Below are 72,089 nucleotides of genomic sequence, written 5' to 3' on the forward strand. Positions count from 1 at the left end.
AGTTTTCCCGCCTGTTGTGCACGTCGTACTTTTTGGAGTCAGCCGAACATTATTATTAAGTAGACGTGCACTATTTCGTAATGAACAACGAAACCTAATCAATAGTTGTAAATGGACATCGGTGACTTTCATACAAATGTGCATCTCTGATTGGTTAATTGTTGGTTACTTGTAATCGAACATGAAAGTAGACCTTTGTCTAAATTATGTACCAAATCTCTGTCTGGCCACAAGCTGGCGTACTATTGCGCTTGCTATAGCTAAGTCAATAAACCAGCTGATTTTAATCTTCGAAATACATTGTCTGGTTAGTTGAAAGGTAGAAAGTTTCTATGTAACAAGTTAAAGAGCTGAACATCGCCAGCAGATTAGTGACAGGTATACCATTTGCTCTCGTGGGTTGGGACATAACTTCAGTTCGGTGAGTATTTTCTTTTGATGATACTGCCAAAAGGGTACGGTGAAAACCGGCAGCTCGTTTAAACATTATAAGCTGAGCACACTGTAAATCAGATGAGTGGAGTGCCTGAGGAGCCTCGAGGTCAGTTGTAAAACATCTGCGAGGGCACAGGATGGTCCACAAGACAAATGGCCATGGCAAAGACAACATTTCGGAAGATGAGAAGGTGAAAGCTGCGGAGGAGTAAGTGTAGAAAGTGACATCATCTCAAGGGGAGCCCGGCTGGTTTCCCGCATCAGGCCAGCAAACTAAACTTCAAGAACTGCATAATGGCTACCCACTACTTGTCGGGAGCTTTGAAAACGCGTCAGGCTTGACATGGTCGGTACTTGCGAGGGCACAGGGTGGTCCACAAGACAAAGGGCCATGGCAAAGGCAACATTCCGTAAGACGAGAAGCTGAAAGCTGAGGAGGAGAAAGGCGGAACTCGTGGATTCGGATGGAGATGCAATAGACCCTCAAGCTCATCCAGAAACATCGTATTTTAATTGGAAAGAGGCCAAATAGCGGTTATCTCCAACAGACAGCCCGCTGCGCGGTGACAATGCTGGAAGCCTTGTAAATAAATCTGAAATAGCTGATCTCAAGCTTCTACTTAGCTCCTTTTCAAATCTATGGGATTTCGAGCTCCCCTCGCTGCAGTGCCAGTCACCATAGTTGACCTCGGAACAATTAAAACTTTGGAGATATACCTTTGATTATTCCATCGGTTAAAGTTAAAACGGAGCAAATGAGCATTTAGCTAAAATAAATTCGCATTGTTTTGAAATTCAAAGATTAAGTTGTAGGCTTGAAATATAGGTAGCGAAGATTTAAGGGCGAATAAATCTTGCAGTTCAGCAGCGATCCAATCTGAATTGTCCAGTTTATAATTGCAGATATGGGAATCATTTAAATGTGGATGTTGTAATCGTAGGCTGGTGGAATTTGGAGTAAATGTGAGAATTTTAGGATGATGATGTTAAATCAAGCCTTGAAAATTGGCTGATGAAATATTTTTGAAACGTGAAATTAATAATAAAGAAAAAGAGAGGAGCCTGTGCCTTATTTCGTCGTGCACTGTCGCTTTAAGAAGTTGAAAATAGAAAGGAATTTGTTTCAATTTCACGAGCTATGAGAACCAATGTGTTCTGCTTGATTTATTTGGACGGGTTACAAATTTGCGTTGTCATTGCTTAGGCCGACATGTGTAAACAGTTTAACTTTTCGGGGAAAATAAGCTTATCTTGAGTTCGAGTTATAGGAGCTTGGAAGGTTATCAACAGAACCACGAGAAGAATTACAGAATTAACTTTGGTTATTGTTGCTTTACACCACGTGTGAAACATCTCTGCTCTAGCATGCAGAATAGCTATGGGTTTTTAGTTTCAAGTTGCATTGCTATCTGTCTGAAATTGTGATTTTAAATTCATCAGTGTGGTTAATAGTGAAGGAAAAAGTTGCAGTTTAGAGGACGTTAAAGATGGGTTGATCAGATGTGCAGAACAGTGGCAAATGTGACTTAATCCCCATAAGTGTGGGCTGGTGCACTTTGGAAGATATAATTCGACAAGGGAGTATTTAAATGGAACGATACGAGAAAGCTCATGGGAACAGATGGATCTTGAGGTCGTTTTTCACAGATCCTTGAAGGCGGCAGAGCAGTTGAATGACATAGTTAAGAAGGCATACGGCGCAATTTCTTTTATCCGTCCTGGGATAGTGTATAACAGCAAGGACGTAATGCTGAAGCTGTAGAGTATGTAGGTCTCATAAACTTCTCGGGGGCATTCATAGCGAACCTGGCGAAACTACTGTCCCCCCTCCAAGTACGGTTAAAAAGAAAATCAGGAATGTTCGGGACAAATGTTAAAAGAGAACACCTTTACAAACGCCAATCGCTGTCAACCAATATATTACACCATGAGGACCTCCTGCGACCACTCACTGTAACCTGCGACCCACCCCCGATGGGATAAGAGAGACAATATCGCACCGTTTGGACAATGGGTTCCGAAAGTCCAATCATGTGCGAATCTCAAACCTGATGCATGCAGTGTGCCCAGATCGAAAAAGATGCTATGGCCATAGTGGCTGCGTTGACAAAGTTACACCAGTATGTCCACAGTCGGCTTCTCACTTTAATAACCGACCAGAAACAAAAGTCTGTATGGTCTCTTCAAGGAAGACAATGTGATTTCACCCATCTCATCAGCCCGGTTCCAATGCAGGGCACTGATATTAGGTGCTTGCGAATATAACATGGAGCATCATCCAGAGAGGCATATATCCAAAATGGATGCCTTGAGATGTCTGCCCCTACACATCAGCCTACCTTCTCCTCCGCATATAGATCAAGTCGTCATCCTTCTAACTTCATGGGCACATCACAAGCATCCACTAAGCAATAAAAAATACATGGACATAGAAGGATAATACATTGGCGAAATTGTGCTACATCGACACAAAGGTGTCGGACAGATTATTTTACAACTTATCTCTCTCAACATATCTGGAGTCGAGTGTAGAAAGTGACATCATCTCAACGGGAGCCCGGCTGGTTTCCCGCGTTCAGGCCAGCGAAATAAACTTCAAGAACTGCATAATGGCTCCCCAATACTTGTCGGGAGATTTGGTTAATCACTGCAAACCTCTCAAGACAACTCGAAGATCCCACTAGAGGCCTCCCTGCAACTTTTGGAATGACATGGAGGCCTGGGTGCGAGTACATTCAGAATTTCCAGGGCCATTTATGGGCTTCACGTTTCTAATGTTCATTCGACGTCCATTCAAAAAGGACCAAAATGCACCGGGTGGCCACTACTACCTCTTACAATGACATAGATAAAATCTCCAACAATCTTTTAGTACGCATGGCACACCGAAGGTTCCCTTGACAGACAACGGGACCCCCTTTACCAGAGAAGTGGTACCAAGACCTTCATGAGAACAAATGGAGTAAGGGACATCCACATGACACGCTGCCTCCATCCTCTAACGGCCGGGCTGAGTGGATGGTCCAGACATTCCAAAATTGCATCATGAAACAAACCACAGATTCTCTGGAAACAGAGGTCCCATGTTTTCTAATTTTCAATACGACTGTGCCACACATAACGATGGGGATAGTCCCGGCATAGCTATTCGTTGGCTGGCGCCTTCAGACAAGGATTAGCCTGACGCCCCAAATTTTGCAGGCAACAAGAAACCCAGATAGTGGGCCATGGTGGTCAGAGACGGGATGGAGACTTCAAGCCAGGAGATACGGTCCACATGAGCAACTCGGTGACAGCTGTCCATGGATGCCGCCTGCTCTTCGCGCGGAAACAGGGCTGCAGCCTTATCATGCAAAAGAAAAACAGAGAGAAGGACGTCAATAAGCACGTGTCATCTCCGTCACAGGGAACCCCCCCGCCCCCCACAAACATTTCTGCAGACGCACCACCATTGGCGACAATTGGACTGGCCTGTGAATGGGAAACTCTACCTTCAAGAAACTCAAAAGCAAATCATATAGTTGTTGAAGATTCAGGCTCGGACATGGGAAGTGCTGGCAGAGTTGGCCGCAAAAGATGAGTGCCCTGTCGCGGTTCTTCGTGGAAGAGGCGTTCACCAGCCTGTTACATTCGCCCCCCTCCCTTCCCCCCACCACACCCTAAATGCAATGGGGATGAAACGACAGGCAAAGAGATGGAGAAGGTCCAATCGCTATGGGAGCGAGGGGTAACGCTCGGACATGCGGAAGGTTGAGATGTGTGACACCGCCCATGAGGTCGACGGGGAATCATGGATTGACCTCCCTGTGTGGCTCGAAGATTATGAGTTCCCTGAATAACAGATTGTGTCCACCCCAGCTGGACTTCGTTCCCTGAGCCTTTAAAAAGCAGGTCCAGGACTGGACCTACTGAACTGCAGTTTGAGACAGCGAATTGCGTGTGTCCAGCAAGGTAGTGGTTTTAATTTGCATTCCTTTCCAAAGAACAAAGAACAATACAGCACAGGAACAGGCCCTTCGGCCCTCCAAGCCTGCACCGATCATGTGTTCCTAACTCGAGCGTCTGTTTGTATCCCTCTATTCACAGTCTGCTCATGTGGCTATCTTGATAAATCTTAAATGATCCGAGCGTTTCTGCCTCAACCACCTTGCTTGCTAGTGCGTTCCAGGCTCCCACCACCCTCTGTGTAAAATACGTCCCCCACATATCTGTATTGAACCTTGCCCCCCTTACCTTGAACTTGTGACCCCTTGTGTTTGTCATTTCTGACCTGGGCAAAAGCTTCGAACTGTTCACCTTATCGATGCCCTTCATAATTTTATAAACTTCTATTAGGTCGCCCCTCAACCTCCGTCTTTCCATGGAGAACAACGCTAATTTACTCAATCTCTCCTCATAGCTAATACCCTCCATACCAGGCAACATCCTGGTAAACCTTTTCTGCACTCTCTCCAAAGTCTCCACGTCCTTCTGGCAGTGTGGCGACCAGAATTGGACGCAGTATTCCAAATGTGGCCGAACCAACGTTCTATATAACTACAACATCATATGCCAACTTTTATACTCTGTGCCCCGTCCAATAAGGATAGGCATGCCATATGCCTTCTTCACCACCCTTTGCACCTGTGCTGCCACCTTTAAGGATCTGTGGACTTGCACACTCAGATCCTTCTGCGTGTCTATACTCCTGATGGTTCTGCCATTTATTGTATCGCTCCCCCCTGCATTAGATCTACCAAAATGCATCACTTCACACTTATCTGGATTAAATTCCATTTGCCATTTCTCCGCCCAATCTTCCAGCCGATCTCTATCCTGCTATATTCTGTGACAATGTTCATCACTGACTGCAACTCCAGCAATCTTGGTGTCGTCCGCAAAATTAATAATCAGACCAGCTACATCTTCTTCCAAATCATTTATATCTATATCACAAACAGCAGAGGTCCCTGTACGGGGCCCTGCGGAACATAATGAATGAAATCGAACCAAATACTTAAGATCATTTATGGCAGACACAAATCTGCGGATATAAATCAGAACAAGAGAACATCAGACCAGTTAACACAATATTGGCTATTGGGAAAAAGACATAAACTTTATTGAAATCCATCTGAGAACTCAAAACAAAACATAGAGTAGTTACCACATATTCCCCAATGAATAGTATTTACTAAATTGGCTCAACATATTCAATTCGTTGAATCCCTATCAGAAATTTAAGGCTAAATTAGTATGATAGATTAAAGTGCTCTGATTTCCTATAGGCCTCTGGTAGTTGCATCATTGCACTCTCATGTCTAAAGTCAGAGCAAGTGAACATTGGCGACAAGCAGCAGACTGGATAGAAAATTGGCCACGCCAAAAGAGATTTAAATTAATTTACTGAGATTGGGTAAGATGGGTGACGCGGTCATCAAGGATCAAGGTTTGGAGTCACTGTTCTTCAACATTTCCATCAAGAACATGAAGTCGGGAAGCAGGAAGATAATTTCAAAATTTACAGATCAATGTGACTTTCAATAGCGAGTTCAAAGAAGAAGAATGCAGCAACGTACCAAATTGTTAATTGATAATAACGAATGCATTGGCACAGTGGAAATTGTAATGGTAAATTAAATTCACTGCAGCTGAATATAAGCCGTTAGTTTGTTTTCGAACGATGATTAACCAAACTTCAGAAGTAATTTTTAAAAAGGGCCCGAGCGTTGATAATTTCATGATAAGATATTGGAAAAGCACTTCGACCAAAAAGGCAAATTAACAAGAGCCATAACATCCCCAGACATTATCTGAGTTCATTTCTAAAGTACGGGAAGTGAACAAAAAAAAAACAGTGACAGTTGGAAAGTTACCATAATGCTGCTTAAGCGTCAGGAAGAAAATTATGTCCGTTTCTGCTTTGTAAATTCAATAACAAAAAAATAAAAATGTTTAACCTTTTCATTTTAAACACCGATTGTCAAACATCTTCAAACAACAAATCTTTCTGTTTCCACTCTCTTTCATTGCTAAAACAGAGGTAGCTCCATGGAACGGGAAGTTCACTCGAGAAAACTGCACGATTTCAAAACCGAACTGAACTATTCGGCTCTGGTTAATTACAGGCAGTGCAATTCGGCAATGACATACACGCCTAGAAATACGTCATCGCTCGCGTCAGGAATTCCATCTGGTTAGCGATAGACACTGCATACAATTATACACTGGTACTTACCACGAGTAATGCAGAACAACCCTGGTTAAACATTCCACTGTGTGCTTTAACTGAGGTCTGACTTGACATTGCACGTCATCACACTCAAACAAATCACCGAATAGTTCATACAGCCCGTGAGTTACCAAACAAAAGTTTTATTTTTGAATCGCGAAAATAGAACCTTACTAAAATTCAAGACTTCGAAGACTTGAGCAAATAATCTCACACATTGGGATTCTTTATGACAGAGACAACTAATATGACATCGTGTTCAATGAAATAACGTGTTTACATCAGAGATTGAGTTACACTTTCCAAACAGTGGATAATGCTGCACAGATGATTTAACGAATAAATGTGGAGAGTGTAGTTTCAGAATTGGTGCTGTCCAATCATACAAACGTTTCATTTCTATTCGCCACATGTTTTCGAGATATTGTTCACTACACTGTGAGTTTTGAGCAGTTAAATACTAAATGTTATAGCGTGTGTATGCCGACTGATCTGCTGCACTTCCCAACGAAACTGCCTCTTCAGATGTGGGCAGTAAGTCGATGGATTAAAGGGGATTGATTGCAACTGTTCATTGCAAAATTCAAAAGATACAGCACCTCTAATAAACATCTACGAGAGGATATCAAACTACGGACACACGTTTACCCATGAAAACCTCAGACCAACAGGCCCACCAACAGATTACAGGACACTTTAAACAACACTGATGAAAGAATTGATGAAACCACAAATACTTTTGCAGAACCAACACACCACACAAATTCAATAGAAACATTTCAAGCAATGAATGCACTTTATTAGATATAGGCCCTTTACGATACAATTGATACAGACATTGAACACGGAATGATCCTCCAGCGGATAAAAATGCGCTAATAGTTACTGACACTCCACTTAATTCAGAAACTCGACCCGATAAATTCACCCATACAATAAAAACATCTCTATTCAATGTAGACCCTTCAACAAATAAAGATCTTTGAACAGATAGAGACCTTCCAAGGAAGAAAAACGTTCCATTGAACATATATCAAGTAGAATCAGACGATTGAAAATATAAATACTCCATTGGATACAGATCCACCCGTTAATACATAAAGTGCATTCGATGCAGAAACTCCAACACATAAATGCTCCACAGCTAATACCAAGCCTTTTCCTCTTATAGATACTTAAAATAATGCAGGCTCTGGATTTGATACAGTTGCTCCAACGGATGCGTATTCTCAAATATGTACAGGTGTTCAAACAGATAGAATTCGCCCAATCGTAACAGTTCAAAAAGATGTCGATATACCCATCAACACAGAATTTCCTTTCCGAAATCGACCCCCACCCCGCCCCCAACCCAATACAAAGTCACTGTTACAGACACTTCAACTCACAACCAAAAAAGAGTCCAGCCAAAATCCCCAAACCCCCACACCGATCCTGCTTTTGAGAACCCCTTATTTCAGTCTACTGATGGCGAGGTACATGGGCGGATTGGCTTTGTTCTATTTAAGTATGTGGAGAGTTTCTTTGCAACAATCAAAATCACAATTCGATTCTTTTTTGGGGATTTTTATCGCCAAGATGCGTTTCAAACTTATTTTTCAATGACTGGTCTAGCAAGGATACCACTTGTCCACCGTCTCCACAAAGTTCTGTTTTTCTCCATGCATTTGCTCATGATCCTTCTCTGTCTTCACTAAAATGATTTGACGGCACATCGTGAGTTTATTTAATTTAGTCGCAGACTGGCAGTGAGCTATTGTTTCATATACAATGACAGCCATTCCCTTGGACTTGTGAAATGTCAGACAGAATGCTGAGCAGTGACAAGAAAGGTTCGTCTTTGAGGCGGATGTTTCACAAATCCACAGCGTCTTAATATTGGAATTGTTTACGCAGCTAAGTTGATGGTTCGGGCAGGGAGGGGCAAAGAGCAAGATAATATGAGATGAAGATGATAAAGTAGGGAGAGCGAATAGCCGATAGATATAATGAGGACGAGAGCGAGAGACAGCAAGAAAAATATTCACGAAACCTATGGGGAGACAGGAGGGAGATAGAGTGAGGGTCGGAGTTTTGAGAGAGAGGAAACGATGTTGGGGGAGAGAGAGGATACACAGAGAGAGAAATAGAGATAGAAAGAGGTAGACAGAATTGGAATAGGAAATAGGGATTGAAAGAGAGACCGAGAGACAAAGACGGGAAGCAAGAGTGATGAAGGAAGGAGAAAAGGAAATGGAGTAAAAGATGTTCTTACATTTAGTGAATGACGGGCTTAGTTTCCTGTGATGCCTTAGAAAACCATAATATTTAGGCACTCTCTCTCTTCCCCGCAGCACCCCAGCCCCGCTGAGAACAGGCACTGAAATCTTGTTGAATTGCAGCTATTGTTAGAAACTGCAAATAGAGCTATTGCTGTGAACTTGATGGCCAATATCAGAGTGGCAGGCGAATCTCATTTTGTGATTTACGTTGATGGATGAATATTCATCCATGGAAGGAGGGAGAATGTTCCATTTCTTTTTTCAGACATTGTTTGGAAAGTTTCAACGTGGGATAAAGAACAAAGAACAAAGAAAATTACAGCACAGGAACAGGCCCTTCGGCCCTCCAAGCCTGCGCCGACCATGCTGTCTGAATGAACAGAAACGCCCTACCAATCCGGGGACCATTTCCCTCTCTTCCCATCCTCTTCATGTATTTGTCCACATGCCCCTTGAAACTCACTATCGTGTCTGCTTTCACGACCTCCTCCAGCAGCGAGTTCCAGGCACCCACCACCCTATGTGTAAAAAACTCTCCGCGGACATCTCCGTTAAACCTTGCATCTCGCAACTTAAACAAATGCCCTCTGTTAATTGACTATTCCAACCTGGGAAAAAGCTACTGACTATCCAAACTGTCCATGCCCCTCATAAAATTGTAGAATTCTATCAAGTCGCCACTCAACCTTCGTCCTTCCAGTGAGAACAAATCAAGTTTCTCCAAGCTCTCCTCATAGCTAATGCCCTCCATACCAGGCAGCGTCCTGGTAAATATGTTCTGTACCCTCTCCAAAGCCTCCACATCTTTTTGGTAGTGTTGGAACCAGAATTGAACACGATATTCCAAGTGCAGCTGAACTAAGGTTCTATAAAGATGCAACATAGCTTCCAATTTTTTACCTCACTGCCCCGGCCGATGAAGGCAAACATGCTGTATGCCTTCTTAATTACCTTCTCCAGCTGCGTTGCTGCTTACAGTGATCTGTGTACCTGTACACCCAGACATCTCTGCCTATCAATACTCTTAAGGGTTCTGCCATTTACAGTATATTTCCCATCTGCTTTAGACTCCCAAAATGCATTACCTCACATTTGTCCGGATGAAACTTCATCTGCGAACTCTCCACCCAAGCCTCCAACCGATCTACATCCTGTTTTATCCTCTGATGTTCCTCATCACTACCTGCAAATCCACCAACGTTGTGTCATCCGCAAACTTAATAATCAATGCAGATACATTTTCCTCCAAATAAATATGTATATTACATACAGCAAAGGTCCCAGCACTGATCCCTTGTCACAGCCCTCCCTCTGTCTTCTATGACTGAGCCATTTCTGTATCCACGTTATCAACTCACCTCTGATGCCATGCAACTTCACCTTCCGCACCAGTCTGCCGTGAGGGACCTCGTCAAAGGCCTTACTGAAGTCCATGTAAAAAACATCCTCTGCCCTATCCTCACCAATCATCTTCGTCACATCCTCGAAAACCTCGATGATGTTAGTGAGACACGACCTTCCCTTTACAAAACCATGTTGCCTCTCGCTAATACATCTGCATTTTTCCAAGTGGGAGTAAATGTTGTCTCGAAAAATCCTCCCCAATAATTTCCCTACCACTGACGTAAGGCTCACCGGCCTGGACCTGGGTTATTCTTCCTACCCTTCTTAAACAAAGCAACAACATTGGCTGTTCCCCAATCCTCTGGGACCTACCCTGTAGCCATTGAGAATACAAAGATTTTTCTCAAGGCCCCAGTAATTTCCTCCCTTGCCTTTCTCAATATTTTGAGGTATATCCCATCAGACCCTGGGCACTTGTCAACTTTAATGTTTCTCAAGAACGCCAGTACCTCCTCCTTTTTGATCACAATATGATTCAAACTATCTACACACCCTTTCCCAGATTCATCATCCACCAAGTCCTTCTGTTTAGTGAATACTGACACAAAATACTAATTTAATACCTCACCCATTTCCTCTGGCTCCATGCATAGATTCCCTCGCCTGTCCTTGAGTGGGCCAACCATCTCCCTGGCTAATCTCTTGCTCTATATATATGGATACAAAGCGTTGGGAGTGTCCTAATCCTGCTGGCTAATAAGTTTTTGTGATCCCTTTTAGCCCTCCTTACTCCTTGCTTAAGTTTATTTCTACTTTCCTTGCATTCCACAGTTGCTTCGTGTGTTCCTAGCCTCCAAGCCTTGACAAATGCTTCCTTTTTCTCTTGAACTGGGCTCATAATATCTCGTCATCCAAGATTCCCAAAACTTATCCTTCATCCCTACAAGAATGTGCCCGTCCTGAATCCCTATGAACTTAGACTTGAAAGCATCCCACATACCAGATGTTAATTTGCTCTCAAACATCTGCTGCCAATCTACATTCTTCAGTTCCTGCCTAATATTGTTGTAATTAGCCTTCCCCCAATTTAGAACCTTAACTTGAGGATTACACATTTCTTTATCCATCAGTATCTTAAAACTTACTGAATTGTGGTCACTGTTCCCGAACTGCTCCCTTACTGAAAGGTCGACTACCTGACCCGGCTCATTCCAAAATACGAGGTCCAGTATGGCCCCTTCCCTCGTTGAACTATCTACATACTGTTTTAAGAAGCCCTCTGTATGCTCCACTCACACTCTGTCCCATTCACGCCCCTAGCACTAAGTGAGCCCCTGTCAAAGTAGGGGAAGTGAAAATCTCCCATCACAAAATCCCTGTTACTTTTAAACCTTGCCAAAATCTGCCTAAGTATCTGTTTCTCTCCCGCGGCTGTTGGGCGGACTATAATATTGTGATTGCCCCTTTCCTATTCCTGAGCTCTACCCATTTTGCCTCGCTGTGTGAGCCCTCCGAGGTGTCCTCCTACAGGACAGCTGTGATATTGTCCTTCATCAGTAGTGCAACTCCCCCACCGCTTTTACATCCCCCTCTATCCCGCCTGAAACATCTGTATCCTGGAATGTTAAGCTGCCAATCATGTCCTTCCCTGAGGCAAGTTTCCGTAATAGCAACAATACCATAGCTCTCCAAATACCAATCCAAGCTCTACGTTCATTTACCTTATATGTTACACTTCTTGCGTTGAAACAAATGCACTTCAGTCCACCAGACCCTCTTTGATTAGCAACCACACCCTGCCTGCTCTTTTTCTGAGTCTTACTGGCCCTTCTATGTTGTTCCCCTTCAGTTAATTCACCTTTGCTTTGGTTCCCACCTCTGCCAAAGTAGTTTTAATCCTTCCGTATGACACTAGCAAACCTTCCGGCAGAATATTTATGCCTTTCCAGTTTAGATACAACCCGTCCTTCTTGTACAGGTCCTACATGCCCCAGAAAAGACCCCAATGGTCCAGATATCTGAAACCCTCCTCCTACACCATCTGTTTAGCCACGTGTTCAGCTGTACTATCTTCCTGTTCCTCGCCTCACGGGCACGTGGCGCAGGGCGTAATCCTGAAATTACATCACTCGAGGTCCTGCTTTTTAACTTTCTCCCTAACTTCCTAAACTGCTGCTGCAGGACCTCATCAATCTTCCTACCTATGTCATTGATATTAATATGTACCACGACCTCTGGCTGTTCACCCTCTCCCTTCACAATGCTTTGAGCCTGTTCAGAGACATCCTGGACGTTGGCACCAGGCAGGCAACATACTATTCTAGAGCTTCTTTCACGTCCACAGAAGTGCCTATCTGCATCCCTAACTATAGAGTCCCCTCTAACTATTAATCTAGTGCTCTTTGTCCCTCCCTGCTTAACAACAGATCCAGCCGTGGTGCCACTGCTTTCGCTCTGCTGCTGTTATCCCCTAATAGGCCATCCCCCCCAACAGTGTCAAAAACATATATTTGTCAGAGAGGGGGACGACCACAGGGGCTTCCTGCACTGTCTGCACTAATTCCTGCATTCCTGCACTAAAGTCGGTAACAATTCTGCTCACCAGGGACAAGGTGATGTTTTGGGAATATCAGTGTATCAGCATTTCAGAGATCTTGTTGGAATTTAAAGGCAATAGATACAACCCTAAATATTATATATTCTCGATAATATAATCCATTGGTGCACTGAAAAAAAAGCTGCCGAGTTTACTAAAGCCCTTAATTGATCGAATTATTTCCAGTTTGCTCAGCAGGCCTACACAAGAGTCCGGACACACGTCAACCTTGTTGCCTCTCAAACTCCCTCTGAAATGTTCAAGCCTGTCGCTCAGATCAGGGCCATTTTTGGGCGACAAATGCAGGCTCCTTTCACCACGCCCACATCCCATGAAATAACGAAAATGATGTCGAATCACGCTGAAAGTAACTCACTGGTATACTGGGTGAAGGGAGTTACCATTAACACAACGGGTTATTGCGATCTGGAATTGCTGCCGGCAAGGATGAAGGAAGAGATTCAATAATAACTTTCACAATGCAAATTCCGCCAATAAATCAAAGGGAACGTAATGAATGAGTTTTCGAATATGGAACAAAAACATAAGCAGTCAGAGTAAACAATGAGCCAGTAAATACACGATGAGCCGATCGTGCCTCTTGTCCATAAAATAATCTTACTTTGAATGTGGAACAATTCCTCTGAACTATCACTGGTTAAAACATTGCACAGATCATCCTATTGCGCATTGCGATGAAAAGCAGGCGCGGGAGACACGTTTACCTTTTGTTTCCTCTTTCATTGTCTCAGTTAATAAACAGAATATTTACCATGTCTAAATAATGTGTCAATGTTTGAGCCAATCCTCAGTCTGCATATGTGATTATTCACAACAATACTCTGCGCGATGATATTAAGAGCATCCGTGTTCCAGTCATCTCATTGTGACTCTGAAGAGGTCAGTGGAGAACATGGAAAACATTGATTTGCTGCTTGTCTTCGTGGTCCTGGTGCAGCCCATCACTGCCGAGGAAGATGTGAATGCCAGGATGTGGTGTGGAACTTTCTCTGTACATCATATCGAGAAACGTTGATTGAAACAAGGAAAGGCCTTTCGTCCCCTGAAATCTGTGCTGCCATTCGATTCTTGTTTTTTTTCTGACCAAATACTCCCAGCCGCCGTAATGTATTGTGCCAATACACCTCATGTTTGCTGATCTCTCTCTGACCTTCCTTAATTCGTTGATCATATTCAGCCCGAATATAAGCGGGATATTTACGCTCCTGCAAACCTGGATTCATGTGCAATCTAGAAGTTTAACGGATCTGTAAATTCCAATTGTGTGAAACCCTCCACAAAGTTTTAAACTTTCTCTTGTGTCTCCTTTAAGGCGACTTTAGATCGCAAACGATTTCAGTCAGTTTTGCTCACCTGTCGTGAAGATCAGTTTAAGTAGTTCAGTGTATGTTTTCTATCTAATCATGATTTCCCCTTCAAAGCATAGAATCAGTCTCACCAATTTCGCTGTAAATAGTTATTCTGCTCATAACGTGGATCACAATTGGAATGTGTGAAAATGTACATTTCTTCATAACGTGTTAAGGATTATCTCAGCAGACGTTAGATATTTCAGCGCATTATGTTCCAAGTTAGACCGCATTGGACTGTTGTTTACTGCCTACTTAGCTGGCTCAGAAAAGATTGTAAGATTTCTCAACAGTTGAGTTCTCTGTACTCCCTTGTTAGGACACATTGAGAATATTTGGAAAAAGCATAATTCTTTATATTTTCATTCGAAACAGACCTGGTCTCTTGAGGTTACCGACTGCTGTCATCCATGAACTTTCTCTGGTTTTATTTCCTTCCAGGATGTGACAAAAAAGGTGGGATCTACAGAGTAGGCCGATGTGAGGATGATGAGGCTGAGGTACTTGGTAAATATGTATCTTCTATGCAGTGTTGCAATGCTAATTGAGATATGCAAATGAAATATTACCCTGCAGAAACCTTCTGAGAACCGGACTGAAGGTATCTGTCATTTCAGTAATTCAACTTCTGCAACATTGTGTGATTCGAATTTCACCTGCCGCACTGCTTTCTGAAGCATTCCAATAAAATACAATTCACTGCATTGAACACAGCATTTTGCCTGTGCTGCATTTCTATGCCGAATCCTTGTGTCATCAGTTTGTCATGGATGGAAGAGTGGTCAGAAATTGTCAGAGCCACATATACATGTTGCAGCACCAGCATGTCCCCCAAAATATATCTAACTGCCAATTTTCCAGTTTCATGGAATACTGTTCCTGGGATTCTCCTGTGAAACTGTCAGAGCAGATCCACCACCAGGTGAGCGAATAATGACATTTAACAGTGCGGGGCTGGCCCTGGGTCTCTTCAACTTTGACTGCAGAGTCTACAATCCTTCAAGGGATCAGGACAAACAAAAGAAATCAAAGGCTTATTTGGCTATCACCACTCTAGTTGATTCAGATGTGCTACTTCCAAATTCTGTTAACATTACTTGGCACAGGAGATGAAAGTAGCAATGCACAAAGTAGGAAACAATTTCTACAGTTATGTGCTGATCAGCATGTCTGCACCGCTCGCACCGACATGGACAAACCCAATCAGACCATAATAGGTGGGGGCAGAAGCTCGTCATTCGGCCCATCGAGTGTTCCCCACCAATCAATGACTTACCTGAGATGATAATCATTAACTCCACGTTCCTGCCTTTTCGCCAGTAAATTTGATTCCCTTCCGAGTTAAAACCGATCCTTCTCCGGCTTGAACATACTTAGGAACATTACGAGCAGTGCATGCACAATCAGTTTAGTGACTGCCTTTAGTATCCGAGGATGCAGCACATCGTGTCCAGGGAACTTCTCAGCCTATTTGTCCATTAGCTTGCTGAGTATTGTTAATCCAGTATTGATGATTATTGTATAAATTTCCTCACCATAGTTTTCTCTTTGATTATGTAGCATTTTTGTAATACTCGTAGTGTGTTCTACGGTGAGCACTGAAGCAAAGTATTTACTTAGTTGTTCTGCCATTTCATAGTTCCCCATTATGAATTCCCCAGTTCCATTCTCTGAGGGCCGGAATTTCACTTTGGTCTCCCTCGACATCTTTATATATTGAGTGAAATTCTTACTCTTCGTTTCCTATTATTTGCAAGTTTATCAATTCCGTCTTTGTTTCTGTTTCTTCATTATTCTTGGTTTCCAAATTCTTCACAGCCATCTTGATTACCATTAATATTTGTCATGTTTTTTTTTCACTACAATATCGTTTACTTCCTTTCTTGAGTCACTCATCTCCGAAAATCTATCTTCCTAATAAGGTCGTGAATCCTGAAGCATTTTAATAAACGTCTGCCAGTGTCGATAAACCACTGAACATGATTTGTAGCCCACTGCAGCCAGCTTGTCACCATTCCGAGGTAATCACCTTATTTAAGTTCAGCAGACTTGTTACTGATCCATATTTTCTACTCACAAACTGAAAACTAAACTCTGCCATGTTTTGGAAACTAATTCCCAGCGGTCCCAAGGCCTGGTATTTTTATTCATCCAGTATCAGAACAAATTAAATTTGATTTGATTTCATTTCATTTATTGTTGTCACATGTATTAGCATACTGCAAAAAATATTGTTTCTTGCACGCTATATAACAAAGCATAACGTTCAGAGAGAAGGAAACGAGGGATTGCAGAATGTAACGTTCCAGTCTTAGCTGGGGTGCAGAGAAAGGTTAACTAAATGCGAGGTAGGTCCATTTAAAATCGTGATGGCAGCAGGGAAGAAGCTGTCTTGAGTCGTGACCTCAGAATTTTGTATCACTTTCTCGACGGAAGAATGTGGAAGAGCATATGTCTTGGATGTGTGGGATCCTTAACTACGCTGGCTGCTTTTCCCCGAGGCAGTGAGAAGTGTAGACAGAGTCAATGGATGGGAGGATGAATTGCGTGATGGATTGGACGACATTAACGAACTTTTGTAGTTGCTTGCTGTCTTGGGCAGAGCAGGAGCCATACAAAGCTGTGGTACAACCAGAAGGAGTGTTTTCAATGGTGCATCTCTAAAAGTTGCTGAGAATCAAGAACAAAGAACAAAGAACAATACAGCACAGGAACAGGCCCTTCGGCCCTCCAAGCCCGCGCCGCTCCCCGGTCCAGGATTGAATCCTGAATCCAGGATCCCCGCCCAATTTTCCAGCCTATCTACATCCTAATATCCTATCCACCGAGCTGTGCCTCACAGCTACGATGCTTTGTTCATCACAACCTATTAACTCACCCCCACCCCCCCCATTCCAGACCATGTGATCTCCAGGGAGAGGCGAAAACCCAGAGTGAAAACCCCAGGGCTAATATGGGGGAAAAAAAATCTGGGAAATTCCTCTCCGACCCCCTGAGGCGATCGAAACGAGTCCAGGAGATCACACTGGCCCTGATCAGAAAATGGTTCCCAACCCTATTCATTTCCACTTCTGTTTTACGAACACCATCTGAATTCCCTGCCCCCGAAGGGAATAGGTTCCCAACTATCCGCAGTCTCGCTCTGTACTGGCACCAGCAAGATGATCATAGAATGAAGCCTTGAAACCAGAAACAAAGAACAATTGGCCCGCGCCACTCCCTAGTCCAAACTAGACCACTCTTTTGTATCCCTCCATTCCCACTCCGTTCATATAGCTGTCTAGATAAGTCTTAAACGTTCCCAGTGTGTCCGCCTCCACCACCTTGCCCGGCAACACATTCCAGGCCCCCACGATCCTCTGTGTAAAATATGTCTTTCTGATATCTGTGTTAAACCTCCGCCCCTTCACCTTGAACCTATGACCCCTCGTGAACGTCACCACCGACCCGGGGAAAAGCTTCCCACCGTTCACCCTATCTATGCCTTTCATAATTTTATAAACCTCTATTAAGTCTCCCCTCATCCTCCGTCTTTCCAAGGAGAACAACCCCAGTTTCCCCAATCTCTCCTCATAACCAAGCCCCTCCATACCAGGCAACATCCTGGTAAACCTCCTCTGTACTCTCTCCAAAGCCTCCACGTCCTTCTGGTAGTGTGGCGACCAGAACTGGACGCAGTATTCCAAATGCGGCCGAACCAACGTTCTATACATCTGCAACATCAGACCCCAACTTTTATACTCTATGCCCCGTCCTATAAAGGCAAGCATGCCATATGCCTTCTTCACCACCTTCTCCACCTGTGACGTCACCTTCAAAGATCTGTGGACTTGCACACCCAGGTCCCTCTGCGTCTCTACACCCTTTATGGTTCTTCCATTTATCGTGTGGCTCCTCCCTACATTATTCCCACCAAAATGCATCACTTCGCATCACATGCAATCGTAGCTGGCATTCCTAATTTCCTTCCTCTTCTGAGAAAGTAGAGGCGTTGGTGGGCTTCCATAACTATAGTGTCAGCAAAGGAGGACCAGGAGAGGTTGTTGGTGATCTAGAGACTTAAAAATTTGAAGCTTTAGACCAATTCTATTCGTCCCCGTTGATGTAGACAAGGAAGTGTTCTCCAGTACGCTTCATGAAGTCAATGACAATCGCCTTCGTTTTATTGAGATTATCATTGCACCAGTTCAGAAGAGTTTCTATCTCATTCCTCTACTCTGTCTCGTGAATGTTTGAGATCCGACCCACTACGGTGGTGTCATCAGCAAACTTGGAAATCAAGTAAGAGGGGAATTTGACCACAAAGCCATAGGTGAATAAGAAGTACATTAAGGGTCTGAGCGCACAGCCTTGTGGGGCACCAGCGTTGAGGATGATCGTGGATGAGGTGTTTTTGCTTATTCTTATTTATTGTGGTCTGCCAAATGAGTAGAGACTAATTCGGTTAGGATTATATTAAATGGAGGTTAAGTTTTAAGTATCGTTATTCATGCAACGTGTAGGCTTATTGCCTACATTGCGAAGAGTTTACCTTGAAAATTACATTGTCGCCACGCTCCAAGGCCTATTTGGATAAACTGAAGGAGAATTTATCATGGCCAATCCACCTAACCAGCATGTCTTTCGAGCGATATGAGGAAATCCGTGCACCTAAAAAAAATTCACGCAGGCACAAGGAGAACGTGCGGACTCCGAATCGAAAGTGACCCAAGCCAAAACTAAGTCCCTGGCGCTGTTAGACAGCAGTGTTCACCACTGTGCCAACGTGCCCCCATACTATTGTTCATCTGGTCTCATTCTGCTATCAGTTTTTTCAGTCATTTACGAGTTATGAATCTCGAATTAACAGTTAATCTGAAGATGATTTTGAGTACAGTTTATCTGATGACGATTTTGCGCATGAACGTCCAGGACACTGTCTGAGAGCTTATTTAGCCTTGCCTGGGTCAGACAGCAATCAGAAATTCCATTGCTGTGTACCAGCTTGCCAACAGCTCGCATTCAAAGGAAATGGGTGTGAGCAGTCTACACATACTGCCACTCGAAAATTGTGTTGAAACAGAAATGGAGTGTTGAATGCACAACTGTTTCTATGTTCACCCCTTTAACCGTAAGACACTCGCATAAACTTGAAAGGATATGAAACTCTGATCAATCAAAGTTTACTGTTCCAATAACTTAACAAATATATCGCCCGAGGTAATGGTACTTTTAACGTGCCAAATACTCCCTGAGGCATGATCACATACGGACTATGAACACGTGTCCAAAAAGTCGATTAAAACATGATCAAAGACGACTCTCCTTGGAACATGCTAGCAATGTAGTGAGGTGGAGAGATTTAAGCAAGGAATTGCCGAGATTGGGAATCAGGCAGCTGAAGGCATTGTCAGCTAATCGGGGCTTAGAGAGGAATTTGGAATTAGAGGATCTGGGAACAGTGTAGGTAAGGGCTTGGTGAGGTTACAGAAATAGGTTGTGTTGCCTTATCTGCAGGTGGTCACTATGTAATGAATTACTGTAGAGCTGGAATAGGCTAAATATATAGGGAGTGGTGTATATGCTGGAGAGGAATATATCAATATGGAGAATCGTGAGGGCGAGAGCAGATAACAGAGAAATGAAGATTTGAAGACTGCATGTGTTTCCCATAGGGGCTGGGAACGCCCTGGGCATTGGGGAGGGTGGGGTGTGGTTCTGGGAACTTGAAGCAACAACACAGACAGATGAAGGTTTATGTTATTTTACGGGATCAGTGAAAATCTCATTCCACACCAACACTCTCAGGATAGGTAAAGCACGGGGATAAATCCCAGGACAGGTAAAGCATGGAGACAGATAGAGAGTAAAGCTCCCTGTACACTGTCCACATCAAACATTTCCAGGATAGTTACATCACGGGGTGAGATAGAGAATAAATCTCCCTCTACACTTTCCCAATAAAACAATTCAAGGATAGTTACAGCCGGGAGTTAGATACAGTGTAAATTTCCCTCTACACTGTCCTATCAAACCATCCCAGGAGAGGTACAGCACGGGGTTAGACACAGAGAAAAGCTCCTTTTGCCCTGTCCCATCAAACATTCCCAATGCAGGTACAGCACGGGGCTAGATACAGCAACAGACTCCCTATGTGCTGTTCCCATGGTACACTCACAGGGCAAGTACAGCAAGGGGTTAGATACAGAGTAAAGCTCCCTCTACACAGCTCCCATCAAACGCTCCCAGGAAAAGTACAGCACGGGATTCTAAACAGGATAAATGCCACCCTACCATGCCCCCATCAAACATTTCCAGGACACGTACAGCACGGGGTTAAAGATAGAGTATACTGCCTCCACACTGTCCCCATCGAACAATCCTAGGGCAGGTACAGCACCGTGTTAGACACAGAGTAAAACTACCTCTATACCATCCCCATCCAACACTCACAGGTGAGTGACAGCATGGGTTTAGATACAGAGTAAAGCTCCCTCCACACCTTCCCCATCCAACACACCCAGGACAGAAACAGCACGGGGTTAGATACAGAGTAAAGCTCCCACTACACTGTCCCCCATCAAACACTCCCAGGACAGGTAAAGCACGGGGTTAGATTCAGAGTAAAGCTCCCTCTACACTGTCCCCATCAAACACTCCCAGGACAGGTACAGCACGGGGTTAGATACAGAGTAAAGCTCCCTCTACACTGTCCCCATCCAACACACCCAGGACAGAAACAGCACGGGGTTAGGTACAGAGTAAAGCTCCCTCTACACTCTCCCCATCAAACACTCCCAGGACAGGTACAGCACCGGGATAGACACAGAGTTGGGTCTCATGATCACACTCAAAATCTCCACGTTCAAACAGTTAATGGATCAATCATTCCAAAAGTTCTCACATCTTCACTTGAACATTTGGAATTTGGGGGCTGGGTTTATGGCTGTAAAGCCCAGGTTTTGGTTTTGCTCCATTGGAGTTGATGGCGGAATGATATCCTGCTCTTTGGGAACGAGTTCCTTTCTCAGCGTTATTCTAAATTGTTCCTTCAGGACCTCCGGGATTCTCTCCTCCTCTACCTCTATGGTGACACTATTTTCCCTGTCGCCCGACAGTGTAAACTGGGTTGTGGTCAGCCTTCTGCCCGTGAGGGTGATCAGGATGCCGGGGAGATGCAAGCAACAACGGGACTATTAGAAGGAGCGAGACTGCGGAGATATCTACTGCTATAGGCACATGACCTCCAGCCTCTTACTGTCCAGGGTGAACTTGCTCTTGGTGGCACACGTCTACACTTAGTCTCCATCAATGATGCTTCTCTGGCCTTACCAGTTGCCCTGGTCCTCTCACAGGGTCTAAGTTCCGGTTTCCTGCCGCGGCTCCCTTTCCGCCTCCAGAATCAGCGGGCTGCGAAAACACTTCCTGAAGGCCACTTCGCACAACCACCTCCTGCCCTCCAGCTCCACCAGCAATGCCAGGTGCTCCCGGGGAGGCCCATAGCGCTGCGTTTCCAGCGAATTGAACTGTGCAGCGGGCAGGCTGACCCCGGTGCAACCCAGCTCTCCCAACCGCCAGGAGAACAATCCATTCAGCTTGTAGCAGAAACCCGCATGGCGCTGATCCACCACCTTCCGGTACAGAAAGGGCAGCTCCAGGAAGATGTCCTCGCCACAGTGGTTGGCCAGGCTGCCAAAGGGCACCGAGAGGACATGGCAGCGGTGGATCTGCATCATGTTCACCAGTGACGGCCGTCTGGAGCCCTGGAAGCCAATCCTCGCCAGGTATCTGTCGGCATCCATCCCTGGCTTTTGCTGCTTGGATTGGAATCAAGAAGAGTATCGAGTATTGAGAGCACAGTAACAGACCATTCTATCCCTCTTCTCTATGCTGCTGCTTGTCCCACACCAGCTCTGCTTCCCCTCTCCATTGAACATCAATAACATCGCCAATTTCTTTCTCCCCGAAATACAGCTCTAAATACCTCTAAATACAGCTCTTTCACCTCAACTCGCTTGAGATTAGTCATCCCTCCCGCTGCCTGTGCGAGTGAGTTCCACATTTTCCCAACACTCTGGTTAAAGAAGATTCTGCTAAATTTGCCAATGGGCTTCACGAATGACTGTCTCATATTCACACAGATTTACGGTACACTCATAGACTTGTCACACTTTCTGTTCTTTCTCACCCACTATCCTTTTCTCCCTTTGTCGCTCCCTTTCATTTTCCTTCTCACTGTTCCTCTCCTCCCTTTGTTACAGCCTCTAATTTTCCTTCTTAGTGTCCTTCTTTCTCTGTCTCTCTGTCACACCCTCTCTTTTTTCCTTCTCACTGCTCCTCTCTCTCATTGTCACCTTATCCAATTTTCCTTCTCACTATCCCTGTCTCATTCTTACACTCTTCCATTTTCCACCTCACTGACTTTCTCTCTTATTCTCCTCTCACTAAACCTTTCTATTTCTGTCCTTCACTCTGTACCTCTCACTGTAGCTTACATTATAACTATTTTGTCCTCTCTGCCATTCAATCTCTCTCTCATTCTATTGCTCGCTGTCTGCGTCTCACGGCCTCCCTCTCCGTCTCTCTCCCACGTTGGTTCGATCTCTCGCTCGCTATATTGCTCTCGCTGTCACTCTCTGTCAGTCCTCTCTCTCTCTCTCTCTCTCCTTGCTTGTCCTCTCTCACTCACTCTCACGTTATCTCTCGGCCCCTCTATCGTATATTTCATTTTCTATTCCTGTCTATCCCCATCGCTCTCCCTCCCTGTCCATCTCCCGCCCTGAAAATCTCCCTCCTTCCAACGCTCTCTGTTTCGCTCTCTCACCTTCTCTCACTCTCTCACCACTCTCTCAGTTCCCTCTCTGACACTGTCCAGCTGTCCCTCTCTCTGACATGTCCTATCTCTCGCTCGTCCTCTACCCCACTATTTCCGCTCACCTCTCTTACCCTGCCTCTCATTTATTTCTCCATTCTCTTTCCTTGTGAACGAGTGAAAGAATATTTTGTCAAAGTGGATACTGTTGTAATTGCTTCTGACACCAGGGTCCAGAATCTCGATAAAGGTAACGATGAAGTTTTGAGACATAAATTGTGTATGAAAGACTGGTAAATTCTATTGAAAGGAAGGGCAATGGAGATGCCATGGCAGGTATTCCAGCAATGAATAGGTGAACTCCAGAAGTTGGTCATTCCTGTTGGTTGCCAGAGTTGTAAGGCAACATCAGCCCACGGAAAATTAGGGATAGTATTAGATTAAAAAACACACACAGACTGGCAAGAAAATAATGAAGACCAGAGGATTTGGAACAATTGAAAATTCAGCAAATCAGGACCAAGTGAATCGTTATGAAGGGGAAATTACAGTATGAAATTATGTTGTAAGGGAACATAAAAAGAACTGACCATAAACTTTTCTGTAGGTTCTATCTCTCTCTCTCTCTCACACACACACACATACAAACTCTCACACACACACACACTGAAAGGCACACACACACACATTCACGCACACACACACAGACAGACACTGCCCGAGAGATTCAAACAGCGAATGACATAGAGAGACAGAAATAATCCTTTCTGTTAAAAGTTGATCGTGATCCAAAACCACTCATTGTGGCACATTTTCCAGCAGTTTGAGCTGAATCTGACAATATCCAACAAAGTGTGGATTGCTGAATCTCTATCTTGCTGCGTTGTGTATGTGTGTGTGTGCGTTGGTGTGTGTGGGTGTGTGTGGGCGTGTGTGTGTGTGTGTGTGTGTGTGTGTTTGGCTGTGTGTGTGTGTGCGTGTGTGAGAGAGAGAGAGAGCGTGTGTGAGAGAGAAAGTGTGTGTGAGAGAGAGAGAGTGTGCGAGAGAGAGAGAGTGTGCGTGAGAGAGAGCGTGTGTGAGAGAGAAAGTGTGTGTGTGTGAGAGTGAGAGTGTGTGTGCGTGTGTGTGAGAGAGAGAGATAGAGTGTGTGTGTGTGAGTGTGTGCGCGCGCGCATGCATGTGACGGTGTGTGTGTGTGTGTGTTTTCCGTGCGTGTGTCAGACTCTATCTCTTTATGTGTGGGTGTGGGTTTTTGGGTGTGTGCGTGAGTGTTTGTGTGTTTTGTTAGAGTTCTGTCTTTTTCTCAGTGTGAATTATTGAATTAAGGTTTGTATGAAAGAGAGATTGTATGTGTGTCTCCATGTGTATGTGTTTTAAGGAAGAGAGAATGAACGAGACAGACACAGATCGTGTGTTTTGTGTCTGTGATTAAGAAATAGAGCGAGATATAACGTGTACGTGTGTCTCTGTGTTAGTCTCTGTTTGAATCTCTGGACCAGTGTGTGTGTGAGAGAGAGAATCTCTCTCTCTCTCTCTCTTTGTGAGTTCCTGTGTGCGTCTGTGTGTGTGTGCGTGTGTATGTGTGTGTGTGTGTCTGTGCGAGTGAGTGTGTGCTGCGGGTGTGTGGGTGTGAATTTTGTCAGAGTTCTGTCTCTGTCTCTCTTTGAATGAATGGATTAAAACACTGAAAGCACTTTCTCCTCAAAGCTGTTACAATAGCTTCTGATTTAAATTCTGATCTGTTGACAGCTACGAGCTACATGAGCTGTCATTGTGTGGTGATGAAGCAATGTTGCAAAGAGATTGTAGTTTGCAGAAGTGACTCGTGTTGTACAGTTAGTTCTTGTATCACCAGACACTGCAGGTGAACTTTGTTCCTCATTCAACATTGCAGGTCGCGTCTGCAGATCGGGATCATTCCAGTCTGCAATGTGCACATTTGGTGCTGTTATCAGCCACTTGTGAAATGCAATGAGTGAACTTTGCTATACTCTCCAATAGCTTTGCTAGATATTGCAAAGGATGAATGTTACATTATCGACCATGCTGAGGGTTTATCTTATCAGGGCGGCCTGATGTAGGTGTACAAGATTATGAAGGGCATGGAGAGAGTGGATGAGGAAGAATTAGTCCTCTCAGTTGAAGGGTCACACCCGAAGGGACATCGGTTCCAGGTGATTGACAGGAGGTTTAGGGGGGATGTAAGGAAAAACAATACCCACGGGTGGTGACGGTCTGGAATGCGCTACCTAGGGGGTGGTAGAGGAGGGTTGCCTCATTTCCTTCAAAAGGTGTCTGGATGATCCCTTGCCACATCATCGCATACAGGGATATGGGCCAAGAACTGGCAAATGGGGTTAGTTGGGCGACCAGGTGTCTTTATTGTGTTGGTGCGGATGCGATGGGCCGAAGGACCTCTTCTGAGCTGTATGATTCTATGATTCTATAATTCTAATGCTAACAGAACAATTTTCGCAGTTGCACACAATGATTCTCCTTCTGCCTGCGTGGGGTTTTACTGGGTACTAGAGTTTGCTTCTTCAATCCAAAGGCCATAGAATCATTGCATCATAGAGCCCCTCCTGTGCAGAAGCAGAGCATTTATTCCATCGAATCTGCACCGACAACAGTCGCACACAGGCCCTATCCCCGGTACCCTATGTATTTACCCTGCTCATTCCCCTAACCTGCACGTTTTGGGAGAATTTGGCATGGCCAATCAACATGACCCTCACATCTTTGGAGAGTGGGAGGAAGCCGGAGCACCCGGAGAAAACCCACCCAGGAATGGGGAGAATGTGAAAACAGAACACAGAGAGTCACCCGAGGCGGGAATTGAACTCAGGTTCCTGGCTTTGTGAGGCAGCAGTGCTAACCACTGTGCCACAAAATAATGTAAGAAGTTTAACAACACCAGGTTAAAGTGGACTTTAACCTGGTGTTGTTAAACTTCTTACTGTGTTTACCCCAGTCCAACGCCGGCATCTCCACATCATGACCACAAAATAATAACATGGCAACGTAGAAGATAGAAGGGAACAGGAGGAGGCCACTTAGCCCTTCAAGCCTGCTCCGCCATTCATTACGATCAGGGTTGATCATCCAACTCAATTGCCTAATCCTGCATTCGCCTCAAGTGCTATATCTAACTGCCTCTTAAATACATTCCATGCGCAGTTTAGGTGGATTAGACATGCTAAATTGCCCCTTATTTCCCCAAGGTTTACATGTTAGGTGGATTAGCGGGGTATATGCATGGAGTTATCAGGATTGGTTGGGGTTAAGTCTTGGTAAGATACTCTGTTGGAGAGTCAGTGCTGACTCGATGGGCCGAAGGGCCCCTTTTTGCATTGCGTGGTTTCTGTGAATACTATGATACTAATAATTCTCTGGGTTCAAAATCCATCAGGTTTTTGGTGAAATTTGAATTGAATACCAAATTTCGAACTGAATGTCTAAAGATTAAATCGAAATTTTGCAAACACCCACCGGGTTATCTAATGCCCTTCAGGGAAGGAAATGTGCCACCCTTACTTGGTCCATCTGTGACTCTCATTACACTGCACATAGTTAAATGTTAAATACGCTCTGAATTACCTGGTGAGTTTCACAATTCAGTGGCAGTTTGGCATGGGAATGAATTGCTGGGTCATCCGTATATGGCAAGATCTGTGCTGTGTATCCTGGCCTCCATGGTCATTATAGTGACAGTCGTGCCACACAAATGCCAGGCAATGACCATCACCAATAAGAAACACTCTAAACATTGCCCCTTGACAGTCAATGGTGTAACCATCACTGAATATCCCACTGTTAACATCTTGGGGTTACCACTGACGAGAAGCTGAACTGGACTCACCACAAAAACACAGTGGTTACAAGAGCAGGTCAAAAGTTCAGAATTCTGCGGAGAGAAACACATCTCCTAATTCCCCAAATCCGGCCATAAGTCAGGGGTGTAATGGAATACTCCCTACCTGCTTGGATGGGTGCAGCTCCAACAACACTCAAGAAGCTTGACAACATCCAGAGCAAAGCAGCCCACTTGATTGGCACCCCAGATACAGAAATCCACTCCCTCCACCACCGACGCTCAATAGCAGCAGTGTGTACCATCCACAAGATGGACTGCAGCAGCTCACCAAAGATCATGAGACAGCTCCTTTCAAACGCAGGACCACCTCCACCTAGAAGGACAATGGCAGCAGATACATGGGAACACCACCAGCTGCAAGTAACCCTCCAAGCCACTCACATCCTGACTTGGAAACGTACCGCCGTTCCTGGGTCAAAATCCTGGAAATCCCTCCCTAACGGCATTGTGCGTCAACCCAAGCACATGGACTGCAGCGCTTCAAGAAGACAGCTCACAACCGCCTTTGTCAAGGGCAAATAGGGATGGGCAATAAATGCTGGCCAGCCAGCGGCTCTTATGTCCCACGAACGAATTAAAATAAATACCCCTCGGTGAGATGATGTGCCAACATGTAAACACAATGCTCCGAATGCACTTCACTCCAGGTTGAATCCTAAAGAGCTCAGTTCGGCTGCAGCAAAGCCTCCCCAGCTGTTTATTACAAACCCATTAATCTAAAACGGGGTGGGACTCTCTTTGTTGATGTTGGCAGCGTTTCGCTTGATAAGCTCCGAACTTTGATCAGTTAGTGTTTTCAGTTCTTGGTGAATCGATGTTTACGACATTACTGTGCAGAATTTTGGGTTCATCAGCAGCAAGCAGCGAATCAATGTAAGTTACACACATTTTACTGGTGAGATTAACGTGTCAAATATTCCAAATAGTGTGTGATTGATGTTTAGTTGGCATCGGTGCCGACTGTTTTCAAAATGAATCATTCTGGGGGTGTGAATATCAGTGGAAAGGCCGTTGGTTAAAGCACATCACTGTTTACACTCCTTGAAGTATTGATGTGCCTAGTTATTGAACTGGTGCTGCTCACTTGCTGGAGGTGTTGTTTGATCGTGTTTGCATCATTCTGCACCAAAGCAATACAGAGACGCTAACATTCGTCCACATCAGATTTGTCCACTTTGATTTCGAAAGGAAATTGAAGGTAGTGTTTTATTCCAAACTTCTCCTCCAATTTTCCATTCAATTCAAGATGTTCCAGTGCATGGAAATAAAGAGACAAGGTATCTTTTATTTTCTCCGTCGAATACATAGAGTCGTGCAATATTTCCTCAGTACTGACCTTCCGAAAGTGCAGCACTCCCTCAGTACTGACCCTCCAACAGTGCAGCACTCCCTCAGTACTGACCTTCTGACTGTGCAGCACTCCCTCAGTACTGATCCTCCGACAGTGCCGCGCTCCCTCAGTATTGACCCTCCGACAGTGCGGCACTCCCTCAATACTGACCCTCCGACAGTGCTGCACTCCCTCAGTACTGACCTTCTGACAATGCAGCACTCCCTCAGTACTGACCTTCCGAAAGTGCAGCACTCCCTCAGAACTGACCCTCCAACAGTGCAGCACTCCCTCAGTACGGACCCTCCAACAGTGTAGCACTCCCTTAGTCCTGATCGTCTGACTGTGCAGCAGTCCCTCAGTACTGATCCTCTGACAATGCAGCACTCCCTCAGCACTGACCATCCAACAGTGCAGCACTCCCTCAGTACTGACCTTCTGACTGTGCAGCACTCCCTCAGTACTGATTCTCCGACAGTGCAACACTCCCTCAGTATTGACCCTCCGACAGTGCAGCACTCCCTCAGTACTGACCTTCCGACAGTGCAGCACTCCCTCAGTACTGACCTTTTGACAATGCAGCACTCCCTCAGTACTGACCCTCCGACAGTGCAGCACTACCTCAGTACTGACCTTCTAACAGTGCAGCACTCTCTCAGTACTGACCCTCTGACAGTGCAGCACTGCCTCAGTACTGACTCCCTGACAATGCAGTACTCCCTCAGTACTGACACACTGACAGTGCAGCACTACCTCAGTACTGACCCTCTGACAGTGCAGCACTGCCTCAGTACTGACTCTCTGACAATGCAGTACTCCCTCAGTACTGACACACTGACAGTGCAGCACTACCTCAGTACTGACCTCTGACAGTGCAGCATTCCCTCAGTACTGACCTCTGACAGTGTAGCCCACCCTCAGTACTAATCACCTGGCCGTGCGATGCTGCCTCCCTCCTGACTCTCTGAAAATGTGGAACTTACTTCGGACTGACCTTCCAACAGTGTTGCTTTCCCTCATCGCTGACCCTCTGATAGTGCAGAGCTGCCTCACCACTGGCCCTTAGATATTGTGGCGCTCCTCTGTCCTGGCCCTCCGACAGTGCAACACGCCCTCAGTACTGACACTCTGACAATGCGGCACTCCCTCGGTACTGAACCTCTGTCAGTACAGCATTACCTCAGAACTGATCCTTCAATACTGCGAACCCGTCTCCACCCCCCACCCTCCATGATACTGAATACTCTCAGTACTTACACTTTAGTTCTCTCCGCAGTGACCTTCTCAGAGATCAGTTCCTTCAGTATGTAAAGTCGAATGTCCCCAGCGCTGACCTGCTACAATTCAGTGTTCTGTCAGTACTGGCCACTCTCTCCCTTAGCACTGACCCTTTGACACATCGGCACTCCCTCAGGACTGATACTCCAGCTCTATCAGCACACTCCCTCTGACACATCAGCACTGCCCCAGGACTGGTCACTCTCTCCCTGAGCACTGACCCTGACACTTCAGCGCTCCCTCAGGACTTGCCACTCTCTTCCTCAGCACTGACCCTCTGGCACATCAGTGCTACCTCAGGACTGACTCTCCAGCTCTCTCAGCACTGACCCTTTGACACATCAGTGCTGCTTCAGGACTGGTCACTCTCTCCCTCAGCACTGACCCTCTGACAATTCAGTTCCATCTCAGGTCTGACACTCCAGCTCCCTTAGCATGGACCTCCCGTCACATCAGCGCTCCCTCAGGCCTGGTCACGCTCTCCCTCAGCACTGCTCACTCTCTCCCTCAGTGCTGGTCATTCTATCTCTCTGTACTGCTCACTCTCTCCCTCAGCACTGGTCACACTCTTCCTCATTAATAGTCACTCTCTCCCTCAGTAGTAGTCACACTCTCCTTCAGTACTCGTCACTCTCTCCCTCAGCACTGACCCTCTGAAACATCAGCCCTCCCTCAGTACTGCTCAGCAATTCCGCGAGCATTGACCTTCTGACAGACAAGCGCTCACTTAGCTCTGCTTCACAAACTCGCTCCGAACTGACCCTCTGATAGATCAGTTTCTCTGATTACTGAAGACCAAGAAGGTTATTGATTTAACCTCTGACATTTTACCTGCGAGGTTGGAATGCTGCTGACACTTCATTTACATTGTTACACAATAATGAGCAAGTGTATTAATCATTTACAGAGTATACAAAGTAACATATAAATATCGCCTTATCTTTCCCCTTATTATCATAAAACATTCACACACTGGACTTTGTATTCATGAATAAACATTGACTTTATGAGATACATCAGCATCCAATCAGGGAACCGGGACAGATCTTATTGACATTCAAATATCCACTCCTGCATTCATTCTATTGATCCCGCTGAGGGACTCATGTGAGCCACCCTGCGCGACGACAACCCCACATACACACCGTCCATGTTTCCATACCCTATCTCGCACCCTCTAACCCACTTCCTCACGTGTTCATTGTTAGCAATGAATAAGTCAAGGCATAAAAACATTAGGCCAAGTGCCGGTAGTTTTCTCCCTCAGTCCTGGGCCAATAGTGCTCCAAATATGTGGAGGGTAGGTGGATTTCCCATTGCTTCATTGTCCCTTAGTGTCCGAAGATGTGCAGGGTAGGTGGATTGGTTATCGTTAGTTGCCTCTTAGTGTCCAAAGATGTGCATGTTAGGTGGACTGGCGATGGTAAATTGTCCCTTAGTGTCGAAAGATGTGCAGGTTAGGTGGACTGATTATGGTAAATGTTCCCGTAGTGTCAAAAGATGTGCAGGTTAGATCGGTTTGCCATGTTATCTTGCCCCTTTGTGTCCAAAGATATGCAAGATAGGTAGAATGGCCATGATAAATTGGCCTTTGGTGTCCAAGGTTGTACAGGATAGGCGGATTGGCCATGCTAAATTATCCCTCAGTATCAAAATGTGTGTAGGTTAGGCACATTGACCATGAGAAATTAACCCATAGTATTGAAAGCTGTGTAATTTAGATGGTTTGAGCATGGCAAGTGGCCCTTTAGTATCCAAAGTTGTGAAGGTTTGATGGATTGGTCATGCTAAGTTGCCCCCTAGTGTACAACGATATGCAGGTTAGATGGATTGGCCAAGGTAAATTGTCCCTTTCTGTCCAAAGAATTGCAGGTTAGATGGCTTCGCCATTTTAAATTGCCATTGAGTTTCCAAATGTGTGTAGGTTAGGTGAATTAATTACGGCAATGGAGCGTGGTTACAGGCATAGAACGGAGGGGAAGGCCTGGGGGGGTGCACTTTCAGAGATTCGATGCAGAGGAGATGAGCCGAATGGCCCCCTCCTGCGCTGTACGGATTCTATCGTTCCCCAAGTCAGCAACAGTTTGAAAATGAAAACATTTTGTCTGCCTCTACTTTTCAAAGGTGAATAGCTATTTTCTAAGGTCCCTTTAACTGCCTGCGAAAGCTTTGAGTGAGAGCTGAGGTCCAGAAAGAAGCTAAAAGAAAGCACATATGGGATGGGCTTAATGGCCTCGTTTTGCCTCGTAACAATTCGATGATTTGTTTATAAACGTCCTGTTGAAGGGAAAGTGGGCCAGGATAAAGTGTCAGTATTCTGACAGATAGAGAACATTCTGGCTCTGGTTAGTTCCTTTACTTGGCACTTACTGTTTAGATGACCTTTGATCTTTGGGTTGGCCAATCAGGGAGGCAAATCCCTCAATTTATATACTTTTTTTCCCGCAGCAATGGAGCCGCAGAGTGAGGAAAATACTCGAGGGAAGATTCACGATATTTTGGGCACATTTGACCGTCCACATCTTCTGCTTGTCCTGAGACACATGCTAATCTTCAAAGAGTTGGTTCTCTGTATGTCTGACTCTGGCTGTAAGCTCAGAGCTCTGTTGAATTGAGTCGTTGCTTGGCTATGGAATGCGTATAGTGCAGAAGAGCTATTTGGCCCATCGAGTCAGCACCGACTCTCTGACAGGGTCTCCTACCGAAGCCCTATCACCCGCCCTAACCCAGAAAACCCACACATCGTTAATCCCCCTCACCTACACAGCTTGGGACATCAAGAGGCAATTCACCATGGCTAACCCACCTCATGTTCACATTTACAGACTATGGGAGGAAACCTGAGCATCGGAGGAAACCCACGCACACATGGGGAGAAAGTGCAAACTTCTCATAGCCAGGCACTCAAAGCTGCAATCATACACCGGCCGCTGGTGTGGTGAGGGAGCAGTACTTACCACTGTGCTGACCATAGACCGTTTCTCAATAAGGAATGAAGATTGTTTTCGTTTTAGATCGATTGTCCTACTTTGGAGTATTTTAATGTTTGCTTGCTGTTTCCCCTCACCCCTCACTCTGTCTTTTTTTCCTGATTTCTTCTCTTCCTAGCTTTTCTCGTAACTTCCTATCTTACAAAATTGTGACCGGCATGGTGGCATAGTGGTCAGCAGAGTTGCGACACAGCGCCAAGGACCTGGGTTTGATTCCGGCCTTGGTTAAATGTTTTTGCACATTCCCTCCATACCTTTATGGGTTGATTTGTTCCAACAGTTCCAAGATGTGTAGGCCAGGTGGATTGGCCATGCCAAATTATTCTTTAGTGTCCCAAGATGTCTCGGCTGATTAGCAGTGCAAATATTTGGGGTTAATGGGATCGGCAAGGGGATGGGCCTGGGTATGACCTTCTGACGGAGCGTTGGTGCAGACTCTACGGGCAGAATGGCCTTCTTGTATACTGTGGAGACTTTATGATTATATGATTCAATGCTTCACTCCTGCTTTCCCTGCCTCATTTCTCCCTCATGCGCTTTCAGCACCCGTGTTCTCGTCTTCTGTCCATTATCTTGGTTACTTCCATCCTAACGCCGTTCTATCACACCTTTCATAAGAGACTGTTTGTGTGGTGTTTTCATGTCCTCCCCATGTCTGCGTGAGTTTCCACCATGTGCTAGAAACCTTTCTTGCATACAGAGGCATCAAGGCATGCAGATCCACAGTTCCATGGAGGTGGCAACTCAGGTGGACAAGGTGGTCAAGAAGGTGTATTGGTATGCTGGCCATCATCGGTCAGGCGTTGAGTCTCGGAATTGGAAAACCATGTTGCAGGTGTACAAGACTTTGGTTGGGCTGCATTTGTAGTATTGTGTACAATTCTGGCCGCCCCACTACCAGAAGAATGTTGATGCATTGGAAAGGGTGCAGACGAGATTTACCAGGATGCTGCCTGATTTGGAGCGTAAGGACTATGAAAAAGTTTGAATAAACTTTAATTGTTTTCACTGCAGCTTCGGGGGAAGAGGGGGACCTGACAAAGGTTTAGAAGTTTATGACAGGCATGGATAGAGTGGATCGTCAGAGTCTTTTTCCCAGGGTCAAAGGTGAATTACTCGGGAGCATAATTTGGAAGTGCGAGGGGGGAAGTTTAAAGGAGATGTATGGGGCAAGCTTTTCAACAGCTGGTGGTGAATGCCTGGAACACGCTGCCGTAGGAGGTAATGGAAGCAGATTTTATAGCAACTTTCAAGGGACATCTATTTAGATACATGAATATTCAGGGAAAAGAGGGATATAGACCAGGTAGAGGCAAGAAAATATTAGATTAGAGAGGCAACTGTGTCGGCACAGACTTGGTGGGCGACAGGGCATATTCCTGTGCTTCACTGTTCATTGTTGTTCCTGTTTCCTTCCACAGTCAAAAGATATGCTGATTAGGTAGACTGTCCATGTTAAATTATCTCTTGGTGTCCCGATGTGCATAGGTTTGGGGAATAGAGGGCTGAATGCATGGGGTTATGGAGGTAGGACTGGGTATTTGCACTTTCAGAGAGTCGGTGCAGACTCGATGGGCCACATGGCCTCCTTCTGCACAGCAGTGAAGGTGTAACTATTTGCTTCCACATTTTCTTCACTTGCACTCTTCTTTAACCTTTGCAACCTGACAGCCTTAGCTAACTCTGAGGAATAGTGCGCAATTATACAGGAAGATTTCTGGAAGCTTGATGATTGTGTAGCGATGCAATAGATATAATTAATCAGGGGTAATTTGAAGCCCTACAGGTTTTTTTTTGGTAAATGATTGGGACATGCTGAGCGAATCACCAGAATCAACATCAGATCACATTATTCAATGCAAGTAAGGGGCAGATTCCTTAATTAATTGCACGAGCAAAGGAATCTGAGCGAATATGCGCATAGACCATTGAAGTGGGCAAGGCAAGTGAAGTGAGCAGTTCGTGCAACATGTGGTGTTCCACATTTTTGAAAATAGGGGTATTCTGTACAAGAGCAAGAAGTTTACATTGAACATTATTAGGATGGTAATGCGGCCTCAGCTGGAGAATTGTATATATTTAGACATGCCACACTCTGGGAAGTATGTGAACATATTTGAGAGAGACAAAAGAGATTCACAGAAGAGGCGATGGCCTATTAGTATTATTGCTACACAATTAATCGATAAATTTAACTAATGTTCTGGGGACACGGATTCGACACTTGGCAGCTGGTGAAAGTTGAAGTGAATAAAAAATGTGTGGAATTAGGAATCTACTGATGCCCATGAAACCATTGACAATTGTCGGAGAAACCCAAATCGTTCACTAATGTCCTTCAGGGAAGGAAATCTGCAGTCCTTACCTTGTCTGGACTACATGTGACTCCAGAGCCACAGCAATGCGGTTAACTCTCAACTGCCCTCAGTAACGGTTTAGCAAGCTATTCACCTTCTCAGGGGCAACTATGGATGGGCAATAAATGCATTCAGCCCATATTCCACAAAAGAATAAAACAAATAAACACGAATGGTAACAGGGATGAGAGACTTCGGTGTACTTGGACTTCCTTCCTTCCTTCCCTCCCTCCCTGCCTCCTTCCCTTCCCTCCTTCTTTCCTTCCCTCCCTCCGTTCCACGCTTCCTTCCTCCCTTTCCATTCTATCTTGTTTACATTAAGTCATTTTTGGCGCGGGGCTTTTGTGAAGTAATGCACCAAATAGTTTTACTGTCTGTCCAGTTAAGGCTTCTGGAATTCCGAAGAGTTCACGGCAGAGGATCAATGATCTGCTTCGCCGCTGTGATGATAAACTGCTGGCCTTCCTTTTCAATCAGTTCCTCATCTTCAGAAAGGACTTTCAAGGTAAGTAACATAAACAGTAGTGGACAACGGTTATAACTATAGGAGAGTTACGGTGCAGAAAGATGCTAGTCAGCCCATTGTGCCTGTGCTGGCCAGAATTAAGAGGGTGGGGTGGGGAAAAATGGTTAGCACTGCACTCTCACAGCGCCATGCACCCGGGTTCGATTCCTGGATTGGGACACTGTCTGCATGGAGTCTGCATGTTCTCCCCATGTCTGTATGGTTCCCTCTGTGTGCTCCGGTTTCCTTCCACAGTCTGAAAGATGAGGTGGTTTGGTGTATTGGCCATGCTAAATTATCCCTCAGTGTACTCAATCAGGTACCGAGTGTGGTGGCAGGGGATTTTCACAGTAACTTCATTGGTGTGCTCATGTAATCCTACTTGTGACTAAAAAATATTTTACCTGCCCCATAGCCTCGCACCTTCCAGCACTTCAGATGTTGATACAGGAACCTTTTGGATTATTTATAGAGTCATAGAGTCATAGAGGTTTACAGCATGGAAACAGGCCCTTTGGCCCAAGCTGTCAATGTCGCCCTTTTTTTTAAATCCTTAAGCTAATTCCAATTGCCCGCATTTGGCACATATCCCTCGATACCCATCGTACCCATGTAACTATCCAAATGCTTTTTAAAATACAAAATTTTACCGCCTCTACTACTACCTCCGTGTGAAACAATTGCCCCGCTGGACACTTTTCTATGTCTCCCCCGTCACCTTAAACCTATGCCCTCTAGTTTTAGGCTCGACTAACTTTGGGAAGAGATATTGACTATCTAGCTGATCTGTGCCCCTCATTATTTTATAGACCTCTATAAGATCACCCCTCAGCCTCCTACGCCCCAGAGAACAAAGTCCCAGTCTATCCAGCCTCTCCTTGTAACTCAATCCATCAAGTTCCGTAGCATCCTAGTAAATCTTTTCTGCACTGTTGCTAGTTTAATAATATCCTTTATATTATAGGGTGACCAGAATTACACACAGTATTCCGAGTGTAGCTTCGCCGATATCTTGTACAACTTTAACAAGACATTCTAACTCCTGTATTCAATGTTCTGACCGATGAAACCAAGCATGGCAAATGCCTTCTTCACCACTCTGTCCACCTGTGACTCCACTTTCAAGGAGCTATGTACATGAACTCCTAGATCTCTTTGTTCTGTAACTCTCCCCAGCGCCCTACCATTAACTGAGTAAGTCCTGCCCTGGTTCAATCCACCAAAATGCATCACCTCACATTTGTCTAAATTAAACTCCATCTGCCAGTCCTTAGCCCAATTGATGAAGATCCCGTTGCAATTGGAGATAACTTTCTTCACTGTCCGCTATGCCACCAATCTTAGTGTCATCTGCAAACTTACTGACCATGCCTCCTACATTCTCATCCAAATCATTAATATAAATGTCAATTTATCGAGACATAGAGGTCTACAGCATGGAAACAGGCCGTTCGGCCCAACTTGTCCAACTTGTCCATGCCGCTCTTTTTTTAACCACTTAATTCGTCCCAATTCCCCCTGTTTTGCCGATATCCCTCTCTACCCATCTTACACACGTGACTGTCTAAATACTTTTTAAAAGACAAAACTGTACCTTCCTCTACTACTAACTCTGGACGTTCGTTCCAGGCACTCACCACCCTTTGTGTGAAACAATTGTCCCTCTGGACACTTTTGTATCTCTCCCCTCTCACCTAAATCTATGCGCTCTAGTTTTAGACTCCAATACCTTTGGGAAAAGATGTTGACTACCGAACTGATCCATGCCCCTCATTATTTTATAGACCTCTATAAGTTCACCCCTAAGTTTCCTACACTCCAGCAGGGAAAAAGATCCCAGTCTATCCAGCCTCGCCTTATCACTGAGACAAATATGTCCCAGTAGCATCCTGGTAAATATTTTCTGCACTCAGTAAAGTTTAATAATATCGGCTCTGTAATAGGGTGACCAGAACTGTGCACAGTATTCCAAGTGTGGCCTTAACAACCTTGTACAACTTCAACAAGACGCCCCAACTCCTGTATTAAATGTTCTGATCAATGTAATCAAATACGCCAAATGCCTTCTTCACCACTCTCTCGACCTGTGACTTCACTGTCAAGGAGCTATGAACATGTATCCCTCGATCTCTCCCTAACGCCCTGCCATTAATTGAGTAAGTCATCTCCTGGTTCGATCAACCAAAATGCATCACCTCATATTTATCTAAATTGAACTCCATCTGCCATTTAGCGGCCCACTGACCGAATTGATCAAGATCCCGTTGCAATCCCAAACTCCCGCCCCACCTCGCACCCACAGTCCCCGCATCCCCTCGCACACACACCTTTTTCACTGTCCACTATGCCAACAGTCTTGGTTTAAATGTTTGTGCCTCAAATTAGCCAATGATTTCTAGAAAACCCCACCACCCTCTGGCTGAAAACGTGTTGCCCCCAATCCCCTACAACTCTTCCACAAATCAATGAATTTCCCCCTTGTTATTGACTACTTATGACATTATGCTTGGCAAATCTGTTAGAATTCTTTGAGTTGACTGAGGAGAAACGGTGGATGTGGATTATTTAGACTTTCAGAAGGCTTTTGACAATATCTCACACAGCTGACTACTGTGTAAAGTTAAAGTTCATAGAGTTGTGGGTAATGGCTTGAGATGTATAGAAAGCTGGTTAGCAGATCAGAAGCAAAGAATTGGCATAAATGAGTCTTGTTCCGATTCGCCTTTAGTGACTAATGGGATTCAGCAGTGTCTGTGCTAAGAGCCCAACAAGACACATTATATATCAATGATTTGGAAGCGGGAACTATATGTATTATCTCCAAATTTAGAGATAATACAAAGTTGGGTGGGCGGGGTCGCTGTGAGGAGGATGCAGAGATGCTGAAGCGTGATTCGTACAGTCTGAGTGTGTCTGCATATGCATAGCAGATGCAGTACAATGTGGTTACATATGAGGTTATCCACTTCAACCGCAATAAAAGGTTGGTAGTTTATTATTTGAATAGGTGTACGTTGAGAGAGGTGGATTCTCAGTGAAACCTTGGTGTCCTCGTGCATCCGTCGCTGAAAGTAAGTGCGAGGCAGAGCAGGCAGTAAATGAGCAAATGGCATTTTGGCCTCCAAAGCAAGAGCATTTGAGTTTATGAATAGGGTTTTTTAACTGCCACCTTAGCTGGAGTACCTGAGGTGAGGCCATAGCTGGAGAACTGCTTGCAGTTTTGATGTCCTTCTCTGAGGAGGATGTCTTTGTTATAGAGAGAGTGCAGTGGATGTTGAGTCCTGGGATGACAGGTCTGTCATACGAGGAGCGATGACGTCAGTTCGGATTGTATTCACTGGAGCTTAGGGGAATGAGGGGGCTCTCAGGGAACGTATAAAATTCTATTAGGATGAGACTGGGTAGATCCAGAAATAATGTTCTCAATTGTGGGGGAGTCCAGAACTAGTGATGACAGCTTGAGGATAAGGGGACAACATTTTAGGACTGAGGTGTGGAGAAAGTTCTTCACCCAGAGAGTGGTGAATCTGTGGACATCACTCCACTGAATGTACCTGACTTCTAGCAGAAATTAGACATGGAACTTGGAGCTAAATGGATCAAGGGATATGGAGGGTTAGCGGGATCAGGATATTGCTTTTGATGATCAGCCATGATCACAATGAATGGCGGAGGAGGTTTGAAGGGCCGAATGGCCCAATCTTGCTTCTATTTTCTGTGTTCTATGTTTTGTTATCCTATCTCTCCTCATAGCTGTAATTTCGAGCTCTGGCAACGTTCTTCTTTTTCATTATTCTACTCATAACAATTCCACATCCATTATCACACTGGGGTTCACTGCCGAGTGATATATATTTTTAACATTTCCATCTTTGTCTTTATTTTTCCACAACCCTGCGCTGAAGTTGGAAGCGCACGTGAATAGGATAGTAAGGATGGCATTTGGGATCCTTGCTTTTATCAGTTATGTCAAGAGCACGGATGTAATATTGGAGTTGTACAGAATGTTGATTAAGTCACAGCTGGAGTATTCTGCGCAGTTCCAGTCACTTCACTGTGAGCAGGATGCAATAGCACTACAGGGGGTACAGAGGAGATTCACCAGGATGTTACCCAGGTTGAAGCTATTGAGCTATAAGGAGAGACGAAGGAGGCTTGGATTATTTTTCATGAAACAGAGAAGGCTAAGGGGTTCATTATTTAGGTGTATAAGATTATGAGGGGTATGGACAGGGTGCGTAGGTAGCACCTGTTCCCCTTCTTTGAGGGGTCAGCCATGAGCGGGGGGCGGGGGGGTGTAGTTTTATAGTCGGGGCAGATGATCTCGAGGGGATTTGACAGAAAACAAAACACTCAGAATGTGGCGGGAATCTGGAATGCAATGGCTGGGAAGGTCGTGGAGGCTGGAGTCCTTACAGCCTTTTAGCGATCATGGAATCATAAAATCCCTACAGAATCGTATTCCGGCCATCGAGCATGTACTGACCACAATCCCACCCAGACCCTAATCCCGTAACGTCCCACATTTACCCTGATAAACCTCCTGAACTAGGGTCAATTTTGCATGTCCAATCAAGCTAACCCGCACATCTTTGGACTGTGGAGGAAACTGGAACACCCGGAGGAAACCTCCGCAGACACGGGGAGAACATGCAAATTCCACACAGACAGTGACCCGTGACCGTAATTGAACCTGGGTTCCTGGCGCTGTGATACAACAGTGCTAACTGCTGTGTTACCGTGTTTATATCCATATTTGGATGAGCACTTAAAATATCATAAAATTTCAGTTTATGGGACAAGTGCAGGGAAATTGGTTTTGCGCGTTTTTAGTGCAACTATTTCCGGCACATACTACATGGGGTGAAGGGCCTTTTCCAGATTGTCTGACGCTATACCTCTATCACGGATCAAAGCCGCAGTGGTTAGCACTCCTGCCTCCCTCCAAATCAAGATTATTCCAGCTTTATGAACATTACCGACCCGCTATTGACATTTCTAACCTGTCCACTTGCCCACTCAGAGTCACCCACAATTCAATGGGAAACAAGATTCTCTGTCTCCAAACTCAAGTACTTTCCGAACTCTAACGAGCATGTTGTGGACATTTGGTCAAAAGAGAAGACATTGTGGAAACACGGAGTTAAAGCAGAAACTGCTGTAAGCACGCAACAGTTCTGACAGCATCTGTGGAGAAGGAAACAGGTTTAAAGTTTGGAGCCTGTGTGACTTTTCTTCAGAACTGAATAGTGGTAGAAACCTGATGCCCTTTATATGGTGCAAGTCAGGGTGAAGAAAAGATAGCAACAAATAAAGTGATGGGAAGGTGGGGGCGCAGGGTAGATTTGATAGTTAGTCATCAACACATTTAGTCAATATTTGCTCTTGGATTTATGTGACTAATCCTCGTTGGCCTTACAGGGATCGTTCCAAGCAGTGAGAAGGACCATGCAAAGACACATCGGCAGAACTTCGACCATCTCCTGGACCAGGCAGATGACAGGGATCTGAGAGCCTTCGAGCAGATTATATTGAGTTACGTCTCCATTGTTCAGGGTAGGTCAGTGTCCTCGCGCTGAAATACTCTCAGATTCACAGATATCATTTATTTTGTTAATCGTATCTGGGTGTCGCTGGCGAAACCGCCATTTATTGTCCCAAATTGGGCCTAAGGAAGGTGGTAATTCAGCTGCCATCTTGAACAACTACTGTCCATGTGGTGTATGTAGACCTATAGTCCTGTTAGTGAGGGTTTTGACCCAGCGGCAGTGAAGAAACGGCTGATATATTTTCAAGTCAGGATGTGCGTTGCACGGAGAGGCATTCCCAGGTGGTGGTGTTTCCATGTATCCGCTGCCCTTGTCCTTCTAGGTGATAATGGTTGTGCATGTGGAACGTGTGGCTGAAGAAGTCTTGGTGAGTTCTTGTGGTGCATGTTGTAGATAGTACACATGGCTGCAGTGGTGGAGGGAGTGAGTTTATCTGAATGTGGTGACACTTTGCCCTTGATGGTCTCAAAACATACATGTTATTGTAAAATCAACCCGATATTGAGTTAAATATTCTACTTGGATTGGTGCCCAAGAAAAGTGGCATAGGAGTGTTGTCAGGCTTAAAACTTGCACTGTGTCATTTTACTGGGAGATTGGATAACGTTATTTTGCATTTACGCAAAAAGGAATAAACAATGGAAGTGGGGAACTGTTGCTGCAACTATACAAGACATGTTTGAGATGGCACCAGGAGATTTGTTGTCCTTGTGTCAGGAGGAATGCCGTTGCATTGGAGGTAGTTCACAGCACGTTCATAGATTGATTCCCGAGATGAATGGTTTGTCTCATGTGATTGAGTAGTTTAGGTTGATACAATCTGGCATATAACAGACTCAAGAACGGCTTGTTCTTTGCTGCCATCAGACTTTTGAATGGACCTACCTTATATTATGTTGATCATTCTCTGCACCCTAACTATGACTGTCACACTACATTCTGCACCCTCTCCTTTCCTTCTCTAAATACAGTATGTTTTGCCTGTATCAGACAAGAAACAATACGTTTCACTGGATAAGAAAAAAATGTGGCAACAGTAAATCAAATCAACTCCCAATGAGAGATTCGAATGAGGGGAGATGTAATTCAAGTACATAATATATTAAACCGGATTGACAGGGTAGATGGAGAAATTCTGTTTCCTCTTTTGGGGCAATCTAGGACTAGAGGTCACAGTTTCAGGAATGGGGGTAGCATTAACAGCAGAAATAAGGAGAAATTACTTCTCTCAAAAGGTCGTGGATCTGTGGAATCACAACCCCAGAATACGAAGGAGAAGATAGATAGATTTTTAATTCGTCATGGATTGGAAGGCTTATGGAGAACGGGCAGGAAATCTAGATCAGGCCAGCCGTGATCGTATTGAATGGCGGGGCAGGCTTGAGAGGCTGAATTGACTACGTCTCCTCTTACTTCTTATGTAACCGTTGATGCGGATGAAAAAAAAGTGATGTGAACTACAGCGATCACACCCACTTGTAAATTTCCAATGCATATTCACACTCGCCAAGGCGATTAACATCAAACTTACATTTAGCACTTTATCACATCAGGAGACATGGGGGCAGGGAAATTAGAGCTTCTTCAAATGGGTTCAATTACAGAAGCAGAGAGTAAGTTAGAGGTTTCGCACAGCTTGGCATTGGAATTCAGATGTTTTGGACGTACGCAGTTTGTTCCTAATGTTGGAGAAGTAAATAGCGCGGATGATCAAGAGGCCAGAGTGACGATACCGAGATATAGCTTTGCTTACCTTACCGGCTTCATTGCACTCTATCCGTTTCCGTTCTAACAACTCTTCGAAGTTTATCTCAACATCCTCATGTACAAATGTCTTCTGTCCTTGAAACTGTCATATCTGTAAATCTGACACACCAAGATCTGATCAGGAGCAAATATTCCAGCCCCGTTAAGTCAGTTCTTCCAAGCAATTGTTCATCTGTGAATTCAATAACTCACAAGGCCGTCTTGATCCTGCATAAATATACCTGCTTCAAATAAATGTCTTCCAATCTCAGCATTACTTCTAATAGTTCGTCTCACGGAAACTGCTTTCAGCGGGAGAGAGCTTGTGCCTCTTAATGAAGGATTTTTATTTGAATAGTCAAAGACAAGGATTAACATTCTGGTTTGATTTTCGTCCCCCACGAGCTGTTCTTTGCAGCAGATGTGGTGATATCGCGGCATTGTCACTGGGCTATAACCCAGGGACGCAGGTTAATGCTCTGGGGACCCGGGTTCGAATCCGAACATGGCAGACGGTGCAATTAGAATTCAGTAACAAACTGGAGTTGAAAGTCCAGTGATGACCATGAAGCCACTGCCGATTTTTGTCAAAACCCGTCCGTTTCACTTTAGGCAGGGAAATTGCCGTGCTTACCTGGCTTGGCCCAGATGTGACTTCAGACCCATAGCAACGTGGTTGACCCCAAAAACCAGCCCTCTCAACTGACCTAATGACCCATTCATGCGAAGGGAAATAAATGCTGGCCCAGCCAGTGACACCCATGTCAACCTATCCTTTTCTCTGCGTTTCATGTAATCTAAAGGATGCCATCAGTGGGTAAAGCAGGATATAGATCAGTTGGAGACTTGGGCGGAGAGATGGCAGATGGAGTTTAATCCGGACAAATGTGAAGTAATGCATTTTGGAAGGTCTAATACAGATAGGAAATATACAGTAAATGGCAGAACCCTTAAGAGTATTGATAGGCAAAGGCATCTGGGTGTATCGGTACACAGGTCACTGAAAGTGGCAATGCAGGTGGAGCAGGTAGTCAGAAGGCATGTGGCATGCTTGACTTCATTGGCCGGGGTATTGAGTTTAAAAATTGGCATGTCATGTTGCAGCTTTATAGAACCTTAGTTAGGCTGCACTTAGAATATAGTGTTCAATTCTGGTCGCCACACTACCAGAAGGATGGGGAGGCTTTGGAGAGGGGACAGAGTAGATTCACCAGGATGCTGCCCGGTATGGAGGGCATTAGCTATGTGGAGAGGTTGGAGAATCTTGGTTTATTCTCACTGGAACAACGGAGGTTGAGGGGCGACCTGATGGAAGTTTACAAGATTATGAGAAGCATGGAAAGAGTGGATAGTCAGAAGCTTTCTCCCAGGGTGGACGAGTCAATTACTTGGGGGGCACTGGTTTAAGGTGCGAGGGGCAAGGTTTAAACGAGATGTCCGAAGCAGATTATTTACACATTTTGGTGCCTGGAACTCGTTGCAGGGGGAGGTAGTGGAAGCGGATACGGTAGTGACTTTTAAGGGGCGTCTTGACAAACATATGAATAGGATGGGAATAGAGGCATATGGTCCCCGGAAGGGTAAGCGGGTTTAGTTCGGTCGGGCAGCATTGTCGTTGCAGGTTTGGAGGGCCAAAGGGCCTGTTCCTGTGCTGTCATTTTCTTTGTTCTTTGTTCTTTGTTCAACTAAGCTGAACGCCTAAACTTCTTTGTATGTCCACTTCTTCGAGCTTTTCTATATTAAGCGAAAGCTTTGCATTATCCATGTCTTTGTACAGAATCCATGCCTTCAGATTTCACTCAATTGGGATCAAAGAGTTTTTTCAATTGGTGTGTCCTGGCGCCTCTTGAGGACCACAGAGGTATTGTAAAAGTGCCTCATGCATCAATGCCATCATTCTTAACACTAAATCATAGAATGTCTACAGTACGGAAAGAGACCTTCTGATCCATTGCGTCTGCACAAACTCTCTGCCAACAATCAAACCAAGCTCCCACCCCGCACCTCACGATCTCTGTGCTATCCCGAAATCCTGCACATTTGGCATGGATATTCCTCCTAACTAGCTAATCTTTGGACTCTAAGGGACAATTTCGCACGGACAATCCACCTATACTGCTCACCTTTGCACAAAAAGGGACAATTATTTAGCATGGTCAATTCACATAACCTGGACATTTTTGAACACCAAGGGATAATTTAGCACGGAGAATCCACCTAACCTGCTTATTTTTGGACACTAATGGACAGTTTAGCATGGTGATTCCACCAAACCTGCACATCTTGGGACACGAAGCAATAATTTAGCATGACCAATTCACGTAACCCACATATCTGTGGACACTGAAGGGCAATTCATCAGGGTCAATTGACCTGAACCACATACCTTAGGACAATAGGGGGCAATTTCGTCTGTCCACTCCACCTAGCCGTCACATCCTGGCGATCTAAGGGCCAATTTAGCATGGCCATTCCGCCTAACACGCACAATGTGGGATACGAGGACACAATTTAAGAGGGAGAATCCACCGATCCTGCACATCTTTGGACACTAAGGGGCAATTGACCATGTCTAATCTAACTAACCTGCATATCTTTGGTCACTAAGGGGCAATTAAGCATGGCCAATCCACGTTATCTGCATATCTTTGGACACTAACGGACAATTTAGGATTGTCAATCCACCGAACCTATACATCTTTGGGCAATAAGTAGCAATTTAGCATGACTAATCCACCTAACCTACCCACTTTTGGACTTGAAAACATAACTAAGTCCGATTTTTCGCAATCATTTTGATGAGCAAATTCCCGGCTTTGACTAACTTCAATGTGGATAATTCATTTTTGTTACCACATTTAAACATTTTATCTTCTGATATTTAAGCAATGCACCCGTGTTCTGTACTCTCCCATCGGAAATGACTGTTAACTTCATCTAACTGTCAATACTACAGTGGGATTAGTCAAACTGATCAGGTCACTTATCAGTCCTTTCAAAATCCTATATATAAATTTGAATATTTCTCTGATGGAAGTTTAGCCCACTGAACAGTACAACTTTGGGCGGAAAAGATTCTGAAACGGGCCAGAGGATTAGGGTTCTCCAAAATATGTCAAAGCCACATGAGAGTGACGTATTCAATTTGGACAGTTTCTTATCTCTGATCCCAGAGTGGCTATATATACAACTGTCGAAAACAGATCACCTTCCTATGTGCGAGAGTTCCCAGTGTTTCTACAATACGCTTTTCAAGAATGACTTCATTGGCTGAAAGGCTTTTTGCAAATCCATGGCGTTATAAAAAGTACTTTGGAAACACAAGTTTTTTATATGCAATTGCTACTCCCACCCTCCACAAATCTTTTGTGGAACTCCACCACATTCCTACTACATTACAAAGGGTGTCTGTGACCCAAGCACCTCCATGCACTCTGACGAGCATTGGTTCCTGGTCTGTGACACGATGGTTTCAAAATTATGATGGTTCCGTTCAAATCCCTCATGGACCGTCCCTCCATATCAGGAAGTCATCTGATACCCTGAAACTGACTCACATTTCTGCTATTTCAATTATGGTTTCTTGCACGTCGACAGTTAGTATCTCTTCTATTTTGTCAGATGTTCCTTCAGACAGCGGGAATTATGCTTTATAATCTCCTCATCTTAAATTCTAAGCTGAAGTTTATTTACTTGTGCAACAAGTAGGCTTATATTAATACTGCAATGAAGTTCGTGTGAAAATCCCTTAGTCGCAACACTCCAGTGCCTGTTCGCGTACAATAAGGGAGAATGTAGCATGGCCAATGCAACTGTCCAGCACGCCTTTCAGACTGTAGGAGGAAACCTGAGCACCCGGACGACACAAAACTGGCAGGACTTGCAGATAGTGAGGAACATTGTCAGAGGCTACAGAAGGATATAGATAGGCTGGAAATTTGGGCAAGGAAATGGCAGATGGAGTTCAATCCTGATAAATGCGAAGTGATGCATTTTGGTGGGAATAATGTAGGGAGGAGCTACACGATAAATGGAAGAACCATAAAGGGTGTAGAGACGCAGAGGGACCTGGGTGTGCAAGTCCACAGATCTTTGAAGGTGACGTCACAGGTGGAGAAGGTGGTGAAGAAGGCATATGGCATGCTTGCCTTTATAGGACGGGGCATAGAGTATAAAAGTTGGGGTCTGATGTTGCAGATGTATAGAACGTTGGTTCGGCCGCATTTGGAATCCTGCGTCCAGTTCTGGTCGCCACACTACCAGAAGGACGTGGAGGCTTTGGAGAGAGTACAGAGGAGGTTTACCAGGATGTTGCCTGGTATGGAGGGGCTTGGTTATGAGGAGAGATTGGGGAAACTGGGGTTGTTCTCCTTGGAAAGACGGAGGATGAGGGGAGACTTAATAGAGGTGTATAAAATTATGAAAGGCATAGATAGGGTGAACGGTGGGAAGCTTTTCCCCGGGTCGGTGGTGACGTTCACGAGGGGTCATAGGTTCAAGGTGAAGGGGGGGAGGTTTAACACAGATATCAGAAGGACATATTTCACACAGAGGGTCGTGGGGGCCTGGAATGTGTTGCCGGGCAAGGTGGTGGAGGCGGACACACTGGGAACGTTTAAGACTTATCTAGACAGCTATATGAACGGAGTGGGAATGGAGGGATACAAAAGAGTGGTCTAGTTTGGACCAGGGAGCGGCGCGGGCTAATTGTTCCTGGTTTCTCGTTTCAAGGCTTCATTCTACGATCATCTTGCTGGTGCCAGTACAGAGTGAGACTGCGGATAGTTGGGAACCTGTCTCGGGGGCAGGGAATTCATATGGTGTTCGTGGAAGTGGAAATGACTAGGGTTGGGAAGCATTTTCCGAACGGGGCCATTGTGATCTCCTGGACTCGTTTCGATCGCCTCAGGGGGTCGGAGAGGAATTTCCCAGATTTTTTTTTTTCCCCATATTGGCCCTGGGGTTTTTCACTCTGGGTTTTCGCCTCTCCCTGGAGATCACATGGTCTGGAATGGGGGGGTGGGGGTAAGTTAATAGGTTGTAATGAACAAAGCATCATAGCTGTGAGGGACAGCTCGGTGGATAGGATATTAGTATGTAGATAGGCTGGAAAATTGGGCGGGGATCCTGGATTCAGGATTCAATCCTGGACCAGGGAGCGGCGCGGGCTTGGAGGGCCGAAGGGCCTGTTCCTGTGCTGTATTGTTCTTTGTTCTTTGAAACCCACGCAGATACGGGGAGAAAGAGTGGACTCTGCAAAAGCCGGGAATCAAATCTGGGTCCCTGGCGCTGTGCGCCAGCAGTGCTAACCACTGTGCCACATCTATGTCTGTGTGTACTCATGTAATGTATCACTTAAATGTGCGCTCTTTGAATAATCTCACGCTATTATTCATTAAATTCTCCTCATGTCAGTCCGCTTCGAGTGCAGTCTGATGTCATGCCTGCGAATCAAATTTGCAACAATTTAATATGGTAAATGTTGTGGTGGCATGGCCTCTTTCATGGGGCGTTCAGCGAGGGCTACGTGATCGGTCCAGAAACTATCGAGAGGCAATGTGGGAAATCCACGAATCGGGTGCAAAGGCGCTCGCCCCGAGGGTGGGTGAGGAACCGCAGTTGGAGCCAGGGAGTAGAAGAAATTGGAGAGTGTGGTATTTCTTTAGACCATCGCGTGTACAGGCATAAATATTGTTGATAATAAACTATTGACCACTTGAAACCACAAAACATCACCTTCAAAGTGCCATGTGAGTCTTATATTACGAAGGAAATTCTTAAAATCATGCAGCTTACAGCTTCAGCGATGTAATTGGGGGTTGAAGCTGTGGTAGTCAGGTGTTAGGTATTTTGGCTTCGTTTTGAGGGTGCTGTTTTGGACGCAGTTTAGCAGCAAGCTAAGAAACAGTCTCTCTCGCTCTCTCTCCCTGTTCTTCTTTTTGTTTGGTTCTGAAACTATTATCAGTTAGCTGAAGGAGAGGCTATTGCCATCCTGCCTTAAAGAAGCTGTGTTTTGGGAAACAGATTCGATTACAACCTTTTCTGAGTTTCTTAACAAGAGATTTTCAGCATTCATTCCAGGAGACTGCATTCCTGTAACAAGTGGGCATTTAACCTAAGCTGTATTGTGCTTATTTGTAAGGTTTTGTGACTTGGATGTGGCTTTGGTTGGAGCACACTAGAGATATTCCTGAAGAGTTACACATTATCGTATTTGTTGTGCTTCTTGTTTGCAATTATTAAAAGTTCTTGCTAATTGTCTTACCAAAGTTTAATTAAGAATATTGTTGACATGTATACTGATCTTTGTTCTTTGTTCTTTATAGACATGTCAGCAATATTCTGAATTAAATTTTGTTTTTGATAAAAGCCCCTCAGTTGAATTACACCAGGAGTGAAACCTCTCATTCCCATGCTCGCCAAATTCAACGTAAAACGTTACAGGTCAGGAGAACGTCATAGAACACGTTGAAGTATCCAACCTGACTTGTAACAAAAGTTATTACAAGAGTGTCATTATGAATGTAAGTTAATGCTGTGTTGCAAAAAGCATTAAACCAGCATCGAAGCCACAGACTTGTTTTGTACATTTGCAGCAACACCGGCTGACAGGGAAGCTAATCCTCGTGAAGTCATCGGCACTGCCCTTGATCAACTTGACGCACTGAGCCTCAAAGCCATATTGCAGCATCTAATAATATTCCGCGAACACAGTGAAGGTAAGCAGGAGTGTACATTTTTATTCAAAAAAAGTGTCAGAATTTTAATATCAGTTATTGCGAGGTTATTCACTATTACCTAATTGCGTGAAACACTTGTGTTTTTGTTTTCTTGCATAAAAAGAGAGTGGGAAGTTAGGGCAGCCGAATGAAATTCTGTGCAGCGAAATCGCGACAAAGCGCTGGGCGGGAATGAAAAGCTGGGAAATATTAAAATAACATTTAGCAGAATGCTCCTGAATATTTGCGATTTACGACATGCTTCAAAAGCATTCGTCTTTCCATTAGAGTTCCCGCAGTGCAGAAGGAGGCCACTTGGCCCATCGCATCTGCACCGACTCTCCGAGCAGAACATCTTAGCCCCCAACCCACTTCATCGACTACATCCCCGCATTTACCATCTAACCTCGACACCTTGGACGCTAAGTGACAATTTAGCACGGTCAATGTATGCACATCTTTGGACCCTGAGGAATAATTTAGCATGGCCAACTCCCCTGACACATTTATGGACACTAAGGGACACCTTAGGACTGCCAATCCACATAATCGACACATCTTTGGACATTAAACGGCAATTTAGCATGGCTCATCCACCTAGCAGATATATTTTTGGACCCTGAAGAATAATCTAGCATGGCCAACCCACCTAACTGATGTATCTTTGTACATTAAGGCACACTTTAGGACTGCCAATCCATCTAATCTACACATCTTTGGACAGTAATGAACAATTTAGCATGGTCAATCCACCTAACCGATATATCTTTGGACCCTGAGGAATAATTTAACATGGCCAACCCACCTAACTGACACATTTTCGGACACTAAAGGACAATTTGGCATGGCCAATCCACCTAAACTGCTAACCATTGGACTGTGAAAGGAAACCAAAGCACCCGAAAGAAAGCCACGCAGACACGGGTTGAACGGGCAAATTCCACACAGACAGTGACACAAGACTGGAGTCGAATCCGAGTCTCTGCCGCTGTGAGGCAGCTATGCTTACCGGTGTGCCATCCATGCCACCCCGTGCGCAATATTCTAACTAATATAAATCGAACATAAACGAGATGAGACTTGAGAGGTTAGAAACCAAGAGAACATTTCCCTCGTGAGGAAATCTGGAACAATGGGATGTCAATTTCTATTCATGGTTGGTTGATATGAGGTTGAGGCCAGGAGGAAAAGTTTCGCTTTGGAGGTGTTGATTTTCGGTAACGGTCTCCCTCAAGTTTTGAGGCTGTCATTGAATATTCCCGAGCCTATGATACACAGATTGTGGATTACCCAGCAGTTGGGCATGATGGTGAACATGCAGTAATGTGTAATAGAAACTAGCATACAATATGGTCAGAATAATACGAAGATGAGATGAATGGGATTGCACTCTCGAGGGGTTGCATGGCCGAGTCCTGTGTTATTGCGTTTTCTATTAGGCACCGAGAGATTTAAGGTCGTTAGCCCAATAACCAGTACTGATATGAGGGAGATTTAATTTCCTTTCCTTTGCAGAAGAATTGAACAATAACTGCTTCAACTGGTACTAAATACATATTCGAAGCGAAAATGAATGGATCATTTGGGGGAACTTGCAGAAGATGGCAATGAAGGGACCAAACGTTTCCCTTCATTTCTGCAACCTCCTCCAATAACGTAATCTCGTCGATTCACTCAATAACTGCAGATGCAGAGAGAGGGATGTTATGATTCAGTAACCATGATGTGGAGATGCCGGCGTTGGACTGGGGTAAACACAGTAAGAAGTCTCACAAAACCAGGTTAAAGTCCAACAGGTTTATTTGGTAGCAAAAGCCACTCGCTTTTGGACCGCTCGCTGCTCTTTCGTCTGGTGAGTGACGAAGGAGCACCTGACGAAGGAGCAGTGAGCGCTCCGAAAGCTTGTGTGGCTTTTGCAACCAAATAAACCTGTTGGACTTTAACCTGGTGTTGTGAGACTCCTTACTATGATTCGGCAACACGAAACTTTAGATAATCCACTTGAGCAATATTCTATCAGTTCAGGTATTGCAATGTTGGACAGCTGTATTATCGTTTGAGAAGAAAGCACAAGTTCTTCAGAATATAATTTCAACTGCCTTACAGAGAGTGTTTTTTTTTAAATTTAATTGAATGGCTTCATGTGTCCCACAGGTGCTCCAGTGCAGGTCACTGCATAATGTCTTACAGCTCCTGGCTAAAGATCACACCCTCACAGATCAATCCGGCATCATCCTTGCACTGAACAGCTCCCATTAAAAGCCATGCTGAAAACTGCATTTGTGTTTCCTCCTCTGTGAACATTCAGCTTTGAAGCTGACACACACACACACACACACACACACTCACACACACACACACACACACACATATACACAAAGTCTGTTCCAAGTTCAAACTCGGTTTCATCTTTTTCTTTGGATTACGAGTGAAAAACGTTTGCAGAAATAATGTGAACTCAAAACCCTTCTCTCTTCAAAGAAAATAAAATCATTTATCAAAGTACAAGACAATAATTCATGACAAAGAAGCAATCTTATCCTGCGGAAAATTAATAAGACTGTCGTCCCTCACAGCCTGCAAACCCAAACACATCATTTTACCGATAACCCTGAACTCGACTGAGACCCGTCTGTTTCCAAAACAGCAATCCTAAATCTATTTGTCAAATCTAGACAGTGACAACCACACTGTATGGATTAAGTGGCTGGTACTTGGGAAAGATTTTTGGTTCAACACAGGAATTGTTTTTCTTTTTTCACAAACTGGCTTCTGGCCTCAGTGCCACATTTCTGCTGTGCCCTTTTGTGAAAAGGCTCTCTCTCGCTCTGCCTCTTCTGTAGCTGTGCACTGCTTCCTAACCACTACCCTATGACTCATAAAATATTTCGAATTCCATGAACATCCCCATAGTACTGCCCTGAAATGTAAAAGAAAAAGATTTAACTTAACTCGCAGAATGCAAAATTTAACCTGACTGGTATCTACTGGTGGCACAATGATTAGCACTTCTGCTCCACTGGCTTGGAGCCAGGTTCGATTCCAGCCTCAGATGACTACCTGTGTGGAGTTTGTATGTTCTCTTCCTGCCCCAGGCTCCCGCCTGCATGTGTTTCCTCGGGTGCTCCCGTTTTCGCCCACAGTCCACAAATGTGTAGACGAGATGGATTGGCCATGGTAAATATTGCCCCGTACTGTCTAAAATGTGCAGGTTGTGAGTACTGGCTTTGGTAAATGATCCTTTCGTTTCAGGGGAACCAGCAGGGTAAATGTGAGTGGTTCGGGCCTCGGTGATGACTTTGTTTTAATTCATTCTTGGGACATGGGCGTCGCTGGCTGGCCTGCATTTCTTAATGTGGAGATGCCGGCGTTGGACTGGGGTCAACACAGTAAGAGTTTTAACAACACCAGGTTAAAGTCCAACAGATTTATTTGGTAGCAAATACCATTAGCTTTCGGAGCGCTGCTCCTTCGTCAGATGGAGTGGAAATGTGCTCTCAAACAGGGCACAGAGACACAAAAATCAAGTTACAGAATACTGATTAGAATGCGAATCCCTACAGCCAGCCAGATCTTAAAGATACAGACAATGTGAGTGGAGGGAGCATTAAGCACAGGTTAAAGAGATGTGTATTGTCTCCAGACAGGACAGCCTGCAAGTCCAGGAGGCAAGCTGTGGGGGTTACTGATAATGTGACATAAATCCAACATCCCGGACGCTACGACAACAGATGAATGAACACCGCTCGACAATCACCAGGCAAGACTGTTCTCTTCCTGTGGGGGAGCACTTCAGCAGTCACGGGCATTCGGCCTCTGATCTTCAGGTAAGCGTTCTCCAAGGCGGCCTTCACGACACACGACAGCGCAGAGTCGCTGAGCAGAAACTGATAGCCAAGTTCCGCACACATGAGGACGGCCTAAACCGGGATGTTGGATTTACGTCACATTATCAGTAACCCCCACAGCTTGCCTCCTGGACTTGCAGGCTGTCCTGTCTGGAGACAATACACATCTCTTTAACCTGTGCTTAATGCTCCCTCCACCCACATTGTCTGTATCTTTAAGATCTGGCTGGCTGTAGGGATACGCATTCTAATCAGTATTCTGCAACTTGATTTTTGTGTCTCTGTGCCCGGTTTGAGAGCACATTTCCACTCCATCTGACAAAGGAGCAGCGCTCCGAAAGCTAGTGGTATGTGTTACCAAATAAACCTGTTGGACTTTAACCTGTTGTTGTTAAAACTCTTACAGCATTTCTTACCCACTCCAGTCACCCTGGAACTGAGTGGCTTGCGAGCCCATTTTAGAGGGCAGTTGAGATTCAACCACGTGTAGGCCAGACCAGTACAGACGCAGATTTTCTTCCCCAAATGACATTAGCGAACTAGATGCCAATTTTTTGTTTTGACAATCGACAATGATTTCATGACCATCAGTAGATTCTTAATTCCAGGTATCTTTATTGAATTTAGTTTCCACTATCTGTTGTAGCGGGATTCCAACTCGCATCCCCGGAACATTAGTTGAGTTTTTGGGATTATGGCCCGGCGATATAACCGCTAGGCCACCGCCTCCCCAATCACCTTGTCAGTGAAGGGTAGATGGGCCGAAAGGCCTCCGTCTGCACTGCATGGATACTATAATTCCAGTTCAATATTTCGTGAGAGCTATCGATCACTACCTACTCTGTCTCCACTCAGTATCCTATCTCCTGGTCACGTTCCCTGTCCCATCATCAACGATATTTTTTGAATGGTGGCACAAGGGTACAGCAGCCGAATGGTTTGCTCCTGCTCCCACTTCACATGAATGTGTGTCTTACTGTCTGAAATAACCAATGATGGTTCTTTGTCAATTTTCCTTGCTGCACTAACTGTGACTGTTCATTGATGTTCCTGGAATGAGATCCAGGGAATCCCCTCTCAACAAGCCCATGCCTCACTATTCAGTTTTTCTCCTTCATGAAAATCCTTTGAATTCCATGACCATTTTTCCACCATCGGTTCAATATCTTCATTTGGCAGCTCTCGTATTACATTGCATGAGCGAAGAATTTTGGAAAGTTTTATCTTTACATGAAGATGCTATACGAGTTAATTTTATTGGTGTTAACCGCTGTTCCACTCAACAGTTTACCCTCCCCAGCCTAACACCAACACCAATGTGGCGCCTAACACCACTTTGGGTTCTAATGTTGACCCGTTAACAATCCAGCTTGCATTCTTTATTTTATTCTTTCGTGGGACATGGACGTTGCTGAACGGCCAGCATTAATTGCCCATCACGAGTTGTACTTCAACTGAATTACTTTCTCGGCCATTTCAGAAATCATTTGAGAGTCCACCACATTGCAGTGGCTCTCGAGTCACATGCAAGCCAGACCGGGTAAGGACGGTAAAAACCCTTCTGTGAAGAACATCAGTGACATCAGCTGCTCTGACAGCATGTTTGTGCAGAGAATAGAGCGAACGTTTCAAGAATATACAAGAGAGAGTTCACAGTCTGAAATGATTGACCTCGATGTAAAGCCAATAAGGCTGTAAGATGCCTAACTTGAAGATGAGATGCTGCTCTTTCCAATTGTTTTTATTATATCCTCCAACACTTTGGCTGTTTAATCAATTCACCCATTACTCTTCTAAACTAAAGCGGGTACAAGCCGAGCCTGTCGAAACATTCCACATGAGGCTATCTGCCCATAGCAGGCTAATGCCTGCTAAACCTTTTCTGAAATACCTTGTTTGCACCTTCCGTTAAATCAATTACAAAAACTGTACAGATCACTCCCGATGCGTTTTCACCTGTACTCTGCACAAATGAATGTTAAACTCCATACCATTTGTTTAATTCGCTTTGCAATAAACTATAACATTCTGTTTGCTTTCCCAGTCAGTCGTTTTATTTACACACTGGGTTTGTGTGGTTCATACAGGAAAACACTCAGATCCCTCGGCATATCAGAGTTCTGCATTCTCTGATAAGATATTTCTTTTTTTCTTCCTGTCAAAGTGGAAAATTTCACATGCTCATTGAACAGGCCTTTTTCCATTCTCAGAACGCATGTGTATTTTTTTTTGCTGAAATGAAGGAGGTTAAATTCACTTGTTTATTAAGTGACAACGCCTAATTTAATTCTCGAAGGATCATTACTTGTCCCAGCTGAGCTTTCCCTCTTCTATTAATAACGGAGCACCTTTATTGTTTTACACGCAGTGTCAGCAGCTGCATCATCTCCAGCACTAAGAGACATCAATCATTACATCGAAAGGGAGAAAATAGATCCGAATCTAAGAACATTAGTTTGTAATAGTACAGCAATGGAGCAGAATCTGAGAACACTTGAGCGGACTGGTACAACAGTGAACAGGAGTTTCTCGTTTCTGCTTCACTATCTTTCTGAAAGATATGACCGTTTGTCATTAGCCAATCGGATCAGTCTTATGCTTGATCTGATTGCGACGCTGTACTATCCAATCCTCGCTGCTTTTGGTCTAACTGGTAAGTCTCTCCGTCAGAAATTCATTTTGTCAGCTGCATGACACTCTCTTACTGATCATGTTGAACTTTTGGAACCTGAACCGATTCTGTTCAGTTCCCTTTGCAACTTCTAATGCTCTGTTTGTGAACAGAATTCCCACTCACCTGAAGAAGGGGCTTGCAGCTCCGAAAGCTTGTGTGGCTTTTGCTACCAAACAAACCAGTTGGACTTTAACCTGGTGTTGTTAAACTTCTTACTACTTCTAATTCCGGCAGGGAACCAAACTGTTTTCAGCTTCCGTGAATCTGTTTGAACTTGAGATTTCCAAATCCTTATCTTAGCCGTGTCCCATGCTGCCTCTTAACAACTCTGTGCAAAGCCCATCAGCATTCTGTAAAAACCGGTCAGCTGCATTAACCCTCATTTGTTAATGCGAGATGAAAAACTGGCCATGTTAATGTTCTCCTCCACTTTAACAACATCCAATGTTCATATCTCACAGTCGTTATAAAACGTGGCTGCTTGCATTCTCAAACACAACACATCTTGTTCACGTCCCACTGTTATGCCCACGGATTGGCATCAGCTCCAGACCCGGCATCAACCCGATCTTTGATGGCCCCACATTTCCCTTTGGATGCTCAATGTGCTCGACCGTAAACAATAATCCAGCTTGAAATCCAATTTGTGTCTTCTCACTCGGTGTTCCATCCAAAATCAGCACAGAATATTGAATTGCATTATTACTGTCTCACTGTCCGGCCTCAATCTTTAATCTGATTTTCATATATCAAGGTAAGTCTATCCCTGTGCTCCAGATTAATTTTACCTCTTATATTGTCTGCCAATGTTACTCCCTTAAAAATGCATCACCCGCACTTCCCCGCATTGTCCTTCATCTGCCATGTATTTTTTATCCACCAATTTGTCTATGTCCTTTTGAATTTCTAAACCGTCCTTCTCACAACTTACAATCCCTTCTAGTTTTGTCATTTGCAATCTTTTGAACTGTTCCCACACACCAATATTTGGATTATTAATATAACAGAGTAAGGTCAAAGATTCCAAAATTGTCCCCGCGGTGAACTCCGAGGCAAACTTTCCTCCAGCCCGAGAAATGTACATTAAGCATTGCTCTATTTTCCCGATCCCTCGGCTAATTATGCAACCACGTGCCTACTGTTCTTTTTATTCTATGCACTAAAACTTTTCTCACCTGTCTACTGTAGTATATTTGTAGCGAATGCTTTCCAAATGTCCAAGTGCACCACAGCAACAGCACTGACCGTATGGACCATTTCTGTTGCCTCTTCGGAGAACTCCACCAACTTAGTTAACACGATTTCTACTTTAAATATTCATGCTGCTCTTGTTAATCAACATTCAATTCGTCATTTAACTAGGAATTGCATCAGGAATAATTGTTTCTGGAAGTTTTTGCACCACTGAAGTTAAACTCACTGGTCTGTATTTCCTGGTCTCATCGATAAACCTGCTTTGCACAGGCGCATAACATCAGTAATTCCGCAGTGCTCTGGCACCGCCCTGAGTCCTGGGAAAAGTTTAATATTATGGTCAACAGCTCTGAAATGTCCACATTCACATTTTTCTTCCGTGTATCACTGACGTCAGGAACCTACGTATGTTCTAATCTGGTAGCTCCACAATTCATTACATTTTCATAATTTAACCCTCCCTCAGGTAAGTAACAGTAACTGTTTTCTACCCTATTTGTTTGCAAATATTTGACGTCTAGTATTCTCTGAATGAATGAAACAGGATAATTTATTTTCTTCTGTATCATTCACCATCAAAAAAGATTAGTCACTCGAGGTTCATTAGTGCGTTGTTGTGGAAACAAAGATCCAATAAATCGAGTGAAACGCACGGCGAGCAGATTCCATGCTGGATTTCACACGAGGCTGCTTGAACTGTGTCATTGTTTGGACTGCTTTTAATGTGATGCCAAACATCCATTCCACGTGATTTGAGTTACTTTTCCGAAAGTTGGTCTGTTCAGTTGTAACCACTGTTCTCAAATCCATGGCCCGGAAGACCGCAGGTCCAACATTCCCACTAAGCCGAGATCATCTCCGGTTAATGAGAGCGCAGGAGGGCAGCCGTGAGGTACAGCAGAACGAGAGCTGCAGCAGATCTATTGCAAGATAAAGAGATATCAGTTCGGTGAGGCTGCAACACGAGATGAATTGCCTGGCAAACAGCACATGTGATAGACAGAGTCAAACAATACCACAAACAACAGAGCAGATCTAAATGTTGCAGTCCTGAAGATCCAGTTCTGAATGGCGCTGGTCAAATCAATAACTTCGTGGAGGATGAGTCACCACCAGTATCAGCACATCAGTGCAGTGTGTTTAGGAAACTTCAACCAAAGGTGTGGATAAAACGTCTCTGACTTTGCCTGAGGTCCCCAATTTCACATAGAACCATAGAACCATAGAAAATTACAGCTCAGAAACAGACCTTTTGGCCCTCCTTGTCTGTGCCGAAGCATTTTTTGCCTAGTCCCACTGACTTGCACTTGGACCATATCCCTCCAAACCCTCTCATCTATGAACCCGTCCAAGTTATTCTTAAATGTTAAAAGTGACCCCCGCATTTACCACTTTATCCGGCAGCTCATTCCACACTCCCACCACTCGCTGCATGAAGAAGCCCCCCGCCCCCCTAATATTCCCTTTAAACTTTTCTCCTTTCACCCTTAACCCATGCCCTCTGGTTTTTTTCTCCCCTAGCCTAAGTGGAAAAACCTTGCTTGATTTCACTTTATTTATACCCATCAAAATCTTATACACCTCTATCAAATCTCCCTCATTCTTCTACACTCCAGGGAATAAAGTCCCAACCTATTCAATCTCTCTCTGTAATTCAGCTTCTCAAGTCCTCGCAACATCCTTGTGAACCTTCTCTGCACTCTTTCAACTTTATGTACATCCTTCCTGTAACTAGGTGACCAAAACTGTACACAATACTCTAAATTCGGCCTCACCAATGCCTTATATAACCTTACCATAACACTCCAACTTTTATACTCGAAAGTCCGATTTATAAAGGCCAATGTACCAAAGGCACTCTTTACGACCCTATCCACCTGTGACGTCACTTTTAGGGAATTCTGTACCTGTATTCCCAGATCCCTCTGTTCAACTGCACTCTTCAGAGTCCTACCATTTACCCTGTACGTTCTACTTTGATTTGTCCTTCCAAAGTGCAATATCTCACACTTGTCTGCCTTAAATTCGATTTGCCATTTTTCAGCCCATTTTTCTAGTTGGTCCAAATCCCTCTGCAAGCTTTGAAAACCTTCCTCACTGTCCACTACACCTCCAATCTTTGTATCATCAGCAAATTTGCTGATCCATTTGACCACATTATCATCCTGATCATTGATACAGATGACAAACAACAATGGACCCAACACCGATCCCTGCGGCACACCACTAGTCACAGGCCCCCACTCAGAGAAGCAATCCTCCACAAACACTCTCTGGCTTCTTCCATTGAGTCAGTGTCTAATCCAATTTACTACCTCCTCATGTATAGCCAGCGACTGAACCTTCCTAACTAACCCCCCATGAGGGAGCTAGTCAAAGGCCTTGCTGAAATCCAGGTAGACAACATCCACTGCCTTCCCATCATCCACTTTCCTGGTAACCTCCTCGAAAAACTCTAATAGATTGGTCAAACATGACATACCACGCACAAAGCCACGTTGACTCTCCCTAATAAGTCCCTGTCTATCCAAATATTTGTAGATCCTAACCCTTATCACAACTTCCAATCACTTGCCCACCACGGAAGTCAAATTTACTAGCCTATAATTTCCCGGATTTCTTTTGGAACCTTTTTTAAACAACGGAACAGCATGAGCCACCCTCCAATCATCCGGCACCTCCCCCGTGAATACTGACATTTTAAATATGTCTGCCAGGGCCCCTGCATGTTCAACACTAGTTTCCCTCATAGTCCGTGGGAATACCCTGTCCGGTCCTGGGGATTTATCCACTCTGATTTGCCTCAAGACGGCAAGCACCTCCTCCCCTTTAATCTGTAAAGGTTCCATAACCTCCCTACCTGCTTGCCCTGTTTCCGTGGACTCTATGCCCGTTTCCTCAGTAAATACGGATGCAGAAAACCCATTTAGTATCTCCCCCATCTCATTTGCTTCCATACACAGTCTACGACTCCGGTCTTCAAGAGGACCAATTTTATCCCTCACTATCCTTTTGGTCCTAACATACCTATAGAAGCTCTTTGGATTTTCCTTCACTCTGTCTTCCAAAGCAACCTCATGTCTTCTTTTAGCCCTCCTGACTTCCCTCTTAGTAGCTTCTTGCACTTTTTCTACTCCTCGAGCACCTGATCTGTTCCTTGCTGCCTGAACATGTCATACAACTCTCTCTTCCTTTTAATCAGTGTGACAATCTCCCTCCAGAACCAAGGTTCCTTATTCCTATTTACTTTGCCTTTAAGCCTTTGCCTTTAATTGTTATTCAACCAATTACATTCACTCCTCCTAATGAGGATAAACGGCTGTCGCCACTGTAGCCTCCGAAGACAGTGACAGGCAGTAACAGGCAGCACGACGGCTCAGTGGTTAGCATTGCTGCCTCACAGCACTCGGGACATTAGGTCGATTCCGGCCTCGGGTCACCGTCTGTGTGGAGCTTGCAGACTCTCATTATATCTGCACGGTTCCTCTGGCTGTTTCAATTTCCTCACACAGTCCGAAAAACCTGATGGTTAGGTTTTTTTGGCCATGCTATATTCTCCCTCAGTGTACCCAAGAGGCGCCCGAGTGAGGCGAATAGGAGATTGTCACAGTATCTTCAATGCAGTGTTCATGCAAGCCGACTTGTGACACTTATAATAAACTAAACTAGCATTCCATCAACATTCCATGATCCAGAACAAATCACGGCCCGAGCAAATATGGCAGCTGGCATTTACCTGGACATGTGCCAACATAGCCAGCTACTTATGCTGAGAAAGGGAAGTCATGATGTGGAGATGCCGGCGTTGGACTGGGGTAAACACAGTAAGAGGTCTCACAACACCAGGTAAAAGTCCAACAGGTTTATTTGGTAGCAAAAGCCTCTAGCTTTCGGAGCGCTGCTCCTTCGTCAGGGGAGTGGGATTTCTACTCACAAACAGGGTATATAAAGACACAAACTCAATTTACAAAATAATGATTGGAATGCGAGTCTTTACATGTAATCAAATCTTAAAGGTACAGACAATGTGAGTGGAGAGAGCGTTAAGCGCTGGTTAAAGAGATGTGTATTGTCTCCAGACAGGAGAGTTAGTGAGAGTTTGCAAGTCCAGGCAAATCGTGGGGGTTGCAGATAGTGTGACATGAACCCAAGATCCCGGTTGAGGCCGTCCTCATGTGTGCGGAACTCAGCTATCAGTCTCTGCTCAGCAACTCTGCGCTGTCGTGTGTTATGAAGGCTGCCTTGGAGAACGCTTACCTGATGATCAGAGATCAAACATCAGAAGATCCACTCACATTGTCTCTACCTTTCAGACTTGATTACCTTTAAAGACTCGCATTCCAATCATTATTTTGTGAATTGAGTTTGTGTCTTTATATGCCCTGTCTATGAATAGAACTCCCACTCACCTGACGAAGGGGCAGCGCTCCGAAAGCTCGGGGTGTTGTGAGAATTCTTACTGTGAAAGAGAAGGGGATATCGACCCCAGTCAATTAACACCCCATCAGTCTATTCCGGATTATAATAAATGTAGCAGCAGGTGCCAAGACTATTGCTACACAGCGGCAGTTATTCAAAATTTACCTGCTCACAGTCTTATAGTTTGTGTTCTGCAAGGCTAAATGAGCTGTTGAAGTCATTGCCTCGAAAAGATGGACTAAGCAGGTGAACTCAGGGGTGCGGTACCGTGACTGTGATTAACCTGATTTGGGATGGATGAACACCAGCAAAAGCAGAACTGAATTCAGTGGAATTCAGAGAGAATGTTGCAGATTCTACATACCACAATGTATGACGTTTGGATTTGTTGGACCTCAGTCTTGTCAGTCCAGCTACATTATTGCAGAAGGGCCTCAGATTTACGGACCTAATCCCAGCCAAGTGCAGCTGCTTCATCGTTGACTATCCTCCCATCATGAAATCAGAATTGGGGATGTTCCCTGAAGATTTCATCATATTTCGTATCATTTCTGCCTCCATGGACACTGATGAATTCCATTTATGAATGCAGAAAAACCTGAACAATATCCAGGGTGAGGCTGAAAATTTGAAAATATAATTCACACCACAGAACTGCTCGCTAGATGCCTCCTTCAAAAACAGCGAATTCAACCATCACCCCCTCGGTATTCATTAGAATTTCCATCACTGAATCACTATCTAGATCCGGTGGGGCGAGGAGGGGGGAGAGGGGGGTTAACATCGACCAGGAACTGAGATGGATCAGCCAAATTATTACTGCGCAGAAACGAGCCAATCAGAGGTCACGTGTCCTGCCGATGGTAATTCACCTGATCAATCTCCAAAACCTGTCCAGCATCTACAAGGAACAATTCCGGACAATACGGTGTTAACCACCCGTTTGATGGATGTATGCATCTTCAGCAACACTCAGGAAGCTTGGCACCATCAGGACAGATTCAATCCAGTTGAGTGATAGGCAACACATTCAACACTGACTCTCTCCACCACGTCATACATTGGCAGCAGGATGCGCTGCTTTCCATTTAGAAAACACAGTGAACACCAACGACTCGTACTGCCCAACTCTCACACACTCACTAACTCATCAAACAACTTCTAGGCATACTCTGTCACTCAGCTGCTACAAACACACTCATTCCCTCGCCCCCGCCCCCAGTAACAATCACAGACCCATTACAATATAAAATTACACTCTCCAACCCCCCGACCAAATACATACACCCGCACATACACTCACTCTCTCTCTCACCCACACGCAATCACTCATTCCCTGATTCAGACAGATGCACACGAACAATCCAGACACTCACTCTCCCAGTTACAGCCACACTCAAACTTTCTCTGCAACACACTCATTTCCTAATTCCAACACAAGAACAAACCGAATTTCTCATTCCCACACACACAGATACACGAGCCGCCTCGCTCACACTTAGACAGAGACAAACAAACAATGGCAAGACACAGAGTCTATTTCCCTCTCACACTCACACAAACACGCATGCACTCCCAATTCCACATGCAAGCGAACTTTCATAAACAGTTAATCATTCTCTTGTCTGTTTCTCACACTCACAGACACACACACATTTTATCTCTTGCACACCTTTCTCTCATAAATACAATCATGCTCACTTTCACATCCCCACAATCTCACAAGCTCTCGCTCACATTCGCCTCATGCTCTGTCCCGTCTGTCTGACACAACGCAGACACACGCACACAAACACACAAAAACACACACACGCAGGGAGAGGCACACGAGCTCTCTCACACACACACATGCACACACACACACACACACATGTTCATGCAAGCACAAACGCAGTTCCTTTTTGTTTCAGGTTGAATATTAGTAAACAACATTGAATGGAGGAATAACGCTGAACATCTCAAATATTTTTAATCAAAGTGTTTACTTTGTTCAATGCCCGTTGTCTGTCTTACTGTTTATTTCACTCACTTGCAGCTAACCTACTTACTGGGTTGATACTAACCCGTGGAAGATGTGGACTCTCCAAATGTGTCACTTGCTACCTGGTGGCCATGGCAACAGCAGATCTATCTGTCATTATCTTCGACTTGATTTTGAAACAGATTCCGCGTGTTTATCTTTCACATTTTTATTATTTGCTGCGCTCTCTCAAAGTGTGCAATATCCACACTGCATTTCTTCACACAGCCACGGACTGTTCTGTCTGGTTCACCGTGACTTACACCGTTGATAGATTTGTGGCCAGATGTTGCAGAAAGCTGAAAAGTAAACACTGCACCGTGAAATCCGCAACGGTGACTCCGGGAACAGTAACTGGGTTGAGCTGATTAAAAAACATGTTCTGGTGTTTTACGTTCACAGTTTCATATGCGTTTATAAAAAGACTCTGGTTTTGTAGACTTACAGGTGTCATTATGAGCTCTCCTATTTGGGGATCAATCGAATTGCAGCAATATATTTTAACACCTTGTATTCCATTTATCCTGATTATAATGCTCAATACCTTCACCGTCAGAAACATTTCAGTGACCAGCAGAGCCCGCAGGAGACTCCGTGCTCAGAGCATTGAGAAGACTCACCTTGGCCCAGAAATGGAGAATCGAAGGAAATCGATTATTTTACTGTTTGCTATATCAGCGAATTTTATTCTGTTATGGGCAGTTTTGGTGTTTTCTTCTATCCAGATACGCATGACATTTCTCCAGATTATGGATATTACTGTGGGCTATTTTATCATAAAATTGGGCATGATGCTTCAACTTCTTAGTTGCTGCACAAACACTTGCATCTATGCAAGAACACAGACAAAGTTCAGGCAGCAGGTGAAAACTATGCTAAAATATCCCTTCAGTAGAATTGTGAAATCTATCCAATGATTCGAATAGATGATTAATTGAAATTTCTCATGAACTCAAGATCTAATTTTACTTGTAAATGGGCCAATTCTTTTATGTTGTAGACAGCGTGTGGTTGGTTTCTGTCGCTGTCCATGTGCAGCAACTATCCCTGCACTAATAGAACATGTGGTGCTCCTTAATCTATGATAGGAAAGGTTGGGGGGGTGTGGGAGGGGAATGACAGAGCGGGGGGCAGTAAGGGGGGGGGGGTGCAGAGCCTGTCATTATGGCAACTGAACTGGCTCAAGAATATCTCTATTGCAACAGGGATGGAATGCAGGCAAAATGATGGTAGCAGAGCAGGGCGGAGGATTGCCGCTAATCAAACAAAGCATGGAAGGTGCCAGCACTGTGCTGGCAGAGCATGGGTCAGAGTGCCATGTGTTTTCAGAGAGTAGGGATGGGACCTGGTCACTATGGTAACATGTTGATGAGTATCTGTATTGGGGCACGTTTGGAGTGATGTTAATCTCTTAGTAACACAATACAAATTGTTCTGCCATTGTGGTGAAACGTGCACCCATGGGATATCTCTTTAGTTGCAGCGATGTGGTGTGGCAGTTTTCAGCTAGAATTGGAGGATCTGCTCATGTTGGTATGCGTTAACAATATTTCAGAGTCTATGTTAGATTTTCTGCCCATTAGATTCAGGGCCCCCATTAGTTTCAGGGTCTTTGTCAGTATAAAGGTATCTTTCAGTTGCAGCAACATTAATTGCAGTCTCACCGAAGTGCCCCCATTCCAGACCCCTCCCCCGTCAATCACTGCAAATCACAAACACTTTTAGAACAGTACAATTGCATTGAATTGGAACTCTCTGCTTGGACATTGTCATGTGAGTGTACCTTAAAGTAAGTTCTTTTGTAAATGTCACGCAGCTTACAGCTTCAGCGATGTCATTGGGGAGTGTAGATCAGCTGTGACAGTCAGGTGATAGGGTTTGTTTCCTTTGGGCTTTCAGTTACGTTTTTGGAAGCAGTTTACCTGCAAGCTAAGAAGCTGTCTATCTTTCACCCTGTTTTTTTTTCTCTTTGTTTGGTTCTGCCTTAAAGGATCTGTGTTTTGGGAAAATCGATCCGACGACAACCTCTTCTGACTTTCTTCACAAGGAAAAAGTGGCAAATAGGAACAGGAGGAGACCATTCAGCCAATCGCAGGCCTGCACTGACAACAGTCCTACCCTATCCCAGAACACCTCACACTCACCCTGCTGATCCCTCCGAAACTAGGGTCAATTTGTCATGGCCAATCAACCTAACCCTCACATCTTTTGACTGTGGGAGGGAACCGGAGCACAGACGATCTGGAGGAGGGGACTGAGTGTAGGGTAACAAAGTTTGCAGATGACACAAAGATGAGTGGGAACGCAGATTGTGTGGAGGACGCAGAGAGTCTGCAGATAGATTTGGATAGGCTAAGTGATTGGGCAAGGATCTGGCAGATGGAGTATAACGTTGGTAAGTGTGAGGTTATCCACTTTGGAAGGAATAATAGTAAAATGGACTACTATTTAAATGGTGAAAAATTACAACATGCTACTATGCAGAGGGACCTGGGGGTCCTTGTGCATGAATCACAAAAGCTCAGTTTGCAGGTGCAGCAGATAGTCAAGAAGGCAAATGGAATGTTGGCCTTTATCGCAAGAGGGATGGAGTATAAAAGCAGGGAGGTCATGCTGCAACTGTACAGGGTACTGGTGAGACTGCACCTAGAGTACTGTGTACAATTTTGGTCCCTTTATTTAAGAAAGGATACATTAGCTTTGGAGGGGATACAAAGAATGTTCACCACGTTGATTCCGGAGACGAGGGGGTTAGCTTATGAGGAGAGATTGAGTTGACTGGGCCTGTACTCATTGGAGTTCAGACAGTTGAGGGGAGATCTTATAGAGACATATAAGATAACGAAGGGGCTAGACAGGGTAGAAGCAGTGAGGTTATTTCCACGTACAATGGAAACAAGAACTAGGGGGCACAGCCTCAAAATACGGGGGAGTCAATTTAGAACAGAGTTGAGGAGGAACTTCTTCTCCCAGACGGTAGTGAACCTTTGGAATTCTCTGCCCAATGAAGCAGTAGAGGCTACCTCGTTAAATGTGTTTAAGTCACAGATAGATCGATTTTTAACCATTAAGGGAATTAAGGGTTATGGGGAGTGGGCAGGTAAGTAGAACTAAACTCATTATCAGATCAGCCATGATCTTATTGAATGGCGGAGCAGGCTTGAGGGGCCCGATGGCCTGCCCCTGCTCTTATTTCCTATGTTCTTATGTTCATCCGGAGGAAACCATGACCAGCTATGATCACAATGGATGGCACAATGGATCACAATGGATCACAGGCTTTGAATTGAGGCCTAGTTACACAGGCCTTGAATTGAGGACTTGTCACATACAACTGGAATTGAGGCGTAGTCACACAGGCCTTGAATTGAGGCTTAGTCACACAGGCCTGGAATTGGGGCCTAGTCACACAGGCCTTGAATTGAGGCCTAGTCACACACAAGTTGAATTGAGACCTAGTCACACAGGTCTTCAATTGAGGCCTAATAACAGTGGTGGATTCACTACCCACCCGGACCCCTAGGCTGAGCTTTAGTGAGGCTCCCTGACCTTGCCCCCTGCCCCAACCTTCATTGAATAGAATAAAGTGACTTTGTGACATTAGATAACTTATATCATTGTACTATGTATAATGTACTATATGTATAAAATCATAAAGTTATATGAATCAATTACAGCCCTTTTATTCATTTATTTTTCATTTTATTTACAGTTGTACTTTAAAAATCTTCCGTGATTTTTCGTTTACAAAAGTGTCAATAACAGCATGTAAATCAACAGATCGATTTTGATGTTGATGTTGGTGAATTATCAGATGATGATCGCGAATTTGATGATGCACTGATAGCAGTGGAGGCAGTGGTGACAGTGATTGTGCTGTGGTGTGGGACTAATTCTATGTAAATGTGAATGTTGAAAAAAGTACTATATGTAACGAAGTATGCACTAAAATAAGTATTTATAAATGTTATAGCATGACAATAAACTCTTTGTTGCATTTATTTTGTATTTATTTGCATGTAGTACAAGTCCGTGGTGAAGCTCCTCTATTTATAGGTATTTGTTATATTAATTCACCCACGGGGTATAGTTATGAAAATTTATGCACCCTTAGAAGGTTGAACCAATTATTTTTGGTCTAGGGCCCCCCTCCCTTCCGGGCCCCGAGGCTTGAGCCTACTCAGTCTGATGGTCAATCTGCCACTGCCCAGTAACACACAACTTGAATTGAAGCTGAGTCATACAGACCTTAAATACAGAACTTGAATTGAGGCCTCGTCACACAGACCTTGAATTGAGGCCTAGTCACACAGACCTTGAATTGAGGCCTAGTCACACAGAACTTGAATTGAGAACTAGTCACACAGGCCTTGAATTGAGGCCTAGTCACACAGGCCTTGAATTGAGGCCTAGTCACACAGAACTTGAATTGAGAACTAGTCACACAGGCCTTTAATTGAGGCTCGTAACATAGGCCTTGTATTGAGGCCTCGTGACACAGGCCTTGAATTGAGGTCTAGTCACACAGGCCTTGAATTGGGGCCAGTCAGAAAGGCTGCATTATACCTCAGGTGCAAAGAACAAGTGCCTCTCCCCCACCCACCACCCTCCCCCACCCCTAATGAAACTGAACAATCCTTTCCTTCCACAAATCCCACCACCCTGTCTAAAAACACAAGTAGGACTCTGGGATGGAGAGCAAGCCTTTCCCCAGGCTCAGGAATGTGAATTTCAGCTCCCTCTCCCTCCCAAACACTTCGCAGTGAGAGAGGGAGATTGAGAATGTTACAAACAGAAACTCAGTAAAAGTAGATTGAAGCGCTGCCCTGGGCTCTCACACAGCACCGTGACATTACTGAGAGTAAAACACAGGCACTGTCCAATTGGCCAATTAAACCGGGTCCCAATCGCAGCCTTTTTCATTCCAGGCCCTTGTGAGAACTTGATCAAAACATCCTCTCTACAGCTCTGCCTTACCCTGTTCCTCTCTATATCCCATTCTCCCTTCCCTCAATCTTTGATATTTAAAATATGGATACCATTGGAGTGTGAGGAATATGGGATGGCGATGAGGAGGCACAGAGCATGAATGCACAACAAGATCCCACACACACACAGTCTGAACATGTCCAGATACAATGTGATATTTAGGTGTGGATTTCGGTAAAGCGAATGGGCAATGAGGGACTACACCTCTCCCTCTCTCTCCCTCCCTCCACCCCTCTTCCTTCCACCCCTCCCCAGTTAAAATAATGACAAGTCACTCCAGGTTTGGTGCTGTCTCTACATTTGATATGAACAGGGATACTTCCACTTCTAGCACAGTCACTCCTCTCTGTTGCTGTCTCTCTGATTCCCTCTCTTTGTTACCTCCACCATCTCTGTCCCTATCCACTCCCCTCCTCTCTCTCTCTCCTGCACTTGATGATCTATCTCTGTTCTCTCTCTCTCTGCCTGTTTATCTCCCCCTATCTCTGTGCGTACCCATCCCCCTCCTCTCTCTCTCTCTCTCGCCTGCTCTGGATAATCTCTCTGTGTCTGATGATGAATCTGGATTGAAATGCTCTCTGAAAGGTGTCTGTCTGACCATTTTAAATCATGTCACCATGTGACCACTGTTTGTGTTGATCACTGATTCACATTGAGAAATGAGGCTGGGGGCAGTGGTGGGAGATGGGAGCAATCACAGTCAGTTGTCAGTACACTGAACTTGGGGAACAGAACCACGGTCTCCCAGCAGGATAGACTGCAGGGAAAATACACACAGCAAGATCCCACAAGCAAACTGCTCTGTTACCCCCCCCCCCCCCCCGCCCCTCACTGTTACCCTCCATTTCCCATTTCTCTCTCTGATAACTCACAATCAAAGGAGAACGATGGGAGACAGAGAGAGAGAGCGAGCAGGAAAACCCACAATCACATCCTGAATAAAACGATTTATTTTTTTAAATCATCGAGTTCTCCCGCTTCAGCACTGACACTGCTTGGGAATGAACCAAATACAAAAGGACATTCTGAGGGCCCTCTGAGATTAGACGTTGAATTGAGGCCCAGTCACAGAGGCTGCATTAAACCTCGGGGACAGAGAACAGTTTTCTCCCCCTTCCCCCAGTGAATGAGGACAATCGTCTCCAGCCCCGAAACTTCCCCAGACACGACTGGAAGGAGTGAGAGGGAAAAGGGAGCCAGTGATCCCCAGACCCTGCCCCTTCCACCCTCCCCCCACCATTAAAACAACAAATCACGTTGGGATTTTCTCTGACATTTATACAAGATGCAACATCGAAACAAATGGATGGAGCAGCGGAGAAGAATTGCAGGAAAGTGAGTGGAAAAGGGACCCACAACTTTCTCCCTCGCCATCTCTCCCTCCTGTTCACTCCCCTTCCCTCTCTCCCATTCTTTCTCCCTCTCTGTCTCCTAACCTCTCCCTCCTTCTCCACCTCATTCTCTCCCCCTCACTCTCTCTCTCTACCCTTCAATCTCTCCCCTTCACTCGCTTCCCCTCACATCCTATCCCCCTCACTCTCTCTCCCCCTCTCTCCCCCTCACTCCTCCCTCATTCTCACCTACCCTCAGTCTGTGCCCTTCACACTCTCTCACTCCCCTCACTCTCTCTCTTCCCCTCACTCTCCGTCCACCTGCTCTCCCTACGCACCCTCCCCCTCCCTTCTGCACCCTACCCCCTTCCTCGCCCTTCCTCCCCCTCCCTCACGCACCCTCCCTCACTCTCCCTCCCTCCCCCTCCCCCTCCCCCCTTCCTCCCCCCTTCCTCCCCCCTTCCTCCCCCCCTCTCATGCACCCTCCCCACCCACTCCCTCCCCCTCCCTTACGCACCCTCCCCCTTTCTCCCCCCTTCCTCCCGCTTCCTCCCCCTTCCTCCCCTCCCTCACGCACCCTCCCCCACGCACCCTCCCCCTCCCTCATGCACCCTCCCACCTCCCCCTCCCTCATTCACCCTCCCCCTCACTCTCCCCTCCCCCTCCCTCACTCTCCCTCCCCCTCCCCCTCCCTCACTCTCTCTCCCCCTCCCCTCCCCTACCCTCTCCCTCACTTTCTCTCCCCCCTCCCTCACTCTCTCTCCCCCGCCCTCACTCTGTCCTCCCTCCCTCTCTCTCTCTCCCCCGCACCCTCCCTCATTCTTTCCCCTTCCTTCACTGTCCCTCACCCCCTGCCTCACTCTCCCTCCCCCCCCTCCCCCTACCCCCTCCCTCACTCTCTCTCCCCCCTTCCTCGCTCTCTCTCCCCCTCCCTCACTTTCTCCCCCCCTAACTCTCTCTCACCCCCTCCCACACTCTCCCTCCCCCCTCCCTCACTCTCTCTCCCCTCTCTCTCACTGACTCTCTCACCCCCTCCCTCACTCTCTTTCACCCCCTCCCTCACTCTCTCTCACCCCCTACCTCACTCTCTCTCAACCCCTCCCTCACACTCTCTCACCCCCTCCCTCACACTCTCTCACCCCCTCCCTCACTCTCTCTCACCCCCTCCCTCACTCTCTCTCACCCCTCCCACACTCTCTCCCCCCACACACTCTCTCCCCCTCTCTCACTCTCCCCCCTCACTCCCCCCTCACCCTCACTCTCCCCCCATTCTCCTCCTCACTCGATCCCCCGCTCACTTTCTCCCCCTCACTCACACTTCACCTCCTTCCCCTCACTCCGCTCCCCTCACGCTCTGCCCGACACTCTTTCCCCGGCACTCTCTCTCCCCCTTGCTCTCTCCTCAACAATCCTTCACCATCACTATCTCCCCTCACTCTCACTCCCCATTCTCCCTCACTCATCTTCACCGACTCCCTCCTCACTCCCTCTCCCCTCATGCTCTTTCCCCGGCACACTCTCCCATCTCTTACTCTCTCCCTTCATTCTTTCCCTGTTCACTCTGATCCCCCTCACTCTCATCCCCCTCACTCTCCCTTCCTTCTCTCTCCTCTCACTCTCTCTCCATCATTCTCTCTTCATCCACTCTCGCCCTCCCACCCTCTCCCCTCAGTCTCACCCTTCACTCTCCCTAACCTGACTCTCCCCTCACACTCTCACCCGTTCAATCTCACCTCCTCATTCTATCTCCCCGCACTGCCTCACTCTCTCCCCTTCACTCTCCCCCTCACTCTTTCCCCCCTCAAACTCTCTTCCTCTCACTCTCCCTCCCGAAACACTCCCCCCTCACGCTTCCACTCACTATCTCTCCACCTCACTCCCTCCCCTTCATGACCTCGCACACTTCCCCCTCACTGTCTCCTCCCCACTTAATTCTCCCTCACCCTCTCTAACCCTCACTCACTGCCCTTCATTCTCTCCCCCTGAATCCCTTCTCCTTCACTCTCTCCCCCTCAGTCTCTGCCCTCACACTCTCCCCTTTACTTTCTCTCCCTTAGTCTCTCTCCCCTCACACTCTCTCCCCTCACACATTCCCCTCATTCTCCCCCTCACTTTCTCCTCCTCAATCCCTTCCCCTTCAATTTCTCCCCCTCAGTCTCTGCTCTCACACTCTCCCGCGTCACACTCTCCTCTCTACTTTTCCTCCCTTAGTTTCTCTCCCCCTCACTTTCCCCCTCATTCTCTTCCCCCTCACTGTC

General features: G+C 45.2%; 1 protein-coding gene across 1 annotated transcript; it reads left to right on the forward strand.

Moving 5' to 3' along the window:
* The first annotated feature begins 27,665 nt into the window (after positions 1 to 27,665).
* Positions 27,666 to 51,983, forward strand: LOC144486488 (uncharacterized). The gene is made up of 6 exons (XM_078204532.1): positions 27,666 to 27,755; positions 31,939 to 32,061; positions 35,220 to 35,342; positions 40,764 to 40,898; positions 49,234 to 49,356; positions 51,511 to 51,983. Exons 2-6 carry the CDS (start codon positions 31,941 to 31,943, stop codon positions 51,534 to 51,536), a joined length of 528 nt encoding a protein of 175 aa, XP_078060658.1. The 5' UTR covers positions 27,666 to 27,755; positions 31,939 to 31,940; the 3' UTR covers positions 51,537 to 51,983.
* Positions 51,984 to 72,089: the final 20,106 nt, after the last annotated feature.

This window comes from Mustelus asterias, unplaced genomic scaffold (genome assembly GCF_964213995.1).
Source record: "Mustelus asterias unplaced genomic scaffold, sMusAst1.hap1.1 HAP1_SCAFFOLD_366, whole genome shotgun sequence".
NCBI classification, from domain to species: domain Eukaryota; kingdom Metazoa; phylum Chordata; class Chondrichthyes; order Carcharhiniformes; family Triakidae; genus Mustelus; species Mustelus asterias.

What these genes read in the sequence shown, in the direction of transcription:
- LOC144486488 (XM_078204532.1), top strand. Translation starts at nt 31,941, where the DNA reads ATGGAGCCGCAGAGTGAGGAAAATACTCGAGGGAAGATTCACGATATT. An exon ending in CTTCAGAAAGGACTTTCAAG is followed by an intron (nt 35,343 to 40,763) that starts GTAAGTAACATA and finishes TTGGCCTTACAG; the next exon opens with GGATCGTTCCAAGCAGTGAG. An exon ending in ATTCCGCGAACACAGTGAAG is followed by an intron (nt 49,357 to 51,510) that starts GTAAGCAGGAGT and finishes TGTGTCCCACAG; the next exon opens with GTGCTCCAGTGCAGGTCACT.